Raw genomic sequence first — 61,579 nt, 5'->3', positions numbered from 1 at the left:
CCACCTTGAAATCCACTCGTCTCTTCCTCGTTTCACTCGATTCTCTTTTCCCAATTTCCTGTGTCATAGATATCTTAAGAAAAATAATGTACCGTAGATGGGCGTGAGGAGGATCCGAGGAGAATTAAACAATGTGAAATGTCAACAACCAAAAGACCTGAAACAACACTTGACATTGGACATTCCTGATCGTCTGAATTGCAAAGGTGGGGGGCCGAAGTATCAAGATTCTGTTTTTGTTTCTCTGTCTGTATTTAGTTTGGTTGCCCCCTGTAAAGGAGCACAGAAGCACCAGCGTGGACTCTGGTGGTATGACAAAATCAATCGTGTGGAAGGGGGTGAAGTAAATAAACGAGGGGGGGGGGGGGGGGTAAGGACAAGGAAGAGATGAAAAAGTGGAGAGAAAAAATGTCTATAAACAGAAGTAATGTAGCAGATGGGGCAAAGATTTACCTTGGAAACAGCATTACTGCAAAGGAACTGAGGGAGGAGTGAGGGGGGAGTCAAGTTGGAGTTTATCACAATCTCTGGAGAGAGATGAACAGGGGGCGGGATGGGGTGGGGGGGGGTCCACTCCACACACACATTGGAAAGGAGGAAAGATATAAAAGGGCTCCCGTAGAGCAAAGCGGTCAAGCACCAGCCGGCGCAGGATTGTGTTTATGTGTGAGAGAACGGGGGGGCCACACGGGGACGTGAGAGAAACCAGGGGCCGGTTGAAGAGATGCTGAAGCCTTCCTCACCCTGAAAAGTGCATTTGAGTTTCGCGTTGCACGTCCGACCGCTTTTTGCCTTCGCTGCTGCTCTTTGATCGCGCGAGAAGGAATCCAAACATCGGCAGACATCTTTAGTGCAATTAAGTATTATTGTTCTTTTCCAACCAATCGCTTGCTGCATTAAGGAAGAATGGACCCCTCGGCTTCATCAGACGTGGACTACAATCACACCTACATGGATGAACATCTCCACTTTGAGGACGGCATCGACGGCTTTGGCGCCGCGATGGCGGTGCTTTACTCGGTGGTGTGCATCCTGGGACTTGCTGGGAACTCCCTCGTCATTGTTGCCATTTTGAAATTGGACAAAATGTCGTCTTCCACAACCGTGTACATCTTGAACCTGGCACTGGCTGACGGATTCTTCATGGTTGGCCTTCCCTTCATAGCGAGCCAAAACTTCCAGAATATTTGGATATTTGGCGACGTGGCGTGCAAAGTCGTCATGGTGCTGGACGGCATCAACCAATTCACGAGCATCTTCTGCCTCACGGTGATGAGCATCGACCGCTACATGGCGCTGGCCAACCCGCTTCGGTTCGCCCGCTGGAGAACGCCGCGCCGCGCCAAGGTGGTTTCAGCGTTCCTGTGGCTGTTCTCGCTCCTCACCATCCTTCCCATGGCACTTCACTTCTCAGTAACTCAAGACCTCTGTATACCAGACATTGTTTCAGACGCCTGGTGGCTTGGCATCTTGTCTTACACATTCGTCATGGGGTTTGCGCTGCCTTTCACGGTCATGACGGCCTCCTACATCGCGCTGCTGCTGACGATGAGGTCTCAACGGCTCAAAGCGACCACTCCGAGCCGCGACTACAACCGGCTGGAGCAGCAAGTCACCAGAATGATTGCCGCTGTGGTGGTCGTGTTCGGAATGTGCTGGCTGCCGTTCTACACCTTGAACTTCTGCTCTTTGTATCAAAGTGGCATGGTCCTCACCTTCTCCAGAGCGTTTGAGTTTGTTGTCCTGTTGTCATACTCGTGGAGCTGCGCTAACCCCATCCTGTACGCCTGCATCTCCAACACCTTCAGGAGACACTTTCGCACCCTTCTCTGCCCCGCTGCTAAGTCATCTCCGAGCACGCGGTGCGACACTGAACGGTACGACTCGAGTGAAACTGAAGTGCAGGATGTGACCATTCTGACATAGAGAGGCGACAAACGCTTTCCCTGACTTCCTGTCACGATGCACTCTTTCCTTTATGATGATTTGCTCATACATGATCTGTAAGTACAAAATGACTTTGGACTTTGACTTATAATGTCTTTGCCAAGCATGGAATTTATGAAGGTGTATCCTTTGCCTCCAAGAATGAATGTATAATATGTTTTATTATTGTCTAGCCCGAGGTGATCACATTTGCCATCCCGCTGCAATGGCAATGAACAATTTTACCACAAATAGGGTTTGCAACCCACCTGTGGCGATCATTCAATCATGTTTTGAGTACAGATTGGAAATCAATCGGTCAGTTGAAAGGTTTGAGCACCCCCCCCCCCCTGATGGAATTATTCATCCACGTCTCAGGAGGAAACCAAAACTCAAAAACAGCAAAACATAATTGAACAGCAGAGAATTAATCTGAGTTGAATTAACATTCTTTTCTTGTGATGAATTGCCCATTTTACCGAAGCACAGATCCACCCCCCATGCTGGGTGACTCAAGTGTATCTTTTGTTGACTCAGACAGATGAGCCGACCGGGCTGCATGTCCTCTTATACTGCATTTCACCAGAACTAATGAAATGAGGCACAAGAGTGCTCAAGTGTGGACAGATGAAGGGTAAACAGAATAATATGGGCCACATGCCTGAGGCCAAACACAACACGGAGACACACATCAACGGCCCCTCCACTGCCACGGCTGGAATATATCTTGCTTTCCTAAGGTGCGCATGTGTCAAAGTGTGTTTGTGCCTGGGTGGCCACGTGCACGCACCTAAACACATGCAGCACTGCAGTAATCTGCTTTGGCCCGACTGACTACGAAGGCTTCCTAAAGATATGTTTCATTTTATGTGTTGGTGGGGGGGATGAAAATCACAGCAAAGGCATATAATTTTCACATAAGTTGTCAGTAATGTCTCCTTCCTCACAGGTACATGTTCCCCGATTGTACAATTTGGAGATGCTTTGAGAGAAAGAAAATGGTTTTGTTTTTTTTGCACGAAAATTTAAAGAAAAAAACGGACAATATGCAGAAGAAACATGTTTCTCAAGAGTGGGTGGTCAGAACAGGAAATAGCTATTGATAATCAATGATGTAAATAAATAAGAATGTAAACATATCCCCTGATGACTGTGACCAGAGATGAGTGCCTCATTATATGTGCTGTCAGCATATTTCATTTAGACCATATCATAAAGGCAGTTTGAATGGGGACATCGTGACATTGGGAGTTCACTCAATTATTGATCATGTCGTCACTTTTTATATTAGCATTTCTCTGATTTTGTTACTGATTGTAAATAAATACAGCTGCTTGTGTTTACCATTGCCTGTGTTTGACTCATATTCCTGTAAAAAGATTTCAGAGCAAAGGAATGAACAACAACCATGTCAATTGGACTTTTGTCCGGATGCCTGGAACTCCCCCCCCCCCCCCCCCCACACACACACACACACACCATATTGTCTGGGATTTATGAACAGCGTTAGAAATAACTTTGATGTTTAACAGTAACCCTCGAGGATACAACCGGAACACAATTTTTTTGAAGAAGAAGCTTGACTGGCAACATAAAAAAAAAAAATTGATGGGAAGAAGATTAAATACAGTGTCAGCAAAAAGTCCAAAGCACAGACATGATGGGTCAAAGCAAATATTTAGCACTGATGAATGAGATCTCAAGTTTTAATATTCTATAATATAATGCTTCTTACTCTTCTTTTAAAAATATATGCATAAACATAAAAAGTAATATCAAAATGTATATATTATAGTTTTTCTCTTTAATTTAATCATGTATTTGGAATGGAATCTGAGGTAAATAAGGCTCACGGGACAGGACTTGTTTGTTTGTGATTCTGTGACATGCCAGTAGAAAGGTGTTCAATGTGCATGTCATTGTTTAGTTTAGCTTAGCTTAGCTTAGTTTAATTTAGTTTACTTTGGATGCAACCAAATGTGTTGTATGTTTTTTACTATTGGGTCTAGAGCCTGTAATAAAGTTTATATAATAAAATTAACGTTTTCAAATAGTCACATGATTTTTAACCACATTTACAGACAAAACAGCAATTTCAGCAGTTTTCTCAGAATGGATTCCATTAAAAATACAAATTTAGTACAATAAAGATTTTGCAAAAAAATGTTAACGATATGTAACATTTAATTAAAATTAAATATCACCTCTTCCATGATTTTATATATTACATAGACTAAAAAGCTCTGATGATCAATACTAAAATTTGAGTCACAGAGTCATACGCTAGATTCTAGCGCAAGGCTCATCATCTGTGTCATGGAGTCAAAACATGTACCACATATGAATAATTTTTAATCGATTTTTTCATCTTCTTTTGGTAATTTTTTAAACATCACTGACATACTTTTTTTTTTATTTTATTTTGTCAGCATTTCAGTCGAAACCCGGGCTTTGGGCTGCAATAACTGTTAATGTCCACAAATGTTACTGCGTCGTGCTACGATTTTGTTTCATCATTCTTATTATATCACAAAGACATAAGGTGTTTTGATGCAGGGGCTTGTTGGGTGAATTTTACATTCAGACCTAGCCAGGACAGCTTCCTTTGTTAACATTAAGTGCGTGTGTGTGTGTGTGTGTGTGTTAGTTAAACCTCTGGCAGACAGCAGTTATTTTCATTGGTCCTATTTGGTCTTGCTGTTCCAGCCCTCATCCTCTTAGTATAATTAAGACCAGATGCAAACTGCCTGAGAGGTTTCTTTGTGATCTCGTCTCTGTGTATGAATGCGTGGATTTGTCCATGACATGACTGGAGGAACAAATCAAATCAATTCAAGTCATTTAGTTAATTTACATAATCCATTTCATTCTCTTTCCTCCTTCATTCCTGTTATTTTCTACCCACATTTTCCAAAAAATGGAATTACATTCTCATTATACAACAGCAGAAAACATTTGCATGCATGTGTATCTCGTAAACAAAGCAGGTTTGCAGGACAACGTCCTGGAAATCACAAGAGTGTGAAATGCAATCTGAATTCATGGTTACTTTGACATCTGACCTAAGGGAAGGATTCCAGCCCCACATTTCGCGTAACATAGCTTCAGCGTTCCTTTTTACAAGCCCATGTTTCCAAATGCACAGATTAGTATAAAAAATATTTTTTCATTCTGGTATTGAGTCCATTGACAGATACCATTGATAGATTCCTCCTGCCCCTCTTCACCCTTCCCCCTTTGTGTATTTAGTCTATGTGATGCCCTTTACTGCCTGGGAGAGTACCGGTTACTAAATGCCTCCTCGTGTTATCTTGGATTCAGACCTGATTTTTCAACCTTCTGACGCTGCTTATGTTTTTATACAGACTTCTCATGCACCAAGCCTTGCTCTGAAATAAAGACCTTGCATTTTGGAAGTCCTGCTTCTGAGTCCTCCTTTGTTGGCTCCAGCCTGACAGCGAGTGCTTGGTGATGTTAATCTGGAGAGGCAAATCTTATTTTAGTCAGATATGTGCAGACAGCTGCATAACGGCAAGATAATCTGATGTTGTGTGTGTTATGATAATCTATTTGCTTGTAATTTCTCAACATTACAAGTAAATAACTTTGTGTTCAACACACACAGAAGAGGTGAAGGTAGAAAAAAAAGTCAATTATAAAGAGATGCAGCAGATTCCCCTTTGAAGTCGAATCATTTGTATTTACAGTAATAATAGTTTAGAAAGTGAAAACTGCAAAAACGTACTCAAATGAATTATGAAGTAACATAATACATGCAAATCAATGAAACCTAAAGGAGTAGGTCGGTGCCTCAGCATAGTAGTAGCAGCACATGACAATCTAGAGGCTAGATTAAAGTTAAAAAACAATAGTATGCTTGAAATAAAATGAAAAACAAAACAAGTTTTCTGGATGGATAAATATTGAATTTGAAACCAATATAGTGGCTATTTAAATCTAATCATTTTTTAAATTCACAGTCCATCAATGTGACTTCAATATAAATAAATAATATTTTTACTTAAAAGTGAGAAAAGGTCCTTCTGAAGTCTCCTGAAGATAGACGAGGCTTTCCTCTCCCCTGCTGGAGCTTCATGGTGAGTTAGGATTTATTAGTTTGTGCTAACCTTCTATTTTGTTTACTTGCCAGTGAACTTCTCACTGCTCTGCCTGATGCTGCTGGCTCATTACAAGCCTTCACGCTCAAGCTCACCATCGAAAAGACTCTTCCTATTTGTGAAATAATGTTTCGGCCATGTCACAAGCATCAGCTCTGAAATTTAAGGATTGCTTAAAAAACTATGATGAAAATTACTGGCTTGAGTTCAGCATTCCAGAAATGATAATTCCTGAATTCTGACAATGAAATCAAAGAAATCTGACTTTGTTTCCTGATTTAAAAAACAACAGCAACAACACTCAGGTGGGATGCGGCTTTTAATCAAGGCTCAATTGGCACTTTGGTCCAGATTGTACCAAGTAAACGTTCTCCACATCGTTACACCAGCAGCAGCACGCCGGACTGTCGCTACAAAGCAAGGCGGATCCATGCTTTTCTTTTGACACCACATTTAATCCCAGGAGATCCGCAGTCTCTGAGCTTCTCAGAGAAACAACAGTGCAACATTCAAAAGGTTTCATTATACCGTATATCACCTTTCTGATGCTGAAGATAGCAGCAAAAACAACAGAACAATATCCACACCTAAAACAACAGAGCTGAAAAGGAAATGAGGAATGAAAGCTCTGGCAGTCATGGCCTTAGTCCATCCATCCATCCATCCATCCATCACATAGCCATTCAAACAGCATTGTCTACTCTTTTTCACCATGATGCCTCCACATTCACCTCCCTTGCTTTCCCAGTGTCTTTCCCTCTTCGCTGTCTAGTTGTCTTTCCGTTGGCAAGGCAATCATCTCGCTCTTTGCATGGTCCGCTCAACTCTGCCTCTGATTGCTCACCTGTTCTTCATCCACTCATCATCCCGCAGTCTATTGGGAGAGTTTGAATTGTCCCACAATGAATCTTGCAATGTGAACAAAGTCTAATCCCCACTCAGACATCATTCCCAATTCAACTAATTTCCTCGGTTGACTGGAACAAATAAAATCTCAGAAGATCCCATTGGTTGGAAGACACAATCTTTTTGTCAGCCATCATTTCTTTGCCACTGAGGTCGGGTATTATGATGGGCTACTTGACACCCATCTGTTCTTGTTTTGGATCATGAAGGTACTTCATGAGCACTGCGGCGTAGGCTTATTATTCAGCTAAGTGGTGCTCGACATCAGTGCACGAATCACGTAGGCCCTTGTGTGTCCGCTGACACACTCGTTTATGTGCTACCACAGTAACAACAATGGTATGCACCGGTAATACACTTCATGCATGCACTTCTCATTGGGATTCTAATTCTGAGAGACTGTTCTGTAGACCCTTGAAGGTTTGGGAATTAAATATATTTCAGCATTCATGACAAGTTACATAGTTGAAAGGGTATTACTTATGTAAGCTCATCTTGGTTGCTATTTCAGGAATAATCTAATTTACCAAATGCTGGCACGGGAGAGGACTCGAGTACTAAAATATCACAGCGATTATTTTTCCACAAGATTAGATCATACATTTGTTGTGAATTACCTTGACACTCAGTCAGTCTCTTTACTCTTGTCATTTCAAAAGGTATTTGGATGTAAACCAGACACAAAGATAATGTTGTGCCGACATTTTGGTGACAGTTTTTATTCTCTAGAGCAGGGGTCACCAACGCGGTGCCCACGAGGACCTTGTGAGGTGCCCGCGAGCCATGGTTTCTCAAGTCAAATCTGTCCCCTACCTTGTTAAAATGTTGTTAATAATTAGTGTGAGTAATCATTAAACATCATCAGTGTATTTACAGAGATGAATATAATTAATGATTAATGGTACATTGAGCAAATGTTTTATTTCAGAAGTGTGTATCAAACTGGTAGCCCTTTGCATGAATCGGTGCCAAGAAAGTAGCCCTCGGGTTCAAAAAGGTTGGTGACCCATGAATTAGGGTGAGAAGGTGTGCAGGCATTGAGGTAATATGAAGTATCTGCGTGCTTATTCTTGGCACTAGGAGCAGCACGTGTTTGGTATTGTCTGTGGGAGCACTGCACCGCCGCCGGGTATCAAGGTGGTAAACGGCAGATCAATTAAGTTACAGAATAGTTTTACAATAGGCACAGCATCAAGGAGCTACACTCAGCTGGAGTATCAAGGCAGTGACACTTGAAAGATGTGTTCATGTGTCAGGGTGCCAAGGGTCATGTGACGTTGGATGAGACAATGGCAAAAGAGAAGCTCATGACAAAAGGAAAGCGATGTTCAGCCCCGTAGAGGAAAAGACACATTCGGCTAATCACGTCTTTCTGGTCGCACTCCATGTTAGAAAAGGGTTTCAGTGCAAGAAAGAAAGGAAATCATGTGCCTGTTCGACATACAATTTATTTTACGAACACAACTGGAGAGATGGTCACGGTTGAAGGTTAATGGATGAGTTGTTGACCAATGACATTCAAGGTTGACGTGTGTGTTGTTGTTGAGTGGAGAGCAAAAATATAGTCTGTTATTCATTCAAATGTGTCGCATGTTCAGTCTTCAGACACTTTCAAGACTGAAAATAAGATTCTGTGGCAATTTGAGATTCTAATTTTCTTTTTCTTGGTAGGATTTAACCTTGAGTCTACTGGTTACCTCACAAACTCTCTGTTCAAGCAGAGAGGTTGTGTTATGCATTTATACTTTTTTCCCCCCACAATATCAGATCAGAAACTTGATACCACTCTTTTAACTCTTTTCGAGATTTAAAGTCTTGAGATTGGTCATTAACAGGACTGAAATCAAGAACAGAACAGGTGAATTGTTGAAGGAGTGCAACACAAGCCGATGCATGGCAGTATAGCTTGGCTTGGGGACCAGAGGGTCCAGCCAAAGTATGGAGAACGGAGCGGTAGCCGGAGAGGTGTCCGTTCACGTCCTGAGAACTGTTAGGGTGCCTTTGAGTACACACATCAACTCCGATTCACTCTGATGTGTGAAGATACCAAGAACAATTTGTAACCTTTTGGTGATCACCATGTGGATGGTGTAACTCCTCTCTAGTACTGGTAAACATAACAAATAACCTTAGCGTGAGTACTGATAATAAATATGGATCACTTCTGATCAATTCAAGACTTCAAACTAAATGAGTTAAAAGCTGGGAAATTGGACTGAGGGACAGTTTAAGACATTTTGCAAGCTTAATACTTCACTTTAAAAATCACAATAACCTTTTCGGTGTACTGCATGGCTCCATTCTTGGTCCCTTATTATTTATTGTTTATAATATTAGCAGTGGTAAAAAGATTAATTGCTGTTTTCACCCAAGACATTGTTTGGATTAGAACAAACTCATGATTTTATTTTGTGTCTTCCCTGGATTAATGACATTCATTAAATTGTAAAGCAAGAAATAATTATTTTGGCTGCAGCTTCTACAAAATTCATCAGGCAGATTGTTAATCGTATTAGTGCATTACAATTGCTGCTTGGATCAACAAGGATTGGTTTAAAACACCTTTTTAACAATGGAGCACAATTGTGAGTTCTCATCTGAATATGTTAATGGCTACTTATCGTTCCAAAAATTACGTACTTCATGTATGTGCTGTATAAATAAAGTTTATGATAAAGTTTATGATTATTATCTAATACAACTCTAATATTCTTCAACCACTGCGCTCTCTCTCTCTCTCTCTCTCTCTCTCTCTCTCTCTCTCTCAAGTGATTACTCGTCGCAACAAGAGGTTGGCGCAGCGCGCACTGCAGCGGGTTTGTACGTATTCTGCCAACATTTCGGTTCAAAAACGCAGACTATTACTTGGGGGGGTAAGATGTCCTGAGAAGCGCAGTGTGACCAGCAGCTTTGGCGAAGGGGGGGGAAGCGGGCGGTTGAGTGCCAGCGCCGTGCGTAACGCGGTGGGGAGCAGGTGGATGGAGGAGGTTGGCGGGACGCAGGTTTCCAGCAGGTCCGCGCTGCTTCGGAGTATTTTGGATTCTTATCCTTAACTGACGGGCATCACAGCAGAATGGACATGATATGAGGATGAAGTTTTATCTTTAAAAGTAAGTGCTGCTTCAAAATCCACACACACACACACACGCACACGCACACGCACACACACACATTTACTGAGATTATTTGTCTCCTACTATAGGAATTTCTGTGCGTCTGTTTGCGCGCTGAATGGAATCTTTACACCTGCCGCTCTATTCAGTTTGTCAAAAGTTGCATTTTCAAATCCATCATACAGTATTAATAAATACCAAATAATGGCGCAGCTGTTACGCATTCGGTTTTGCTTATGCATGCTTTACACACCATAAAATACAACGGGCGTTACGCAATCAGGCGCAACTCTCACAGAGAAACGCATAATCCGTCAAGTTCCCGTGAAATAACTGCGTAAGTAAGATACCGGAGAGCGTCGGTCTGAGTCAGAGGTTTGGTGTCTCACGCAGCCGTTCGATGTCAAAGTGTCCTTCAGTACGGAATGAGTTCCCACATTATAACGCGCACAGGAACAAAGTCTCCTGCTGATTCTACTCTGTCTTTGTGAGGCTGCAGAATGCTGAAGCTGCTTCCCTGCCGCTTCGCACATTCACTATGCCTTTACAAGAGTTCTTATGGGCTGATAAACCCATCTTCACACATCCCAATAGAATTGCTCTTCTTTATAATTAAACTGTGAGACATTCCCAGATAGTCGACATCTCCAGCCTGCAATCAGCACTGGACATATGCTTTCATTAATGGGTGCACTATTGCTTTTCTGTGCACTTTCCGCCGTAGCAATCTAACAAACCGACACACACACAGATGTTCCTGACCGTCTGTGGTAATAAATCATTTTAACCAAACATTCACAATGCTGCTCCGGAGCGTCCGTGATGTGTTTAATCACATGTGATAGAGGTGACCTATTAAAACGAGAGGTGGACACATGTCCCCGTGGAGCCAGCCGCTGTTACTGTAGGTGAGGAGTGAGTGATCCTGTCAGTGTCACAGATGTTTGTGCCCCAGATCAATTGAATAAACATTTGTCTTTAGCGACACGGTGACCTCGCCGTTCTCTCTCGCAGGCGTACCTTTCTGCATGTATGCATGCATGGGGAGGCACACTCCCAGGCACACGTACATGCTCATCTAACCAGAAGGGCCGGACCCATTACGTAGCACCGAGAAGGGGGGGGGTATGGTCTTCATCGAGTTAGAAAGTGATTCAAGAGCATGATGCACTTCCTGACTTCTTCTGCATGTCCGCGAAACGCTGAAGCACATTGCTCACCTTGGTTATGTTTTTGTAAAGTCATACAAACTTGTTGCATCGTCAACTTATTCAAAATCAAGCTACAACAAACCTCATGCCCTTGATGTTTGTTTCCGTGCCAATAAACATGACCAATAAAACAGCAGCAGCACTCGGAGAGTGCCAACGGCCATCAAGGCTGGGACACTCGGGAGGGTTTATGGAAGATTTAAAGATTTTTTATAGAATTGCTTTGAATAGTTCTTAAGTTATCAACCAAAATATGGAAACTGTCCTATCTCACAATGTTTGGGAATTCTAAAAGATTTTATTTGGTATGCTAGGGTCCATCTTTAGTGAAAATTTCATCCAAATCTGTCAACTACTTTTCACCCAATCCTGCTAAAAAAGGTACAAACAAACTGAAACATTCACACAACCTCCTCAGTGGAGCTCTTACATGATCCAAGTTCTCTTTGTAGGAGGACACCCTACGACGAATAACGTTTGGAAGGAAACTGTTTAGCTTAGAAGTGACTAGAAAAGCACTCAGGGAGCGCAGACCTCCGCCGAGCAGCTCATTCCCATCCGAATTGGATTTACACCGTCCACATTTAGAACTTGTTCTTGGTATCATTATACAGCAACTATGAAAAGTAAAAGTGAATCAGAGTTGATGCGTATTTGGAACTGATTTTTGAGGTTTTCAATGTTAAAATGAAATATTTGTACTGACTCCATTCTAGATCTGATCCAGATTAAATTCGCCAGTGAGATAGAGGTCCCCACCCTACACGACTGTGTCAAATTCCATAAACATTGGTCAATAATCAACCGCGATATTGAGAAACAAATGTTGACGCTCCAATGACTGGACCAGTGGTCGGTGCTGGTAGAAGACTGAGCAGGAGGACATGGGGAGGAGGGTGGGGCTTGAGAGGAGCAGGAAGCTCCAGCAGTGTCCTGTGAAACCACATTTAAATCTGGTGCAAGTGAATATTTACATTATTCCTGGAGAAGTTAAATAAAATGTTTCTGGACGAGCAATAAAAAAAAAATAATAAAAGGCTTTTCCGGGGATTTTACATTTGCCAATGTAATATTCTGTGCTTGACTTCCTGTCCTTTCACTCTGTTTCTTTCTTCCTACTGTAGATCTATATTTCTCTTTTAGAGCTACTCGACAGCTGAGATGTGTTGCTTTGGGTTCAAAGTTCCCCGCATCCCAATCTCCAGGAACCCGAACCCCAACGAAGTCTCTGACTCCCAGTCCCCCGGCAGATCTTAAAACGTACCACCCAAAGAACGTTCATGTTTCTTAGCTGGCTTGTGCTGAACACCTAACACACACCTTTACCCAACGCACTGCTGTTCTTACACACTTGGAGACATTTGATCCCCCCCCCCAAACCCCTCCCAGCCATCATGGCCTTGGATCAGTGGCCGTTTTTAACCACCCCCCCAAACATCTCAATCCCTGAGCCCTTCTTGTACGACAGCTACATCCAGGGCAATGAGTCTGAGCTGGACCTGAACAGCTCTGAGACCAGGGAGCCACACCAGGACAAAACCAGCTCAGTGGTCATCACCTTCATCTACTTCCTGGTGTGTGCCGTCGGGCTGTGTGGAAACACCTTGGTCATATATGTAATCCTGCGCTACGCCAAAATGAAGACAGTGACCAACATCTACATCCTCAACCTGGCGGTGGCGGATGTCCTCTGCATGATGAGCCTACCTTTCATTGCCTTGCAGCTGTCGCTGGTGCACTGGCCGTTTGGAGAGGTGTTCTGCAGGGTGATCATGAGTGTCGGTGGGTGGAGAGCAGATGTCTGATGGTGCAAGATAAATAATCCTGAAGTGATTATTTAGTCGTAATTTCGCTATTGAATTAATTATGCATTTATACTTTATTTGTATTTTTCCATAATATCAGATCAGAAACTTGATACCACTCTTTTAACTCTTAGATTTAAAGTCTTGAGATTGCTTCATTAACAGGACTGAAATCAAGGCTTTAATCCTGCCAGCTGTTCAAAGCTCACTATTTAACACATCAGCTCTAAGCATGATGGATGGATCTGAATATCCAATTATGCACATCGTTACTTACATATGCTCAACTTTCTTTCTCCATCCCTCAATTCTCTCTCCTCTATCCCCTCCCAGACTCTCTCAATCAGTTCACAAGCATCTTCTGCCTGATGGTGATGAGCATCGATCGATACTTAGCCGTGGTCCACCCTATTAAGTCCACACGGTGGCGAAAGCCCCGTCTGGCCAAGCTAATTAACCTGACAGTATGGGGCGTGTCTCTGTTAGTCATCCTGCCAACCATGATCTTCAGTGGCCTGAACAAGGTGCCGGTGTGTGGGATTCTTTGGCCAGAGCCCCAGGATGTCTATTCCAAGGCCTTCATTTTTTACACCTTCTTCATTGGATTCGTCCTGCCATTGGCGGTCATCTGTCTGTGCTACCTGCTCATTATAGTCAAGGTGAGAGTTTGCCTCAGCCAAGGCTCAATTCAGATGCAGGTAGAGTCAGTGAGTCACAGAGAGGATGGACGGATGGACAGGCGGATGGCTAGATAGGACATTATGAACATTGTGCCACTAACTGTGCTTTCCCTTTGCCAGGTTAAGTCATCTGGAATACGAGTGGGTTCGACCATGCGACGGCGCTCTGAGCGCAAGGTGACGCGGATGGTGTCCATCGTGGTGGCCGTGTTCGTCCTCTGTTGGCTGCCTTTCTACGTCTTCAACGTCACCTCCGTCACCGGTTCCATCATCCCAACATCCGCCGCAAAGAGTACCTTTGATTTCGTGGTGGTGCTCGGCTATGCCAACAGCTGCGCCAACCCCATCCTGTACGCCTTCCTGTCAGACAACTTCAAAAAGAGCTTTCAGAATGTTCTGTGCCTGAAAAAAGTCGCAGGGCTGGACGAGATGGAGCGAAGTGACAGCAGGGCAGACAGGAGCAGGATGGCTAATGATGCAGCAATCATCAACGCCAACTTGGAGACTCATAATACTGCCCTGCTCAACGGCGAGCTACAAACCAGCATCTAGTGGACGTCAGGTCCAGGGAGGTCAAGGAGGCAAAGCGGTGGCGCTGAGAGTACACTGTCAATGACCTTTGTTTCCTGTGGGGGCAGGAGGATGATGCAACTGATGCTGCCCATGGACGTCGACAAACGAACAAAGTCCAAGTGAAAAATAAACAAGAGAGTTTTTTGAGGTCAGGAAAAGCTCCCTGCCTCCAGCTGAAAACTCTAGATGCATGGGTTGATAGGCAGCTTCAGCTAGTTTGTACTGAAGCAGAGCAAAAATGCATCTTGATCGATGTCGGGGTGGATTGAGCAACACTCACGCCTCCTTGATAAAGGTTGAGTTTCGTTTTAGCTAAAAGGTGGTTTCTCAGAGTATGAAAATACTGCCAAAGACCTGGCCAAATATACACCGAGTTCTGTCTTACAGCGTCCAGACAGCAAGAAAATGGCCCAGTCCTGTTCCTCGGGACATTTTGGCTTCTGGGGAAGGATGCTCTTTTACCTCTGTGGCATCATGGGAGGAGGGGCACCAATTATCCATAATCTCTAAATTTATCATCTTGAATTAATTGGTCAAGTGGAGACACGGGAAACCATCGGCTCCAATCATGTCTGGTTTTAAAACAGCTGTACAGTAATACCTTGATATACGAGTATAATCCGTTCCTGGACTGAGCTCGTAACTCAAATCGCTCGTATGTCAAATCAATTTTTCCCATATAAAATAACAATTTAATCCTTTCCTGCCGTCTAAAAACACCCAAAACAATGCGAATAACAATGGAAAAAACGATGTTAGTTGAGATACACACATATATACAGTATTACTTTAATATAAAATACTGTAAATGTACCTTACACTTACATAAACCTAGAGATTATAGTTCTGCCTCTGGAAGGCTTTGTGTGCTTGATAGCATCCTTCTGTTTGAGGATTGTACATATCGTCGATGTACTCCGCTCGTACTGGCGTGTCCCATCATTTACGGACACCACGGTCACGTTTACCGATTATTTCATGCTTCATCTCCATCGTCGTCGTGCCTTTTTTCTCGTCACTGCCATCCTTACCACTCGCTTTCTTTGGATCCATCACTTCTTATAGAGAATATTCACGAACACGCGAGTGAAGCGCGCTTGGAGCGCTCGGCCATCTTGCGTCAGCTTCTGGCTCGTATCTCGGAGCGCTCGTGTGTCAAAGCGCTCGTAACGTCGAGGTATTACTGTATATACATGTATTTCCATCAACCTCTGGAAGAAAGCTCGGCACATGGACTCCTCTGTCTCCCACCCACAATCGCTGGACTCATTTTTGAGGCAGTCCTTTCTGTGAAACTCTGTATAATTGTGCTGCATCAAGGACGATTCACAAGGTAACTTTCTGAAATGCATCTTATGTACTTTATAACTCACTGCATCCTGGCTTTGACAGCTCCCCGTGACAGCAGCGGCATTGTGACCAACCCATTCCTGCTTGTAAATTGATGTATTTTGACAGTGTGCAATTTAATGGTCACATTTGGTTCAGCCTGCATGCGTTTGCAAAAATGCCTACATGACACAGAAGGCAGGAATATTCTAGCTAAAGACAGAGGGTGACGGGGAGATGAGGAGTTCCAGGGAGGAGGTGGCAGAACAGAATGCTGCTTGTTAATGTATTGTGCCTGCTGAGAACACGACACGTGATGGCATAGCGTAAGATACATTATTATTCATTTTATAAAGGAAATCCAATTATTTTATGTTGTATTTTCACAAAGTTTAATATATGATATGGATTTTTGAAAGAATGTTCAAGCAGCAGATTCCAAGAGATTTTAAATCTTGGTCAAGAATTGGGTTAGGGTCGCTTTTAGATGCTCACACCTAATTCATGAGACAGACCTCCTGTACAAACGCATCACATTGTCAGGGTTCACTTTACTTTGGAGCAGTCTTTGATTTTGCGTGAATGGCCGATTCTCTCACTCTCATCTGAACTTTATCTGCTGCAGTTGAAGTCACTTTTGAAGTCGACAACAAAAATGGCACTCCGGACCCTTCCATCAAATCCCTTCACCTCATCATTATATTAATACAAGTGTCACCATATCCGGTACGCCACTCTGGTCTGGAAACTTGAACGCAAGCGGGTAGGTTAGGACCCAACGGATGGTAAACTGGGAATGGAAAAGTCAAAGCTATGGGAAATTGGAGGAGACCTTTGGTGGTCTTGAAGTGGAAATCAGGCATCCTGCCCCAGGTGACAGGTCTAAGGGTCAAAGACGAAGTGATCCCCTCTGGAAGGTAGTTAGGTTACCGGTAGTTTCCCTAATGATAGCTGTGATTCAGATTGATCTCATGAAGCAAGTGATGACAGGTGACAAATGCGCAGAGTAGCACCTGGAGCAGGCAGAAATTAAACCTATTCATGTTTAACTGGAGCAGGACATGCTTTAAGATGATAATATTTATACAATTACAAATAAACACAGTTGAAAACTGCCTTCCTGGCAGAGGTAAAAATGTGTGCTGGTTGAACACATTGCTGTCATTTTTTCCAATATGTTGTACATTGAACAGCTAAATAGCTAAATCAATAGGCCTCCAGCTTGCTGCGATAACTGGGCGGGCATCCTTCATGTTGACCCCCCCACTAAACCCCCACACTAAACAATAACCTGAATTTGGACATCTTATCGCTCCATTCATGCTGACTGAATGCACCTGTGTTCAGGATAGACACCTATTTCCGGTCTGGCTATCAGGCTGTTTGTGCACCGGGACTTTTCTTACAGGCCTCCATCATGGAGCCTCACCTGGTTGCTGGGAGACGGGTCAAACAGCTGCAAACCCAGTGGAGGAATAAGGTCACTCACTACATGTTGCAGAAGCCTGCATGGGAGATGGTGATGATGATGTCTCCTGGCTGTGAGTAGAGCACCTTGTAATTTCTCATTACCTCAGTGTAGCACCTGGAGCAGGGCCAGTCGAGTACCTGGAGCAGGGTCAGTCTACTACCTGGAGCAGGGCCAGTCTAGTACCTGGAGCAGGGTCAGTCTAGTACCTGGAGCAGGGTCAGTCCCACCTTTCTTTATTAAGGTCAAAATGACATTCTAATTCTGGCAGGTACAGTTTCATAAGATCACCATGAAGCATACAAATAAAATACACTTTGATCGTGTTGCTCATAGGCTCTTGGCACCATTTTCAGACTACCAGGCATCATAATTACTAATTGCATGTGTAATAATGTGACAATGATCAAACGTGTCAGCGATTGCCACTGCAGACGCTTGGTAGTTTGGCGTGTAATTGTGATGTCTAAACGTAGCACTATAATGACAGCTGAGGCAGTGTGGTAGCTGCCATCTTCATCATTTTGTGGAATCAAGACATGAAAATGTGTAAAAAAGCAGGTCAAGTTCTTCAAATCTGGGTCGACATTGGACGAGGCATGTTCCTGCTCGTGTATAGTGCAACAATGAGAGGCTGAACGAGTGAAACCTTCGCCTGCTCATCTTCAGACTTGATTTGTGAAGGGCTAGAAGGTGTTATCCTGAGGATGCACCGTTTTTACATTACAGTTTTACCTCTATGTGTTTGTGGTATCCTCTGCTTTCTCTTGTGGGGGGGGGGGGGTGTCTAGGTCATAGTTCATGTCTGTATTTATTTAGGTATAATCAGCATCAAATATAATCGGACAAATACACCATATTTCCTGTGGGTTTCCAACATCAGCGATTACGATCCTGAGGAAGCCTAATTTATCCTGTTCTTATTGATCATCTGTGAAGGCCTTCGATCATGGAGTGATCAATGTGCACCTTAAAACATTTCACACTAAGTTGACAGTAACCCACTGTTAGCGGGCTTGTCTACACAATATTTTAGAATTGCACAATAATATCGTGCATTAATATAAAGTTCATTGCTGTAACCTGTAAATTTACAACACAAGTTTTGCAGTTTTGATAGCGGCGTTTCCTCACAGCAAGAAGGTCGCAGGTTCAAATCCGGCTTGGGGCCTTTCTGTGAGGAGTTTGCATGTTCTCTCCGGGCTCTCCGGTTTCCTCCCACTACCAAAAACATGCAAATTAGGTCCATGTCTTTATTGCAAATGAGAATTTGTTCTAAATTAACTTACCTGGTTAAATAAAGGCTAAACTAAGATTAAATAGCGACCCTGTAAACCAGCTTTTAGCAACTCACAGCCATGCAACAGAATGAATCATTAATTAATAACAAATAATTAATGGAAACACTAAATGATAGAAGAATGATTGACACAGGAGACGGCCTTCACCTTAGTAACATTTTGAAGCTTTGTGTGAGCTGCCTTATCGTTCCAGCTCTGGACGTCTGCAGGCAGGTTGTAGCGAGACCCTTATTTTTCGAGTTATTACTCTTCCCAAGCTGATGATGTTTCTGCTGTTTACCGTTAAGTTTACAGTACATTCTGTAAATAATAATATTCTTCTAAAGTGCTGTAACCACACATTACATTGCAGTTTACAGCACACGACTGCATGGCATTATTTACATCATTTTACACTAAAATATCGGAACATGTTGCGCCGAAAAGCCAAACAACCAACGGCCTACTATGACATCTTGGAGACCTTTTGTGTTTCGTTTTTAGTACTATTTCTCCAGCTTGCATCGCTTACGTTTGTGTGATATGATGCTTATTTGTAACTCTCTGTCGTTGCATAGAATATAATGTGATCCTAGATTGTAACGTGCAGGTCAATGTCCTCGTCTCTGAAATTAAAATATTGCTCACTTTCTGCAGCCATGGTGAAAGCCGTGCATTTCTTTGTCACTGTCACTTTGTCCTTTCTGTAAATACAAGTTGAGTCTTTCTACTTTTGCATTTCTTCCTTGAATGCTTTCGTTGGAGAAACGCCAAGTTTTTCCTCGAGCTCTGAACGCATCATGCATAATTCAAGATATTATATACAGATGGTACTCAGTGTGGATTCCAGCATTACGCAAGATTTTTTTTTTTTTTTAAGGAACTCCCAAACACAGAAGAGCGCAATATCATCATTTATTCTGTCATAATGCAGCTTAAGGGACAAAGACAGGAGACCACACATGAGTTAATATTTCCAAAGTCAAATTATGCTAAGAATATAAATTAAACACAGCAGTCAACCCAAATACCAGGTTTGCCTTTTGCCAGATGGACATGTTCGCATGACTTGGCACAATATACACGAAATACATCAGGTTTTTTTTTTACTCTGTGCTGAATGGCTTTAAAATAAATATAGTTCCTTTTTACTTTTTCAGAGCCACATATTTTTTGTAATCAGTAGACTATATATTTTTTTACTTTGCGGGCACTCCGCATGTCTTCATTTCGTCAGTACTGCTGGGCTGATTTGTTTTTTTTGTTGGTTATAGTGAATAGTGATTAAATACTGTGCTAATGTTTTGCTGCTTCTCAACTCAGCATGACTCTTGCACTGCCATGAGGAATCTAATTTTGTTGCTGCTTTAATTATGATCTTGCTGTCTTCTGTCTGTAAATTTTAGTCCACACCTCAATGATAATGATAAAAAATAAAAAACTTGCTAAAGGGTTGCAGCCGGGGAGCATTTTCCTTAATGAGATATAAAGTTAGAGCCAAAAATGACGAACGCTGGGAGAGGAACTGCCCACTAGGGAATTTGTGAAAACAAGAGTACATTCAATGGCCTTTTCATTTGTTTGCACTTGCATCTACTGTGTGATGCTTCGGGACTGGCAGTTGGCACGCCAGTGTCACTACAACGACAATTTGATAGGCATTTGTACATCTTTGTTCATTGACATCAAATTACAAGGCTAACGCTTCACGCAGGTTTCAAATAATGGAACTGGATGGTGCAGCTTTGCCTCAGTAGTGCATCACTAAATGTTCCTTTTGTGCCACAATAAGAGAGTAGGAGAAGAGATGAGATGAGAGAACTAGAGAGGATGTGACATAATACGATGCAATAAAATATTACGATACTTGCTCAACTCAACTCAGCTTTATTTAGAAATTACTTTAAACAAGCAAAAGTGCTGTACACAAATCAACATAGGCAATAAATCTAAAAACACGAGGGAAACAATAAAATAATATTAGAAAAGCCATTGAACAGACAATAGAAAAAACCCTATTTAAAACAAATAAAACAGGACCAAGTCTCATCCTTTTGTCGCCATCCAGCCTGTGACTTTGTTTGAGACTGTTAAAGTCTCACTCATCAAGAGTGGATCCACAGATCCGCCGTGCAAATGGCAGGAACCGGTTATAAAGTGTTCATGGGCCCGATACAGAGTTATAAAGTGTTCATGGGTCTTGTCAGAGGGGAAGAAGCTGTTCTTGTGGTGGGAGGTTCTGGTCTGGATGGACCGTAGCCTCCCGCCTGAGGGGAGCGGGTCAAACAGTCCGTTTCCAGGGTGAGAAGGGTCGGCTGTGATCCGACCTGCATGCCTCCGGGTCCTGGAGGGATGGCAGGTTACAGCCGATCACCTTCTCCGCAGCAGGCACCAAACGCAACCAAGTGGTTTTTCAAAAATTGGAGGATGTCTCCATCTACTGATCTGAAGCAGACATTGGTTTTCAGTTTGGCTTCCTTTTTTCCTTTTCTGATTGACTAGGCATCTGCAGTGAAATCATTCCGGTACGTTTCCCAGAAAGGTTGACTGGTCCGAGGTGTGATTGAGGTTAAAAATAATTTCATTATTCCAATATACAAACAGGCAAAAGCTTTTCTTCAGAAAAGCTAGAAAAGCACCCAGAGAGTACAGACCTCCACCAAGCAGCTCATTCCCCTTGTAATTGGATTTACATCTGGATCATCATCAAAATATTATAATTGGTTCTTGGTGTCTTTATACACCAACCATGAAAAGTAAAAGTGAATCGGAGTTGATGTGTATTTTTAACTGATTTTTGATTCCAGAAATAGGTTTTCAATGTTAAAATTAAATCTCTTTTTCCTGACCTCATTCTGGATCAGATTCAGAAGACATTTTGCATGATAGATCATATCATATCAAATATATAATGCAAAGAAATAATGAAAATACATAGAAAGAAGATGGGTTGGTTATAATAGTCACTCGTTCCTTCATTTCCTTTAAATAATACATTCATTCATATTGTGAAAATATGTTATTTATACTTGCATTTTCATATCCGTTTTCATTGGCCTGTCTTTTTCTAGAATATTTTTGGACATGTTATATTAAGTGTAAAATGTGATGATGCTGACTCAGGCATTAAGCTAATTTACTGTACATATATCTATTATTATATCTATATATCCTGGACCAGTTATATATATTAAAGTAGAGAACAGTTCAAGTAAAGACATGACCCATCATTACCGACTAACTGTTTAACCATTGGCACAGCCTATAGTCACTAATTTATTTCAGCATTCGTGAATATTTCTGCAAATCACAGATACGTATTTTAACATCAACTTTTCTTGAACAACACATCAATAGCATCTTCCAGCCGTGATTCATTGACATTTTCAATGATAGAGACTGACAAATATACCATTCTATACCCCTGTAATGCACCCATCCATTAGCTGGAACCTTTCCTCTGTAAAGAAGAACCAAATGAGTCAGTTATGAAACAGAACTAACACCTTTTAACGATTTGTCACAGCAGAATTTCCGGAATTTACAAACAGCTGTGCAGCAAAACCTCTGTGACAAAACCAATGCATCTTTCAGAACCTAAATCCTTTCATCAGAACAGCCCTCATTCTCAGTTTCCTGCCAGTTTGATGTGATCTGGTATTATTTAAGTATCTTATCAAACTTACTGTGCCATTTTTTAATGTTCCCGCAAAAATAAAGTTATAATGATGAGTACTAACTGAAGTACTTTAATGAGTTTATGCACCAAAATACATATCTGAAAGTCTCTGTTTCGTGTGTTTAATATACTCAGCTGCTTGTGGCCAGTTCAGAAATACTTAATTGCTTTCTCTTTGACTCTAAAACCAGTGCACGTCAAAACAGTCATCAACGTGGAAGGAAATCTAGAGAAATGTTGGATGAAAACTGCCACATAAAAATGACTTTTATTCAGGCATGTATTTAGGTAGTTATTCCGTTTGCATGTACAGTATGTGTCGGTTCTCAGTCATCCAGGTTGAGGTAAATAAAGAAGAGCCAAAAAACAATCAACTGGACTTGTTTGAACTCGGTTGAAGACGTTCCGCGCCTCATCTAAGAGTTCCAAAAGACGAATTTTTCCTCGACTTTCATTTACTTCATCGGAATATTTACTTTTCATTTTTATAAATATATTTTTCACTTCATGTTTACTACGACACATAAAACGTTTGGTGTGTGTGTGTGCTAATAAAGGGTGATAGGTGTGTGGGTTTTTTTCTTTTTTGGGGGGGAGGGTCTTTCCTACATTTAGGGGAAGTCCCTCATCTAAAATCAGCCTCCATGCTGATATAGTCTCATCTCATTTCTTTCTCATCACCAAACTGAGGGCTCTCCATCACGTCTGCATCTCGCCAGGTGAGCGATCCGCTAAAATCATTTACAACTCAAAAAAGGGAATTAATTGAGTTCATGCAGGAATCAAATCGGCAGGTTCTGATCGTGAGTTTCTTGCGACTCTGTCATTACCAGACAGAATTTTGCTTTGCTGCTCAGTTCCCAGTTCTGTTTGCACTTTCATTTGCACACTATCCAGGTAATTCCAAAGATGATAATGAAAAATACTGAATAGTAACTGAAGCAACGATTTAAAAAAAAGGACCAATGAAACAGAGTTATGCTGAAAAAAGTCGATCAGATTCTGTGTGAGAGCCGAGGAGGGCGGAGGAGGTTCAGATACCGTCTCTCTGTCACAGTCGGGTGACTCGGTGTTCAACGGAGCAAAGAGGACTGCGTTTCAGAACAAAGGATGAACATTTCCGCACGTCAGCAGCAGCTGGTCCGGCAGGGGCTGACGACTCTGCGGATGGACCCGTGATTTTCAGATTTTCTGATCTCGTGTGTTTCACAAGGTTTGTCGAAAAATAGTTGGAAGCCAAAGGAAAGGCCTAAACTTTGCTTTTACGAGCTGGCGAACGTTTTTCACGGAGTGAAACGCCTCTTGAAAGCTCCAGTACGCCAAACATTTTTACTTTTGTTGCTGCATATCCAGATTTGTACCGTACCGGCCGACGTCAAAAACATTTTTGGCCGAAATGGGGGCCGTGTTCGTTCTTAATAAAGCCTCTTATAATATGCTATAGTCAGCGTCTACTTAAACCTGCATCATTTTCCATATAGCTGTAATATCGCTACCCCCGTCACACCGAGGTGCCCTCTGCTGGTTGAAGGACTGCAGGTTTTTTTATTATATATATAATTTGCTCCTCCTCTACATTCATTGTTCTTTGCTTCCCTGCTGTTGCTTGTGTTTGTCAGTGCCGATGGATGCTGGGTGCCCCTCGGGTCGGTACTGGGATGATTTAATCAAAACATGCATGTCCTGTCACATGGAATGCCAGCGACCCTGTTGCACCAGTTACTGCGGTGAGTACACACACACACACACACACACACACACACACACACACACACACACACAAGTCAAGCCACTCAGTCTATTGCTGACCACAGTACAGCGTTCACCTCACGGCTACTGCGCCTCAAATCAAGGCACCAGATCCTGAACCGCCGATCGTGTGGCGACCATCTGACCTTGGGCCTAATTTATATCTGGAGATAGACAGAGATTGTTGAATTAAGAGCTTACATCAGGGGTCCCCAAACTTTTTCCTGTGAGGCCCACATCACTTTTCCCTTCTCTGATGGAGGGCCGGGGTCAGTTTGTACAGGAAAAGTGTGATGATGGCAGGGGTGCCTAAACATTTAGGGGCCGAATGCGGAGGCGGGCTGTAGTTTAGGGTTCATCTCACCATCACAACTACACACAGTGACATGAATCGAGTGTCACACACGCAATGCCTCTCACACCCAAACTCAGTCTCTCTCCAGCATTATCACGAAGTGCAGAGGCGAAGAACAACTGGATCAATCAGCTGATCCAATACAGCTGCAGAGGACCAAACAACAAACCTCAAATTATTGTAAAAAACCCGAATGCTGCACGCCTTGGTTTCGAACCCAGGATCTTCTAGCAGGGAGTCAAGTGCACTACCCACTACACCACCTAGATGTTACCCCATCAAACATTATAATCATCCGGTTACAATTAGGATACATAGACAGTAGCATTGTTGACTTTAGACCAGAGGCACTGGTTTTTAATCCAGTACGACGTCACCTGGTCTGAGACACGCCCACTCCACATAACACAAAAGGAAAAAGCACAACATAACAACACAACAACACAGCAACACCGTACAACACAACAACACGCTGTGGTCTGAGATATCAACTTATTATTTGACAGGTACGACTTTAGTAATACCTCAAGCTTCCTCACCTATACGGTGGCGTGGTTGGTAGGGTTACCGACTCACGGCCGGAGGAACTGGGTTCGCATCCAGCTGTGGGAGTGGGGGTGGAGTAGGGGTGGCAGGGTAGGCCCAGGGCCTTACCTGGGTGGAGTGAACTGGACCACTGGTCCACTCCACTCCGCTCAGGTGTGCCCTGGACCTACCCTGTTGCCCCTGCTCCATCTCATCTCAGTGGGATTCGATACCAGGGCCATTTTGCCCCCCTCAACAATGCTGCCAACCATGCCACCGTGGAGGTGAGGAAACCTGCCCTGTTATTACAAAGTAATTACTATGTAATAAGTTGATATTACAGAACATTGGAACATTAACTTTCTGGCCGTATGTGACCATCATTAAAAATAAAAGGGAGGCTACTCATGTTGCATGGAAAGGAAAATAAGTACATTTTATTTTGGGTCTCTGGTATTGTTCAGGGGGCCAGGCCAAATGTGGAAATGGGCCGGATCCGGCCCGCGGGCCATAGTTTGGGGACCCCTGGCTTACATACTGTATGTAAAAATTGATTCATTGATAAAACTACATCCGGCTTCTAAGTTTCATGAAAATAAATTCCTGTCATCTAACTGATTGCTCTCACGCACCACGTTAGAGTCTGCGAACTGTAAGGCGCTGCCCGGCCACTACTATGATGGGCTGTTGAAGACATGTCTGAGGTGTTCCGAGGTCTGTGGCAGCCACCCAGCGGAATGTTCCCAGCACTGCCAGAGTGAGTCCTGACCCACTGCGGGCCTGAAACAATCAGCCACTTGCTTTCTATTCTTTCTGCCACTTCTGTTTCCTGCACAGATGTTGTCAGAGTAGGATTACAACAACAGCAGCTTCTTAGGATGCTCAGCTCAAAGAAAAGAAGATCTCCGAACTAAAAACAAAGAACCCTAATGGGGTAATATTTATACATGACGACGAGCACGTCGACATTCTAGTCCAGTCCACTGAGGTGGCCGAGATATTCTTAATGTTGCAGTGCCTCAAAGCTTTATTGCATGACTATGTGCTGGTGTCCTCAATGGGGGGTGGAACCATGAATTAAATTGAATTCCTGGTCATGTACGCAGCCACATTCCCCGGTTGCACTATATTGTCTTGCTGCAAACCTTGTTTTCCAAGGTGTGTTCTGAAGGAGCTGCGTTTGTACATATACTGTATTTTCACCAAGGAGATAAAGTCTGCTTGGTGATGATGATGGTGATGATTAATATATTTATTAAATAGAATGTTAGAGCAGTACAATTACAGTCAAACAGTAGCATGTATTACAGTACAAGTACAGTGAAACATCCTGTCTAAGAGGAGCATTTCAAAAAAGCCCTTGCAGTCTTGTTTCCGTTGAAAGTCCTTCGTACATAAATCATCGACATTTAACAATACCAATAAAAATAAATTACTCGACAGATGCAAAATAACAATAAATAAAAAGACGCATAATATGTGCAACGTAGGTGGACAAAAAAGGGGGTGGGGGGAGGGGTTGATCCGGAGAGAGTCATGATGACTATCTCCGTTTCTGCCCCCCTAAAAGGTGTATTTTTAGGGCCGTTTTGAAGGAGGCCAAAGAGGTGCATGTTTCGAGGGCAGGAGTCAAACAGTTCCACCCTTGGGGGGCAGTATTGTATAAGGAGGATTTACCCATGTGTGTCTTATAGGAGGGTGTGATCGGGTTGTTTGTGCTCCCTCTAGTGTTGTGGCTGTGGGTGTCAGAGCAAAAGAAAGTCTTTCCTCCTCTCCCAAGGTCTGCCTCCATCTGGTGACGCTAAAACCCATCCGGTCGCCGCTACCCCACATGTGCCGCCTACCAAAGTGCCGACAAGCCTGGACGACTCCGCTGTTCTGCAGCACCACCTTCTGGCCCTGTGCGTGGTGCTGCTGTTTTCTAGCTTGTCTCTAGCCTTGGTTGTCTTTCTGCGAGGGCACAGGGCCAAAACCTCCAATCTAAGACCCAAGGAGGCGAATCACAATCAGGAGCGTGTGGTCCTGCGTGGCCATGAGGTCACCCAGCCAGGAGGCCAGTCAGGACAGATGTCCTATGGTTAGTGCAGTATGGATACAAATGGAAAATGGTGCTGTTTTTAGGATGAATGATCGATTACTCAAGTATTAATTTACAGTCAAGCCCCGTTTTGGAGCTTAATGAATGATCGCCTTCCTGTTTTTAGCTTGCAGTTGAAAGTTGGTGTCATTTGTTTGTCCATCAGATTTTGGGACAAAGTCAAGCTGTCCAAGTGACTGTGGGCCATCCAGCGACTCCAGCCCGACTGAGACCTGTGCGTGCGTCAACTGTTTCCCTGAGCCGAAAGCTCCAGCCCAGGAAAACGACAAGCCTCCAAAAGCCTCGCTCTCATTTTACCCGCAGGTCGTCCTCCATAAAGCCCAAAACCTCAGACCAATGTGGACTGAGGGTAACGTACACACCTCTGGACGGGAGGCGCAGCAAGAGGCTGGAGCGGGATGAGGATGGTTTGTCTTGGGATGGGGGGAGGGGTGGTTGCCAGTTGGACCAGTCAGACTGCAGACACTGAAGGCTTTTAAATCTCCTTAAAGCCACGTTCATCGACCCATACCAACCTCTCTACCCCCGGGGAAGCATCGGCAAGAATTAGGATTTGAAGTGACCCATTCATAATTTACATTTCATGGTTCTCCCATGGCAACCATGAAACGCTCGAATCGTTTACTCCCTGAAGAAGATATTCTGATGAAGTTTGTTCCACGAAAGCATTTTGAAAGATCCTTTCTTCAATAAGATGTTCTGTCTTCACCTGGCCTCTGTCAAAGAAAAATAATACTATTTATCATCATTAAATTAGAAAATGCTAATTAACAATTAATGAACCCGTCTGGCACAAACACTTTAATTGAGATCATATTGGTAAAGTAATCAGTGGGGACTAATTTGACTGGTTTTCTGGAATACTTATCAAAAACAGAGATTTCCCTAATCTTTCCCAAAGCGGTTATTTTTCCCATAACTATCCCCAGATTGGAATCTGGAATCAAATGATTTCTGGTGTTAGAATCAGGCTCTACCATCAATATTGATATTTATAATATTAGCAATATAACTCAAAAAGTTTCAAACGAATCTTGATGACATTTTCAGGAAATGTTGGGAATGTGCAGGAACCGATGATTGATGCTGATCCAGAAGAGATCCTGGATTCTATAGATCACTTTGAATGTTTCTTTAACATTGGAGTCAATGGAGCTTCAAGATGTGTTCCTCAATATCTCGGTTGATTACTGACCGATGTTTATGGAATGTAACCCAGTCTTTAGGGTGGGGGTCCCTACCTCATCACCGAAAGTCATCTGGATTGGATCCAGAATGAGATCAGGAAAAATATATTTAATTTTAACATTGAAAACCCCATTTAAGGATAAAAAAAAAAGCAGTTAAAAATACACATCCGGCTCCTTAGCTTTAAGATATTGTATTTCAGCTGCCTTGGACTTTGCCCAAAGAGTGCGTCGCTCTTCCAATATAGTTTATTTGATTAATGTCTTAATCGAAGTCCCGTTTTCAGAACATCACATTTCTTGATGCAAAGTGGCACAAAACACGTCTCAGACTTTGTCCAGATTTTGCTGTGATTTTTCCTCTTTTGCAAAACACGTTTGTACATTCTGTAGAAAAATAAAACTTTACGCAGTTATAAGACAGAAATTTGGCAGGAAATCCGTCTTTTAATAACTTTAGCAGAACTGCACACCCGAAATGTAAAACAGAGCACCGAGTGGTCAGGTAGTCTGCACTGATGGCAACTCGAACCCAAGGCTTCAGAACCAGAACCAGAACCCATCTCCTCCACCGCGCTCAGAGGACGCGCATGTGCTGTTGATGATATAATCGATAATTCCTCACAGACACAGCAGTGAAATGATCCGCGTTGGGATTAAGCACGCAGCCTTTTGAGTCTAAGAAACTCAATGAATGCTTCTCCGTGTGTGTGTGTGTGCGTGTGTGTGTTGGACGCAGACTGCAGCCCCGCTTTCCTGTGGGTAATCTGATTATATCCAAGCAGGTGTATGAATGCGTCTCATTTAAGGCACCAAAACCCACGTTCAAATGATGAGGTAGAGCTTTTCTCAGGTCACCAGGTTAATGTTCATCCAGTAAAGGCGCACGTTTCCATGTCGAGCTTTGACACGTGTTTATCTGTTGGCACCGGGTCCATCTTTGCGCTCAGAGGTCTGATCTCATTCATCATGACCGCTAAATCAGTTTACTTCTAAAGTCTAAACAGTTTCCCGGAGAGACCGAACTCCAGAGCAGAGAGATCTACATTTAATTAAGAATTAAACTTATAATGAAGCAAATCAGAGGAAATAAAACATAAATCTCACTCATTTACCAAAGGCTATAAATAACGGGTCTGCTAAAGTCTTTACAGATATAGAATTTTCTTTATTATCTTTCCATCACCGTGTCCAGTTCTCGCAGCAGTTGCGTGTGCGTGTGTGTGTGTGGAATGACTGACTGGGTCCGTTTCTTCTGATGCCGACCCTGCAGCTGCATGATCCGGCAATATAGAATAACTAAACTATGAGGTTTCACCATTTGTCTCTTACACACAAACTGCACACACACACACATTTATATACATATATATACACTTTACATACATAATCAACATGTGGAAAAAATAAATCCTACCAAACTGATACCCAGCTGAGACGGCATGCTGATGCAAGTACTGATTCAGTACATGGACATACGGTGCGCACGCAGACAAAACATGTGCATACACACTTCCTTTTTCCTCTTTACACACAATAGTTTGTTTTACACAAACGCACGTACACAGAGTTTTCTTCCCCTTCCCCTTTCTTGGGCTGTGCACCCAAACACACCAAAGTTAGAGACATGCAGCTGAGGGTTAACACTGCAGGATCGGGTTTCACACCCATTATACACACTCTACAGAGAATCACCTTCTCCTCTTTTGAATCATCTTTTTTTTGCCATTTACCCCCCCCCAAAAAAAGCAAGGCGAATCATCTTGAATGTGAACAAAATGCTTCCGCAGAGCAAAAAATAAGTATAAACACAGGAAAGGAACTTCAGCTGCCACAGCAGCGTTTTTATGAACGTTATCACATGTTTCCTCCTTTTTGGGGACAAAAAGCAGCACAGAAAGACGATGTGAGAGTTTAAGGAGAACGCAAAACTGTAAACAAAACTTGCAATGACGGGATGTATAAAAATATAATATTCAATGCGCTGTTTATTTCGCTCCTGTGACTGAAGCAGCATGAGGGCCAGATTCTTAAAGATCTGACAGCTCTGTATTCACAAGAACAACATTTTCTCTCCACATGATGCCATGTCTGGGATGATTTGGTTTTTCTCCCCTTTGCATTCTGAACAAAAACACACAAATCATTGAAAGTATTTGGTCATATGAAGGACTGTGGGTGTGCTCACATCCAGGAAGCAACCAAGCTCAGTGAAAAAAAAGGGTTTCTTCACCGTCATGTGATCCTAAATGTGCAAAACAGGATGTTGCTGGAGAACAGCATTCATGATCAAGTCAAGGTAAAAAAAACAAACAGAAAAACCCTCCCGCCCTTGGGTCTGAAGAAAAGCAAAAGGAAGGGGGTGCAGAAGGATTTTGCAGCTGCTTCGTCATCACTTCCTGAATTCAAGTGGAGCAATATTCCTTCAGGGCCAATGAAAATGTCTTCCCCCGGTTTGTTTGGTTTTCACAGCAGGCAGCTCTTTACAGAGTGGAACAGTGCAGCTTTTTTTTTACTACGAGGTCAGGGCAGTTTCATGTTGGTGATGCACGGAGGCTTGTGGTTCCGTCTCCGTGCCCCCGCCATCGCCTTCCTACCCTTCCCCGTGACACTCCTGTCAATTCTTGCTTCTAACCTCATCTCTCCCCCCCCCCCCGCAGGTTGAGCACGTAGAGGGCGCTACTCGTACTCCAGGAACTGTTTGTGGTAAAACAAAAGGTACCTGAGGACACAGAGGGTCGGATTGAAGCGCCACCAGTACGAGAGAAACACCCGACTGCGAGGAGTTTCATCCAACGCCCGGCGCTCACCCTTCGCTGTCCAGCACGTCCTTGATGCTGGCCTTGGTGATGATGGCGTCGTCGCATTTGAACCACTGGTCCTTGTGCTGGCGGATGAAGGTGGTGTAGTGGCCGCTCTCCAGCGTCCCCTGGTGGTTGACCACCGCAAACAGACTGTACCTGAAACGACAGCAGAGTGGATGCTGAACGATGCGACGGGACAGATTTATTTATGTTTCGATCCTTTGGCAGGATTTGGGCGCTGCACTGGTTTATTACAGGTGAGCGTTTCCCTTACTTGTTGTCGTTGTTGAATGGGTCGACGTTCTGCTGGTACTGCCCATTCATTCGGCTTTCTTTACTGAAACACACAGATCGAGCATTTTCTTTAACGCGTCCCTAAAACTACAACAGAAGGGACTTCCTGTGAAACGACCTTCCTCCTCTGTGTATTTAATGGTGTGGTGGCGTTTCCAGCAGGATGTGAACAAACATAATGATGACGGCGGAACCTCGGTTCTCGAACGACTCGGTAGCCAAACAAAAAAAAAAAAAGGAGTTTAAAATGCCTCGGAGGTCGAACACACCAGTGGAGCTGTGGCGAAGGCGGAGTCTAACCGAGTAGGTTCAACCTGCCGTAGGAGAGAGGCCGTGCGCCTTTTTCGCTTCGTGTGCGTGTTTGTTTTTTTGCATTTATTCTTTTGAGCTCTTAATCATGGAGCCAAAGAAAGGCAGCAGTAAGACGGCCGGCAAAGGAAAGAGGAAAGCAGCGAGAACAACCGTTGAGCTAAAGAAGGAAATTATCGACAAATATGAAAATGGAGTCTCGAATCTTGCTGCAGATTTAGACTTTTCTTAAGAAAACTGAGCTAAAGAGAAAGAAGAAAAAAAAAAACCCCTGGACAGTTTTAGTCATTTTATGAGGCGGCCCCCCTTTCAAGGGAATAACCCAAAACACATATCCTCCCTACACCATAACTGTAGGCATGTAAATGAGCATTTATCTGGATTAGTCAAGGTTCCATCATTTCTTTGGGAAATATGGTTTCTGAATAAATCGAATGATGCTCTCGAACCGAGGTTCCAGTTTATATGGAATGCATCTAAATGTTTCGACGCTGAAGATGAACCACTTTGCTGTTCTATACGAGACACCATCAGGATGTCGAACGCTCATGATCCCGACGTGGGTTCGTCTGACCTCAGGTCTGTGAGCAGCAACATAAAGACATAAGCTCAATAACGTACAGATAATTACGCAGGCCTTCAGTCCAACGCGTCCAGTCTTTGTTCAACGGACTTTTGTACTTTTCTCTCGTCAGTCTGCCGCTTTCAGTCTTCACTGTGTTTCATTGTGCTCACCTGGAGGCCATGAAAGGAGTCATGTCCAGCTCCAACGGGAAGGAGACATAAGTCGTGATCTTCCGCCGTAGTTTGGCCGAGTGTTCAAACCTCTGAGGTCAAAGAACCAAGAACCGATGAAAGAATCAAATCTCCCCCAGACCAAGTCTCAAACCATCGCACGCACACACACACACACACACAGCCTTACTTTGAGGTGAAAGCAGGCCACGATGGGCAGTTTCTTCATGGTCAGCTGCTTGGTGGACTCCTGGTAACTATGGCAACCGCTGCATTTGATCTTAGCGCTGCTGCCAAGGTGCTCCGGCCTGGTGAATCTAAAACAAGAGAGGATGACATTTAGTGCAAGTGAAACATATGAAAATACTCAAATGCGTACATTTAGAATGTTGTCACCTGCGCAGACAGTCGGTGAGCGTCGTCGCCCCAGTGGTCGGACTCTCTCCGTTAAGCGTCGACCCGTCCCCCCCCGGGCTGAGGGGCCAGAATGGGGTGGAGGAGCCCGGCAGGTCCAGACTGATGTCCCAGAATGGGTCTATGGTCGTCGAGACGCCGCTAGGAGAACGAAAGACATGAGCGATGACTAGTCTGCACAAGACGATGAAGATTCCGCCGGATTAGGGAGGAGCTTCCCCTCTATTCAGGCTGGCTGCGCAGGTTGGCTCGCAAAAATATTATAGCAGTACAGCCAATTTAAAATATCCCCTCCGCCTAAAGGTTGGCTCACAACATGAACATACAACACAGAACAATGCAGATCAATATATTTTATTGGCACTTCCTCATCCTGATTTGTTCCTATTTATTCCCTCTGGATGATTATATAATTGAGTTGCTAGCGGATACAACTCCTCCACATGTTCACCTTTTAAGTATGTAAACTGATTAAACCATCATCGGCTGGATTTCCATTAGAAAGCCGCTCTGTAAAAAGATCTGATCACCCGAAAAAACATCAAATCCCAAAATGCTTTACCAGAAATGGTCCAATGCATTTTTGAGAAGAAGAACACACTCTTTCCTCTGCACAGTTCTCCTTTTCAGAGTTGTGAAGGTCTAATTTTCCCGCTACTGCGGTGCAAAAACTATTTTTTATTTTTTTTACAGAAAAACACTTTAAGGTGATAGAGAATAATTATGCAGCTTAAGAAACTGAATGCAATCATAAAGTAGTTAAAATGGACCCCGCTTTGACCCGCTACACTACAACACACAGACTACACAAACACATCAACATGTCATCTAACATTAGAACACTACCTGTGGACCCATTCTACATAAGGGGTAGCTTTACTTTACATACTTGTTCATACATTTTTGAATGCAGAGCCTCTTCCTGCACCTTGATCTCAAACGTCTTCTGCCGCATCAGTTAACGGTCGATATAAATTCAGATTTAAGAAGCTGCACCTCTGCAGAATGACTGACAGCTAAAGTTCATTCCTGAACAGCTGAAATTTAAAAGTCTTCTCAGGTAACAAAGACGCAGGATTTTCTTTGAGCACCAGGGGGAGCTAGAGATCAGCACAACAATCTGTGCAGCATTGCTGTAGTGTGTGTGGCAGTATGAGCGGCTGTTTGGTAACTGTAACACGACAGGTCGATACTGTGGAATACAAGGACACATCTTTATTCTATCGGGCTCTGTGCCGTCTCCAATGAGGCTGAAAAAGGTTCGAGAATTCTCATTTCCTCCCGGGAGAATCCTGCATGTGGCCAGACTTACTGGCAGACTTGACAGGTGACGTCCGATTGCAGCCCCCCCGTGAAGATTTGGTCAATGATGCAGTTACAGTGGTTGGGGTTGTTGGCTTTCTTCCCATTGTCGTCTGTGTTGGAGGAAAAAAAACAAATGACAAACAATGACCCAGAGCGATCAGTGCTGGGTCACAACCCCCCCCCCCCCCCCCGGGCTAGTCTTATTGCCCGACCTTTGCAGTGTCTGTGCAGGACGTCCAGCGCCGCAATGAGGAACTCGTGTGCGTCCTGCTGCTCGTAGCCTGCCAGGTGACGGGCGTGGGTCCACACCAGGTGGAGAAGACGGAAAGGGATGTGTGGCGACTGGTGGCCCGAGTAGAACTGGAGCGTGCACAGAAATGCCTTCGACTCACTCGTCTTCCTCATTGCAACCAATCACAGGCTGAGCTCAGAGCGTTACCTCCTGGAAGAGCTGCGACATCTCACACACCAAACAGGAGTTGCTCTGCATCTCGCATTTGTGCCGGTCCGAGAGGAAGAAGTCGCGGAGCAGCGGCGTGTGGGTCAGCGCCTGGACGATGCAGTTCATGAAGCACGTGTTGCCCAAATTGATCAGGCCGCGAAGGCCTGGAGGTTGGGAGGAGAGGGCAAAAGGAGAGAGGAGCGTCAGGAGGGGACGAAGAGGACGGGAGGAGGAGGAAATAAAACAAGGAGGCGGCGAGAAAGAGCTGGAGAAAGTCTGCTCAACGTTGGCTGCTGCGGAGGTGAAAACTATAGAAATATTTATCCCACAAACCAGAGTAGAGCTTCACACGGGGGGGGGGGGGGGGTCACTTTTGTGTCACAAAAAAAAGGAAAGAAAAAGAAAATGCTATCAGTTACAATTACAATCGATTTCAAGATATTATTATTATTCCAAATACGCCCGACTCTGCTTGAGAAAATGCAATTTCTCCTGGTTTCAGCTGAAAATTGAAACACTTTGCATGTCAGCAATATAATTTGGGCAAATCTTAACTGGAAAAAGCCGCGTTGATCAAATGTCCTAGAATGCCGCGCGTGCCAGAGAACAGCGATACTAACCAATGGTACAGTTGGAAGTGATTCTCCTCCTCTTGGGGTTGTGTCGGAGCAGCTCCAGCTCCCTCTTGGTGGGCTCCCATGTCGAGAACTTCTCTCCTATGCCTGGTGCACAAACACATGTAGAAAAAGGGTCGCATGCCTCCGTCCCGCTTCCTGCCAAGATCCAGATGATGTCCACATTTATTGGCCCAATCCCAACTCACCCCATTCCCCCCTTGCACTTTTCCCGATCCCCCCCATCTTCTAGCACTTCAGATAGAATCTCAAACAGATGATGCAAAACAAAAGGGTCGAGGAGAGACGGAGAATATCCCAGCGAGCTTTGTGAACGGACGCCGCCAAAATAAAAGACGGCTACTCTTCCAGGAAAGGACGTCCGCGAACATTATAAATAACCGCTCAAAATGTTAAACATTTGATTGATGTGTAGAAGCAACTAAATATGTAAATATGAAACTCACACGTTGGAAAATTCACTTATTATATAATTGTATGTATATTATGTATTTGTAAATGATTTCAATCCCTCCCCTCGTAATTCTGTTGAGAAGGGAGGAGCAATCCAAATGAAACGAGGACATTTGGTGGCAGATCTCAGACTACAGCGTGTGTGTGTGTGTGTGTTTTTCACATTGACATACCTTGCATTTTCCAGGCTTTCCTTTGCTCCTCTTTGGCGATCTGTTCCATGTCTTTGTCATAAATATAGTCTTGGCACATAAAACAGTAAATCCCTCCATACAGCAAGTCAATAGCTGGGGGGGGGGGGACACAACAAACAAACACAAATCATGAGAGTTGTAAGAGTCAAATGCAGGAACACTCAGTTTATCCGTGTGCTGCTTCACTGTGTTTCTATTCAGGCCATGTTGCCATGGCGACGTGACGCTGGGATGCAGGCTTATCCACCGCCATATCGGCGATCTGTTAATGCCGTCCACCATCAGCAGAGAGGCGTCCTGAGAGACAGAAGCGGCGACAAGGAGTCAAAAGGGGAGGGGCTATCGAACCGCAATCTTACACACTGCTACGTTCACACGCATCCCTCCATTCCCTCGCTCCCCTGTTTTGCACTCTGTGTCTACCTGTTTGCTGTTGCCATGACAACCCGCCTGTCAGTTTCTCCCGGACTGCCGTCCTCTGAAGCCATGGAGGGGAAAATGACCCAGGAGGAGGGAATGATGGAGGAAAGGTGGGAATGAGAGAAATGCCAAACTTCACTGACCAGACGGGAGGGAAAAGGGGGGGGGGGCTGCACTTAGATAAAGATTTAACCATTCTGATTATTGAAAGGGTCAATGGGTAACCATGGGAACAACAGAGCAAAAGAGATGAGGATGGAGACAGATGAACCTGATACAAGGCTGCAAACAGCAACCACCAAATAGCTGGGAGTGAAAATGCATAAAACAGAGGAATGAAAGAGGCAAGAGGAGGAGGAGGAGAAGCAGGAGGAGGAGGAGGAGGAGGTTTAACGGAGACCAACTCCACAGAGCTTGCTAAAGATGACTTAATTACCTCCTTACCAGTCCACTGAGATCTGTCCCTTTTCTCTCCCTCCGTGTTTCTCACTCTATTTTTGCAGCATTTGATTCAGGAGCTAACCTAATTAAGCTAACCCCCCCCCCCCCCACACACACACACACACACACACACACACAAAGCAGAGGGGGGTCCTCCTGAGTGGAGCGTTAATGCCAAGCAAAGAAGGAACCTGGCAGATTCTCAGCATCTGCCCAACCCTGCCTTTGTCAGGGACGCCCGGGCGCCTCTGCAGCGGCGGCGGCGCTCACCATCAAAAACTCCAAACCAGCCAATTCTATTATGGTGCATAAGAGAGGAAGCTGCCGGGTGTGGAGCCGCTCTGACAAAAAAACACGACACGATGTGCTTTATTTTGGGGTATCTCACCTCTGATTCATTCCTGGACCGAGCTCATAATGCAAATCGTTCGTATGTCAAATCCATTTTTCCCCATCTAAAATAACTGAACACAAATAAATCCGTCACGGCCGTCTGGGTTTAGTTGGACCCAAACACGACTCCAAACACACCGCCAGAGGGATGGCGTGCTGCGTCACATGACCTGGCCTCCACAATCACCTGACCTACGCCCAATCCAGATGGAGGGGGGGAGAGATGGACCGCAGAGTGAAGGCAGAAGGAGCAACACGGGCTCAGAACCTCTGGGATCTCCTTTAGGACTGTTGGAAAAACATTTCAGGCGACGACCTCATGAAGGTCATCGGGAGGAAGCCGAGAGTGTAACGCGGCCATCAAAGAAAAGGGAGGTTATTTAGAAAAATATGAAACTTGTTTTGAGCCATTTCACTTTTTGTTTACCTCATTATTCCAGATGTGTTCATTCATAGTTTTGATGCATTCAGTGAGAATCTGCATGTAAATAGTCCTGAAAATGACGAGGTGTGCCCAAACCTTTGCTGGGAGTGTTCGTGCAGGCTTAAATCTGAACGAGCACAGTGACCTGGCCAATAAATGTGACTCAGAGTGATAACTCCGCACTGGCTTCATGTGAGGACGTGATTCAGCATGTAAATCGCACGGAGAACGTCCCACGCCAGACTGAGGAGCACATCCCAATCATCGGACGCACCAACCTCCAGACATTTGGAGAAGCTTCCTCAAGGAGCATCAAACCTGATCAACCCGCGTGCGTTGGTGTCTCACCTGTCGGCCCTCCAATCATCATCCAGCAGTTGACTGTAAGACAGTCCAGTGGGCTACATGAGGCCAGGTCCACAGGTGGCGCGCCCCCCCCCCCAGGGGAAGCCTCTGTTGCAATTACATTGCACCACATTGCGTAACGGCTCTGCGAGCTGCTCTCGATTATTTTGCTTGATTAATCTCATCACCGAAACGCAGATGTGTCAAAGTCCAAGTTATAGTTAGCTGGTAGCCGTCCTTAAATGTAGACGCACAAACACGAACGCTGCCCGCGCTCCAGGCTGCGCTTTCATTAGCCACTCAGCTGCGTAATTAGCCCTTGTGCAGCTATTGTTTTGAGACAAGCATTACCAACACAGTGTGTGTGTGCGTGTGCGTGTGTGTGTGTGCGTGTGTGTGTGTTTTCACCATACCCAGGTTATGCCTTTTGCTCTTGGCATGTTCGTGGATGTGTTTTTTGGCGAAGCAGGCGAAGAAGACACAATAGAGGCAGGAGTGGAGTCGGTTGAGGTGGGCGCCGCACATGTGGCAAATGCATGACTTGGCCTGCAAGCCAGAAAGGGGAGGGGTTAGAGGAGCGGCGTGAGAATCCTACCTATGAGGACTTGGCCTTCAGACCATGGCGGGTTGCAGGTATCCAGTTCATTACAGGGCTGGTGTGTACAGATAAACAAGGACACACACACACACACACACAGCACGAAGCACGTCGCTCTGCAGTTCCTTCGTGCATTTTAGCATCTTTTAGCTCCACGTTTTGGTTTTCCAACCCGATGCTGAACAACATGTACACGACGTTAGCAGCAAGCTGGTGAATATTTGGCAGCTTCAGATTCGGATTATTTCCTCTGGACTTTGTGGCGAGTAGAAGTCAAGGAGAAACTCGGGACGGTTGACATTCACCTGAAGATGAGCAGCGCAATTACAAATGCGTGCTAATGGCGCCTATGATGAGGTTGAATAACAGAAGCCGTTATGATCATTGGCCAAGCTGAGGTCGATTTGGTTTTGACATTTGCAAAGGTCAAATGTCTCTCGTGAAGCACTCTTTGGAAGGACGGATGAACATTTCCTGAAGCCGCACCTGTAAATGTTGGGATAAAGGGCAAACTACTCAGGGACTCCTCCCTGAGAATAAGAAACAACAACAACAACAACTACATGCTTGTGTGTGTAGTTGGTTCCCTTTTCCAGTCTTTGTGCTACGCTAAGCTAACGCTGCAGTTTCAAACACGAAACCCCGAGTTCCATCCGCTTCCCGTTTCCGATGCGAGCAGAGAGTAGAAGGAGGTGAAGCTAAGAATACGTTCACGCCGTTAGCCACCCGTCCATTCAAAGAGGAGACAGATAGCAAATGAAAGGAGTGCTCCCTTCAAAATAAAAGCATCATATTAAATACTGGAGATGGTGTCGCTTCAAAAAACACCTTCCTGGCTCGTAAGAGAATTCTCTTATTATGGAAGTCCTCCCAGCCACCATTAATTAAAGTCTGGCTCCATGATATTTTAGGCCTTCTGAAACTGGAGAAGATTACATTCTCGCTTAGAGGTTCATCTGATAGATTCTATACTCATTGGAGACCTCTACTCAATTATCTGGATGGGTTGCCGGCTGGGGAGGTTTCTCTGTAGGGCCCTTGTATGTGGTCTTGTCTGAACCTGCCATCCTGTGCTGGTCTGCCAGTGGCAGATAACAGCCCCTCTTTCAAGAATTATTCAGACACTGTGGCACAACAAATCTGCTTGACTGACCAAGGAGTAGGCAGCTATTAGGAGTTGTCTTGTTTGCATAATCAGATACTGACACTTGTGTGAATGTATGTATAATGTATTTATTTTTTCATTTTTATTTTTATTTTTTGTTTTGTTTTTATTTATTTATTTTATTTATTTATTTTTTCGGTTTGTTTTTTGTTTTTTTTATCCTTGTTTGTTTGCTTTTGAGATTACCACTGTTATTATTATCACATGTACGAGTATTGTTCATGCTTGTTTGTTGTCTCTAGTCTACTATATTGGGGGGGCGGGTGGGTGTTCATCTGGTTGTTTGTTTAAAAAAAAAAATTTTTAACTGTACGTTTTCACTTTATGTCCGACTTGCATTTGATAAATAAAAGTATAAAAAAAAAATAAAAAAAAAACACCTTCCTGAATATTCATCCGGACTGATCTATAACACCAATATATTTGATTATTTTAACGTATTTTTGTGGTATTAAAAGATTCATCAAGACGTGGAAGCCCAACTCGGCCAGTATGGACCACACACACAATAAATAACGCCCAACTGAGCTATTTGAAAATGAAACATGTTTCTATAGATCTATTTTTATATGCTGGATGAATTACATAATACACACTTGTCATTCAGATGTAGGAAGACACTTCTGCTTAGACACTGCCACCGTACTCTGGAGAGAGGCTCGATGCTCGCTTGATGCACGCACACACAGTCGAGGGAGGTGTGAACGGAGACCTGAGAGCTCTTTCCAGCTCTCTTCAGAGAACGGAGGGATCACGAGACCCTGCAGACGTTTACACCGTATTTTCCACGCTGATGGCGAGCGGGGGGGGTCACAGGTCGGTCCTCGTGCAGGACGCACAGACGCACGGCCCGACTGCAGGGCGGCTCTTGTGCGCATCAGTGCGTGCATCTTTACAATAACCGTGGTGATGATGATGATGATGATGAGTCTTTTCCAGCTGCCGCCATGCAGAACGACGATAAGAAGAAACAACAACATCGAAGCATCTCTGCCTTTGATGATTCGGGGGGTTTGGAGATCAATGGATTCGTTGACTCTACGCAGCATCGTGTAAGGCTGACCTGAGATCTGCTGGCGGAAGGAAGGCTCTCTGGCGTTAGTGTTTGTGGGTTCGAGCCCCGCAGAAAACCGACTGAGCGTGGGAAGCGTTCCACTGACTGCAGTTCAGGATTCGGCGTGTCGGATGTTTTTGTTGTCTCACGAGGGCGGGGAGCTGTCCGCGCACGCACGCACACGCACAAACACACACTGTCACTTGTTACCTTTCGTTTTCTGGTCTCGGCTGACCCGCTCCACACGAAACACTGATACACGGCTCTCAGGCTCTGCTTCCAGTTGTCCACTTTGAAGCCCGTGACGTGGGGGCAGCCCGCGGGACTCATGGTAGTCGCAGCATCCGCTTCTACCGTCCGCAGGGCGTCGGAACCTGCTCGAATCCTCCACGCTGAGCCCCCCCCCCCCTCTCTCCGGACGGGCTGGTTAGCTCGCCGGGGTCGTTGCTGCTCTCTGGCTAACCGGACATGCCCTGGTTCCAGTGACGGACACGCGCATTGACGAGCATCGAGACGCTTTCACCCACTATGGAACAACGTGCGCTGCTAGATCCGGCGACGCGCAGTTCTTTAAATGATAGCAAAGTGGCTAAAGTTGGTTAGCACTGGAATTTCAACAGGAGCTTCCACGGTGAGTGTCGTCAGGACCCACATGCATAACGAAGGACCAATGAGCGGCGAGCGCAGCACAAGTCCCGCCTCTATGAAGTAGGTGCTGCCGCGTGATTGGTGCAATTTTCCTGCGAACTACATCCGCCTAAATAAATAGTTCATTATTGGTTAATGCAAAACATTGTAACAATCTGACGGTCATAAGTGGATACAATTAAAATCCTTTCCAGTTCAGAGAATAAAAAAGGTCGAGCCCCCCCACAAAAGGCATGAAACCCAAAGCTATATTCTTAAACAATTTATTGACAGATCCACAATCGCAAAGTTCAAGCGCCCAAATGACATGACATTTTGGTTTTATTCATTCATGTTTTATCTGTTGACTTAAACTCGTTATAACAAGCTCTCAAATCGGGTTTTATGTACAGTGCTCTAGCGACCTCTATTGGATTAGACCTTAAAAAAAAGAAAACAGTTAAAAGGGCGCACCAGACTGTGAAGGGCTCTCCTTTTGTGCAGTCAAGGGAAATGATCATAAGTGCGTGTTTGTTTTTATATATAAACACGTACACACACCTCGTCAGCCATATGAAAAGCCTTTTTTTAAGGGCCCACGGATCAGAACCAAAACAAACAGTGAGATTATTCACACGTTTGGAACAAATAAGTCCAGTTTTTATTATTGTGGTTTCTGTTTATGTTGCAGTGGCGCTCCAACCTGAACAATGATAAATAAAACACTGAAAACATTGTAATCGTTTTTTTTTTCCATTTCAGTAAGGATTGTTTTGTTATCCTTAACACACTGTGAAGAAACAACAACCAATTTGATCATCATTCCACACAATTAGATTTTCCTTGACCAATGTCCTTATGCAATAGAATGTTTATTTGTTTTCCTCTTTAAAAAAAATAATAATCCAACTCATCCTGGGAAGAACATGTTGGGCGGCTGCAGCTTTCGCTCCCGGTCCGAGACCCCTCAGGAATAACTTGACGTTTTGCTACCGACATCGTCCTCCTGCGATCCCATACTCTGGAAAGAAGGTGTGATACAGACAACAAACATGAACTGTCTTTTTCAAAACCAGTTCCTGCTCCATTTCCGTGAACAATCGCTGTGACTAATAAAATGACATTTTAATGGAAGCAGCTTACAGCTGAGTAATTTGGACAGCTTTGTTTAGAGAAAGCCAGAACAAGTCTTTTTACATTAGTCCATGTTCCACACGTTCTAAATCTGCTTAATGGAACAAAAGCGTTCCCGTATAGATTTCCGTTTGTGCCGTGCAAAATTCCAATAAGGCACATTTTCTTTTTGTATAATTAAAAAAAAATATTCAATTAACACAAACACACAATTCAATATTGTACATAAATGTACATTGTATGCAACTAATCTGTAAAACACAGAATAATGTGAGAGCTATACAGCTCCTATACTATTTTTAACTATTCCACACAGCAAAAATATCTATGAATTTGTAATAAAGTTGGCCAAATTGCAAATTATTAATAATGTATACTTTTTTACTATTACATTATCTCACCTTCTGCACAAATTGTGGGTTAATTGTGATTTCTTGATCCATAGACTTTAATTTCTCATCCAGCTCTATACATTTCAACATCTGAAAGAAGAAAAACGATACGGCTCCACATTTGAGAGATTCCACTGAACATAGCATCAGGATTAAATGTAAAAACGAGATGCGATTTCACAGAGACTGCAGCCGAACACTTTTACCTCTTGGTCGATTTTGTGGAGCATTGCTGGGTTGTTGTATTTTTCGGGGTTGTCGTGAAAGCAGACCATGCCATCCTTTTGGTTAATGCTAGCATAAATCTCTCCATCTTCAATCTGCATGAAAGCATGATGAAAATGAAAATGTTAAAATGCTGATCAATAGTTATATTTAAATTGGAAGAAGAAGTAAATGAATAAATTAAAACTGCTCAGGCAGCCAAAGATCTCATCTTAAAGTTGAGGCGAGGCTCCAGAATGTGTTTGGTAAAGCGAGCTAACACAACTAACTAAATAACACACTGCATTGGCACTGACTAAACCCTTTCATCTGATCTGATGTTAGTATGTGGATGACGCATTGGACAGGCTTCGGCCTTTAGCCCTGAACCCACTCACCATGTGTAAGACGTATTTCTCTGCTTCTTGGGGGCCCGACAGCTGAACTCGACTGGCCATGTCTTGCAAAGACAGTGTCAGGAAGGTCTGCAGTAGGTGAATCAAACATAAACTGATATTAAAAGTGATTCGGCTACAGGATCTGTTGGACCACTGAGTGTAGCTTTGTGTAAAGGCCTTTCATTAATTACAATTTACATTAAATTAGCAGCCAAGAAAGTGTCACCAAGGCACCTGAACGCCATCTTGTATTTACACAGCAACCCACCTTTGTTAGCCTCTGGATGTTCTTCTTGTAGAGGGAGGAGAGGCACTGTTTGACAAGGCCTGTGTTGTTGTCTCGTGTGAAGGTCTCGCTGTGTTTGCTGACAAGGTTGCGCAGCTCTGCTGGATTGTTGGTGGTATAAACCTGAGCCAACTCGTGGTAAGCGTTGCTCAGGGGCTACGGTCAGTAATAGGAAGAAGAAAAAAAAAAGAGAGGACTGAATGAACACCCACCGCTTTGTGGAACAATTCTCAAACGTTTATCTCAAAATAAAGAAACAAAAAGCGACATCACAAAATAAATGAAAGTAACCTGAGCCCTCAAGCTTCACGTCCTTACCTTGATGAACCTCCCTACTATTTGCGAAGTGTATTTGGGCAGCGGCTGCACTTTGCCATGGAGAATGAGGGACACCAAGATGTATTTCTTATAGGCTTCCAGCATGATGTGGCTCACCGCCATGGCTGGAGTGGTTATTGCCTGTCAGGAGAAAATAAGGAACACATGATTTTCTGACCAGATGAAAAGTGATAGCGTTACAGATCTTGTTAGAATTTTTTTTTTTAAATAATAATGTGACTGCATATACAGCAAAGGAGTGTACCTGTTCATAAAAATACAGTGCTCTTTCAAAGTTTTTGAGGCCCGTGTAGATCATGCCACCATAGTAGTAGTAACATAAAAAGTGCTTTGCGTCGTAGGCTCCGTTCTCTTTACAGATGTCCATCATGTCCAACTCCAGGAAGGGCAGGGCGGGCTTGAAGCACTTTGCTAACAAGCACAGCTGCAGGAAAGCAGATATTCCACAAGCATGAATCAGAAGAAATCAAAGCACTCCACCAGGACGGAGTCTGTGTTTGAATTATTTAACACAAGCCTTGAAATGTCCTATTCAAGAAGTATGCATTTAAAAGGCAGCGGAGAAAACAACTCACAGAGCTGGTAGAACATGCACGTGGTTCATATACAACACATCTAAACCGATCATGTTCATGAGTTCATTTATGAGTGTGATGATGCAACAGGATGCGTGACTCACCTGACATAGGTCTGCATGAACTGAGGTAAGTTGGTTTGTGTTCATCTGCATTTTGTCTATTGCCTGTTTTAGGATGACAACACCCCTCAATGGCTGTTAGAGAAGCAAAAGAAATATTCAGCTGCAGCTTTCCTGAGACATCCGACCGCACAAGAAGCAGCCCAGGTCTGTACGGCTCTTAAAAATGCTTTGAAATATTTAGAACTCGAAGGGGAAACATGTTATTCCTGGATTTTGGAGCTCAGATGACTCCTTTTTTAGGAAAGGGTAAAAAAACCAAAAAAAACCAAGATTATTAAATTACAAAAGTTAAATCAACCTAATTTCATTCATGGAGAGGGAGCACAAGAAAAGTCAACCACTCACAAGCTACGCTGTCAGAATAATGCACAGTGTCTTCAAAGCCATCAAAGACGCGTAACAAGAAGCGTGACAGGACACTTCATAGAAACAAGAACATCACGAACACTCAAGCGACAAAGTGCACAGATGACGGTCACAATTCTTCTCTGAAGAGAAGTAGGTGTTTTTCAGGAGTCTATTAGACCACCAACCAAGGGTCACATGATTCCACCGTCACCAGAGGAGCAGAGTCACGTGGTGCCGAGTGCTGTTCAGCATCCAGAGGTGTGATGTTAACGCGATCACACCAACTGTGGTGCCTATGAATGAACTTCATAAGGATTAGCCATGTTACCAGTAGGCTACAGCACTGCAGCTCAATGCAAATGTGAGCCAAAGTGCAGTTTTCAAATTGCAAAATGAATAAAATTATAAATATATATATTAAAAAAGGGAAGCATGCCTCTCCAGCACATCAGAGATGTGTCAATGAAGTCTGCTGGGAAATAAACAAAGGTTTTTGACATTTGCCCAAGAAAGTCTCCTCTGAGACAAATCCCAGTCACACAGCAAGCCTAAATCACACGTGCAATCATGGAAATAAAAAAAAATATTAAAAGAATTTCCTAAACATCAAAGGACACCACTTCAATGTAGAAATCTTTATAGCAAGGACAGAAACATTCCCGAGTCTCCCTCCTCACATTGTTCTTGAACCGTATCTGTATTGTGTCATTTTATTTGAGATTTAAGTCATCCACCATTTATTACAACTGCAGTCTACTGGAAAGGCAGCTACGTGTCACGAGTGAAAACTACTTTCCCCCCCCCCTACATATAAATGAACATTATAATTTCTATAATATATAAAGATTGGAGGCACACAAATTGCACACATGTAATCCAAAACCATATATTTACCCTTTATCCACTAAAATAGAGAAAACAAATGAATGGCTTCCCATGAGTTTCAACAAATACAATGGTCACGGATTAATTTCTCCACGACTTTAAAGCTCTGTGATGATGTTTCAGACATTTTTGCTCCAACTAAGAATCAACCGTCTCACCTGTTTCCGCTCTACAAGGGCATTTGTCAATTGGTGGCATAGACCAGCAACTGTGAGAGGAAGAAGGAAAGGAAGGTGTGAAGACAAGATTGATGATTGACTAGCGGACAGTTGAGTGTGAAGTGCTGCTCACATGTGCAGGGTACAGCTAGACTTCACTGTGCATGCCTATAGCAGTGTGTGTGTGTGTGTGTGTGTGAGTAGCATTAAGGTGAAAACATGCATGCAAACAATGTTGCCACTTTTCTTTCCATAATTAAGGTCTGACAAATACTTCATAATATCCTAGTGATAATTTACATGAAGAAAGGTACTAGCACTAGTAACACAATAACCTACATGAGTAAACCATCACAAGCATGTCTGATGCTATATGATCACAATAATGCTGCATGTTAATACAACAAACACATTTTTGGAGCTTGCTGACAGACATTTTGTGACGGTGGTATCTGTCCTAAGACGATACAGTTAGCTAACAATAGAGTACATTTTAATACATGATCTCAACAGTTACAATAGAACAATAATACAACATAAAAACAATCAGCAGCACACACAGATGCTTCCGAAACATCCGTTAGTGAAAGGTTTGATTAGTCTGGACTTACAAGTGTCTGTTGCATATCTAATGTGCTCCCCATTGCAGGTACTGATGAAGAGCTGGACTTGGGAGAAGAGCGTCTCAAAGTCAGGGATGTTTGGCATGGAGAACTTCACAAATCTGGAACAAGACCAATGGTTGGTTAAAATGTACTCGGGGAATAAGATCTCAATACAAAAGCTGAAAGCTGAAGTAAAGATCACAAGACTGCATTGTGTGGGAGTTTTACAATGAAAGGACGGCCGAATAGTTTGAATTGGAGCAACACAATAACCTTTAACTTGAGTTTGTGGTTCATGATGCAGAAATGAACCCGTAACATCGAGTCTTTATGGTATAAAAGACTACTTCATTTTTTATGGTTATTTTTTATAATGTCCAAATGAAGAACGTCTCGGTCCACGTTCACATAGTTACACATGCAACAGGTAGCCTTGAGCTGCTTCCTGAAGACAAAGCATTTTAGATGTTACATGCAGCAAGCAATTCATATCAAGAAACGACACATAGAACATGGCACTCTTTCTGTAACATGCAAAATGTTGTATGAGATTTGTAGAACTAATTTGCCAACTTCCATTTTTAACACAAAAGTAAACTACCACCAAATCTGTGTGTGTCATCCTCTCCTCATTAACTATCTTTCTCCAAGGCACCACCGCCCTAAACCATATTTTGGAAATCAAGAAGCTTCTGACATTCAATATGCACAGAAATAGTTGAATATTTTTCAGCAAATTCAGACCAAAAAAGAAAATGGAGCTCAGGTAAAGAGGCAGAACTGTGAAAGGCAAACAAGAGATCAAAAACGTTCTTGGCTTTACTGAAGGTGGTGGAAATAAATGGGCTGGGCCGAGAAACTTACAGTACAGCCAGCACACCCAGGGAGTGCTCCTGGATGTCCAAGGCTCCCAGCACCGTGTCCAGGTGGGACAGATTTTTGGCCAGCAGCTCTCCACTCTTGTTGATCAACTCACACAGCTGAGTCATCTGGCCTGGAGAATCGGGGTTCAGAAAAGCAGGCAGAAAACACACTACTGTTTATCTGGTACTGGATGTTCTTACATTTCCCATGAGCCTTAGGAAAGACACAGAACTGATATTGATGATGGTTCACAAATTAATGCCAGATTCAGTCAACAGAAATAGAATGTTTTAATATATACATGCATCCACAGACACAAGTATGCAGAGGTACCTTTTTTTCATTGTTCAAGTGATGAAATTAATAATATAATTTAAATATTTTTACGTTGCAACAGTAAAGAGGTCATTCTTATGGAAGTGTAGAAAACAACAGACTTACAAACCATTTTATAAACATCGTGCAGTGGCAAAATATGCCAATATAAAATCGGTCGGCTAACTGTCCTATGAAGGCCTTGCAACACAGGGAATGCAACTGGAGCTGACAGTCGACTTTAAACCAATGATATTCGTGAATTCAGTTCGCCAACCAATCACATAGCGCTAAGGCGGGACTACCGAGAGGCAAACCCCAGCAATCATTTTCTCGATCAAAAACAAAAAGTATATTTTAAACGCATTCAGATACCGTTGGCATCGATGTGCACAGACTCATCTTCTGGAAATAGGTTACAGCACTCTCACAGCTATAGAAAGTCATTTTAGCGGAATGCTGCCATGATAATAGGGGAAACAGGGATCTGACCAGTTTTGCTGCTAAGCTATCGGCAAGGCATTGGATAGCACATGCTAGCTAACTAGCTAATACTTTCCTCTCGAATCAGTTTAGCAACAGTACCTTGAGCGGAGAGCTGTCGCACATTGTTCACAAACTGCTCCAAGGCTGAAGCCATTATTTCCTGGGTCCAATGTGGAGGTAATTTCCACTGTTTTTCATTCAAACGTTGGAAACAACTCCGTCCGGACTGAGAGAGGGGGCCACACAGCCGCCACTGGGTGATGCTATCGCGAGATCACGAGAAAAGAGCAAACTAACGAGATTACGAGGTGACCGCTAAATTCTTAAAGGGCTAAAACACATATATTTCTATGCTTTTACTGGAAGTAATAACACAAATGTCATACTTTTATTTGTACTATTTTCGTTATTATATTCTAATTTTTTTGCTTATCTAATATATAATCGTACTATATTTTTATATGTAAGATTGTATGTTCTCATTTTACCAGCAGAATAAAAGAAATACAGGAAATGACGTTGGATTTCCGTTTTTCAACAAAGATGTTATATTTCGTAAGAGTACCTTGCCTTAGTTTAGTAGTCTGACGTTTTCACTGGTTTTTGACTTGACCAAAAGCGATTGGGATCGATATAAATGAATGAATGAAAATAGATTCTGTGGAAGACTTATTTCTTCGTCGACTTTTAGCAAAATGTTGCATTTTAGGGTTGTTTCTTGATCTATATTATCATACATCGGGAATCCCTACATATAGACATATAAAATTAAATATAATCTAAAGTTGCCACAATTTTCAAAGAACATATTTTTATGTGCAGTTGGTACATTCTTGTTGTCCCCAGTATAGGGTGGAGATTGTTAAATCTTTGCCTCTGGAGTCATGTCATCATTCTATTTGTTGGTTTTCCAAATGTAGAAATCCTTTTTTGCTCATTCAGAATTATTGAACTGTGATAAAATATATTTTCAATCCTATATTATAATATTTTGAAATATGTTTGTGAAAGTGCATGTAAAGAATCAAGAGTGAGACATCTATTCAAACTAAAATATCTTTGTCCCATCTCCTTTATGCTGCAGTGTCCTCCCATTTGTTAAGGTTCCCTGGAATCCCTGCAGTTGCCAAAATCTACTGTGACGCGTGTTGTGGCTTTTAAAATGCTGTGTGTAACATACACAAACGATGAAAAGAGCTGTCACAATAGAATCCCCCTGCTTTTGTGCGGCTAGCCTGTCAAGCTAACGTTAGCTACCTATCGTTAGCTCGGCTGGCAAAAAGCGAATGACGCCAAACAATGACGGGAGTTAAGCTAACAGTGAAACGAATCCAAGCGCAAATAATAATAATGCTGATATACAAAAACAACACCGTTTAACTGCCCCAAAGACTCAAAGACTGGGGTAATTAGGGGTAGCAGCAGGTAAAAAAGTAAACGATGCTCGTCGCTGCAACGCGCCTGTTCGGAAGAGGAACAGCTTCGCTCCGTCATGCGCCTGAGATCATTGACATGAACATGCGTTCCTCCTCCACCTCCGGGAAGAGAATCCGTGTTTTGGTTGACATGGACGGAGTCCTGGCGGACTTCGAGGGGGGCTTCCTGAAGAAATACCGAGCCAGGTACCCGAGTGAGCCCTACATCACCCTGGACGACCGGAGGGGGTTCTGGGTGTCCACGCAGTACGGCCGCCTGAGGAGCGACCTGAGTGTAAGTGAAGTGTGAACAACAATATTCCATTTTTGTTTGCTCCATTGTATCCTTGCATTCTGCTGGTGTTAGTGGCTACATCAAAATGGCTGTCAATTCAGCCTAACAATCCTAAACTGCACGCAGCAGGCATGCTACTGCTATAATCGATCATTATCAATCTGTGTATGTTTTAGCTGTTCAATGTCAGCCTAAGCTAATTTAACCAAATATATATCTGCTTTGTTTCATTCTTAGGGCCCTCGGGCTTTGCTTGTCATTGCAAGGCGTTCACACAGGCCAGCATCCTAATGGAGGCGCTTTGATTTACAGGAGGGAACAAATGAGTCTAAAAAATACCACCATAGACCTCTACTATGTAAATACATTGACAAAATATATTAACATTTATTATAAGTTATAAAAATCTATTTTGTTTACAGCATAAATCGATACATAGAGGCCGCCATGTTTTCACGTGCCCAATGCATTGTGGGTCGCTACGCACAGCGAACACAACGAATGGACCGCACTTACAGCACATTTCCACCTTCGTGGGGCCCACAGCGCTTCGGCCTCACATTCACCCGTTCACACTCCACGGATCACTACACGACCCACTGAGCCACAGCCGCCCCCATAACATAAGATAAAAGCAACAAGTCTGAAAAACGAAACAAAATGCAGCGCTGCGTGACTTTCAGATGTGGTTTCCAGTCAAGAGGGAATTCAGAAAGCGAGGGACGCCGCCATAGCTTAAGACATTTTAAGAAATGTGTATCTTATAGTTATGTTACTGGCAGCAAAATAAATGATATAGAGCTAACGTGCATTATAGTCGGGGTTCCCTTTAGGAGCGATTTGTTTTTAAGGAAAACATTACAATAAATGAATCAACAACATCTATACACACATATTACGAATAAGAACGCACACTAATACTAAGCTGTGTGTTAAATTGTGTGTGTTTTTGTTTCCTCTAGGAAAAAGCAATGAGTATTTGGCAATCCAAGGGGTTTTTCGAGGAACTGGATCCGCTGCCGGGAGGAGTGGAGGCAGTCAGGGAAATGGCCAGCATGGACGAGTATGTCTTGAAGCCACAGTTCACTCGTTCACTATTTGAACTGATTCGGCTGCTGCTGATATGATAATAGTGAAATCGTGCTATCAGAGGCTCTCTGGCCAACATCCGAGCCTACGTGGATGAGTCGAGTCTGTGGCTCAAAGTCAAATTCCAAAAGTAATGGTGGAAAAGTAACAATTTGCACCTGTGAATCTGATGAGAGTCCAGAATGTTCATATGGTAGTGGATGGATTTGCACAGAAACAAGTGAGCAATAAGCCTTTTTCCGGGTTAGACACAAGCTCACACTCTAAATGCATATTTATGGGTGTCGATTGACTGTAGATTTTGACGTTCAGATTTAGTTCTAGTCTCTGTGATGCTTCGTGGTTGTTCAGTGTCAAGCTTATAATATGTCAGGCTTGGGAAACAATATATGACCTTTTATAGCCCCCTGCATTACGTTGTGTCCTCAATTTACGCAAAAGAACATTCTGTTGAGTTACACATGATGATGGACTCTTTTTTTAACTTGGGATGCACCAGTACAGACTGTTTGGGTCGGTAATGACCTGGTTTTGTGTTGCTATGAGGTTTAGTCTACGGTTGCGTTGTGGTTTCAATGGCAGCTTCATCTTGAGAGCTCTCGTATCGGGTCTTCAGTCCAGAGCTCTCCCTCTCAGGTCCGTTACGTCTCATGCTCCTGAGGGCTGCATCCGTCTGTAGGATACGCCTTACACTCCTCTAGCTGCTTCTGCTAAAGCTGCGATTGCCATTTCTGATAGCATTCTTAGCAGCACACTATACAGTGGAATAATATCTAAAAATATCCGCCATCGTTATGAAATGTTTACATTTCCTTCCCTGATGGAAATGAATGGGTGCCGATAAACACCAGCGCTTGAGTTGAGCTGCTCTCTTATCAGGGAAGTCTTCCACATGGTGTGGTTGAATTATTATTATTGCCCTGCCATGAAAAACCCAGAGACGATTTGTCTATAATCTACAAGCAGCTCCACTAAAGAGGTGTTTGTAGGTTTTTAATTTTTCCACTCTGCTGATGTTGTTTTTTCTTCTTTATATTCACTCTCTGCAGCACAGATGTCTTTATTTGCACCAGCCCTATAAAAGAATACAAGCACTGTCCCTATGAGAAGGTAAGCTGCAACCTTTCTGATCAAAAACATCTGTTTCTTATTAAATTGCCACATTGTATTCCCTTTAATTACATCTTGTGTGTGTGTGTGTGTGTGTGTGTCCAGTATGCGTGGGTAGAGAAACACTTGGGGCATGACTTTCTAGAGCAGGTCATCCTGACCAGAGACAAAACATTAGTCTCCGGCGACATCCTCATAGACGACAAGCCTGACATTCTAGGTGAGAACAATGGAGATTGATATTGATGAAAATGTAGCCCCCACATCCATTACCTAGTGTTGGTTAAGTTCCATCCCTCTGGCACATCACACAAGCATTTTCCAATCAGGACAATGGCAGACTGATTTCACACAGAGGCAGACGTAAACAGGTTTCTCTTCTCCAGCTGGTGAGCAGGGCTGAGTTTCTCTTCCACCGTTATCACGCCCAAGTGATTCCGCTATAAAGATATTATCACAGTCTGCAGAACATCATAGAAAAAAATAAATAAATCATGCTGTCGGTCAAATGTATCTAAAGAGTGTGTGATCATAACTGTACACAAATACTCGGGTCTCATTTGCACCTTTCGAGACTAGCTGTGTGTTCACCATTCGTCCTGACTTGTATGAGCTGAACACGTTGAACTCAGTGTGGTTGTCACTTACGTAACATTTGTGCGTGTCTAACGATCAGGCGTGGAGCCCAAACCTACGTGGGAGCACATCCTGTTCACGGGCTGCCATAACGAGCATCTCTCCGCAGACCCCACCCAGAGGCGGCTCCTCTCCTGGGCGGATGACTGGAGGTCCATCCTGGACAGCAAACGCCAGTGAGGGGACCCTTTCAGCTTTGTGAGGCCCAACATCTTCATCGGCACCCCGGCGGGTGTGGAAGCTCAGATGAAGAGTAGAGTCAGTCCAGTCAAATCTGGAATAACAGCCGTATCCAGATAGTACAGCGGACGGCTTTTTGGACACAAGAGGGCGCTCAAAGAATGAAGGATCACAACTTCATGGTCACAGATTTCACTCTTCTCTACACACAACACCTGAATGGGATCTGATCTGATAAATACACGCTGAATTGCATTTCTCTCTGTCTGTGTATTATATACTTTGCTTTTGGGAGGATTGTCGATGTTCTATATTTTTGATTATCCCATGACAAAAAAAAAAGTATTTTTATTTAGAGTTATAGGTACTAACGACTACTACTTTAGCTGACTGTACAATGCACGATCACAATGACTTACAGTCATTGTAGGTGTTGTGTGGCGTGTTTTACTCTTTGGTTGAGGATCGCAGTGCATTTAAGGGTCACATTGTCTAACCTGCATATACTAATATCTGTAAAGGTTTTAATAGAGCTGATAAATGTTATATTGGTGCTTTAAAAAAACCTATCATGACTTAATACACAGCTGAGAAAAATATATGATTCATTTTTATGGAATTACGCAGATGCATGTTGCCAAAATCATTAGTAGAGTTGTACTAGTATAACAGAAGAATATGTGTGTCAGAGGAAGAAAATAAATGGCAGAGAAAGGAATGAGATGAAGTTCTAGATCTTAGAGTGGAGTAAAACTGAGTCACGAGATATGACTTCTGTTAAATACCTCCTCTTCATACATTCTTTATCTTTAGACATCTTGTCTGGTGTGAGAATGCTAAAATGAGAAAGCTTCGGCCATCATTTCAAAAACCAAAAACACAGCACGGCGTTCTGTCTTTAGCAATCCTCTCCACGTTTATTTAAATAGTGGTCAGAATCTTTGCCATTTCTCGTATATGTATCCCTGTTTTACATGGTTCAGATAAATAAAAATAAAAGAAAGCCCAGCACAATCTGTCCAAACTGTGATAAAACCTGCTACTACTTGTTGTTCCATGCTGTTTCAGTCAAGATGCATAAATCTGCTCATTGCCTTCTGTCTGAGGTGTTTTTCACGTGAATGAACTTTTTTAAACCACTTTCTTTTGAGATTTTCTCAGTGAGAAGTGCTATTTCTCCTTGGCTAGTAAACAAATTTACCTGCTGCTAGTATGTTTTTGGAGAAGAAAGGGTGGATGCTGAACATGTATCAGCACAGATACTAAGAGCTGTCATAGTTTAAATGGTCTAACCGGACGGTTTAATACTGGGTTTAATCCACTTAAAATGCCTTCAAAGAAATGAATGCTAGCGGTGCCAAAAAACGAATTATCCTCCAAGGGTCCAGTTCAATTGCATTTATTCTCTGTTTTGTTTTGATACTTTATTCCCATGAGTACACACTGCCCAAAATCACAATTTACCAATAGATTTGGACAGACGTGTGCCCCTCGGGCTTTGACATTCAGGCCGTTCGGGACCATGTCCTTAAACAAGACGAACTTTCTCCTTCTTTCCTCTCTCTGTTAGTTATTTCAGTCAGAAACTTACGAAGAAACCGAGGAGCACGGACGTTGTTCTGGAATGCAGTTTGTCCTCGTCTCATTTTATTACTCTCCGGGGTAGACTTTGCTACATAAAGAGAAAACCAAACTGCTTCTATCAAACATCTGCTTCCTTCTGCCCTTAAATCCGAAAATAAATATAGCTTTTGATTTCTTTAGTAGGGTCTGAATTTTCATTTCTAATAAGATTCATTACGAATATCTAAGAGGTGAAATAATGCATCTCTTTAGAAATAGGCCTCTGTTCATAACAACATGTTATATATGATTTGATTCTTATATTTATTTTTCAAAGTTTGCTGTAATTTTGTCTGAAAGATATAACATGAGCACAAGCTAAAATTAAATGTATATTTCATGTATAAATAGGAACCAAATAATATTAATTAAATTTACCAAAATGTAAATGGATAGAGACACAGACTCACACATTACTTGCGGCCATTTATCAGACTTCACACAGCTCCATCTGGATCACAAAAGGCTCAGTAATGCTCAACCTGACCATCAGATACACAAAAAACTTTTTTTTAAATTTCATTTTACATTTTTATATTTTTTTTATTTTCTGAGAGCCTACATATTTAGACGAGCAATACCAACGTAAATCACTGGGGGCGGTGTAGCCACGATTCAAAGAAGGCATGGCAAAATGTCTACAGATACAATGAAGAAAAAGTGAAGTGAAACATTTGGAAAAACTCCATTCATTTATTTAATTTAAATGATCCCAACCTCGTCTTCTGTCATCATCATCGTTGAAGCTTTCGACTCTTCACTTGTGATGCATCAATTACAACGGGAAAGACACATGAAAGCAAACAGGCGTATTTGGTTTCCTATGTAGAGAGCAGTAAGGATACATAAACATGTATAAATATAACACTTCCTCTTCAGCAAGATTCTGATTAATGTTCTGGCCACATTCTCCGATGTTTTCATTCTTGATATATCTGATGAGAAAGCTCATTTGATCAAAGTCAAGAAGCGAGTTCAGAGTCTTGGATGAAAGACAGGAACATTGTCACTCCATCGTGGTGCTAACACAAAGCTAAACGTGCACAGCCTCGCTCCTGCATGTAACATGGTACTTTCTCATGGTACAAGGCTACGCTAGCTCCTGGTGCACGTGGTTTGCTCTTTCTCTGGAAGCTTCAGGGGAGGAAGTTGTGGCTTAAGAGCCCGTTCCGTGCGATCACCAAGGTGATCGGCACGTTACGGTGAAAAATCACGAAGAGTCAGTGAACCCTAACATAAACGATGCGCGTGTGTCAGTTGTATGTCAGCCATTTCCATCAATGAATGCCTCGTCTGTCCTGTTGCTGATGATCTCTCACTTTTGAGCAGCTTCTGCGTGCACGTGAAAAATGTTAAACCGTGCAGCAGAAGTAATAGTTTCAATAAAGGCATTAACATTTATCCGGTCATCGGACTTAACATTTAGTCATCGGTCTCATTTTGCACCTTGTCAAAGTCTCAATTTGAAGAAACACAACCTTATGGATGTGTGTGTGTGTGTGTCGGCGGTGCACAACAGATGGCGTGGCTGCGAAGTCGTTGGTGTGCAGTCATTCTCCATAACGCTTTGTCAACACCACAGCGTGCGCGAGAGAGGAGCGAGATTCATCATCCCCTCGCAGCACTGGATCTACTTCTTTCTGATTTACTTCGAATATTCCGGGCTTTTTGTACCAAGATGATAGACCTGCCAATGAAGCAATGAAAGGACTTCACATTTCCCAGGAGTGGAATTAAGATAAAAGTAATGCTAATGTGATTACACCATCGCATTACATCTCTGAGTAGACTTTGATAGAAGGTGTGCATGCTCGTGTCTCTGTGTCTGTCCATCATCACCATCATAAAAGTGAATCAGAGTTGATACGTATTTTTCAATGACCTTTGAATCCGTAAATGTGGTTTTCAATGTTAAAATTAAAATATTTTACCAGATATGATTTCTTGAAAAAGCCCCCATTATAAGTAAATGGGAACATCCTGATTTATTTTATTCCAGATGGGTATCCGGATCACTCTCAAATATTAAAGGGATCTAAGTTAGACCTAGACCCATCTTTAGATGTTTTTTTCCTGAAGCTCCAGCCACCAGTTTTTCCGTAATCGTGACAGACAGACAGACAAAAAAAAAGCTGTGGAAAACAGAACCTCCTCCTCGGAGGCAAGCAGCTACACCCAGAGCGTCTCCTCACCTCAAAATGTCATGTCACATGACCCACATTCTTCTTATGGAACATTTAACCACTGGAGCCGGCACATGAAGTCCAGGTTGCAGCAACAATAGATCCTTGTCTTTTCATCTTGGACGCTGGAGGTGTGCCTGACTCTGTGTGCACGTGTCTCCGGCCCTCCGGGCCCTCGTGTTTGTGCATGAGAAAGATCCCAGCTGCTGGTATAATGTCTTGTTTTTGCCAGTGTCACTGTGAGACATTCATCAGCAGACACACGTTGTGTCTAACCACTGATCCGGCTTTTGTTTGTGCATCACTCATCTCTCCATCCATCTGTGTGGCTGAAGGAACAGAACACGGATGGAGCGTTGCAGCCTCTTTCTCAAAGTCTAGTAGGGGGCGCTATAGACTAGTAGCCCACACATTTTCTGCGGTGCTTTAAGCAACTACAATGCTAATAAATATATAACTACACATATATGTTTGTTGCATTCTCCCCAAACTTATTGTTTGTGGAAACTGTCAGCCTGATGGACCAGTCACGTGGAAAAACGTTTCCCACTCCACTGCACTCCATTCTTGCACCATTTTCTTTTAAGCCGCTTTTATTTGCTGATCTAGGACAAGCAGGAGTCAGTCCTTTATATATGAATTACATTTGATTGTCCATGTGCATGCAGTACTGTTCCACAGATTTACCCATACATCTTTGGAAAGGCAGTGGCTCAGTGGGTTGGGAACCAGAGGGTCACCAGTTTAAGTCCTGGTCCAGGCAAAAAAAACAAAACAAAAACCAGATTTGACTGGTGGCTGGGTTAGGGTAAGGGTACAATAACAAAAAAAAATTACGATTTAAAGATACTGCAATTGTTCTGCTTGTTCAAGGCATTTCTGAAACGACCTCCTCCTTCTTGCCTCAGGTGGGTGGTAGGGCGAGGACATAGGTGGTGCATTGGGTTAGGTTACCCCCCCCCCCCCCTCATCTGTACTTTTATCTGGGGGAGTTAATCAGCATCCTACATGACTGTGTTGCTGTTCCTGGCTGTAGAATATTCCACATGCATGAAAACACTTATCCAGTGATGGCCAGTATTTTTCCTCTCGCTGAACAAGAGCCAAGAATAATGAACCCTCTCTGTGTCAACACACACACACACAATAAAGTTTTAGCTGCAGTTCTTGCAACAATAAAGTTGGGGCCAAAACAGATTCTTTGTTTGTTTGAGTGTTTATGTTATGTTAAGATATGTTTCTGTTTGAATGACTAATGACTATTTCTTTTTATAAAAGTTCGTTTTGGAACATCAGATTTGTGCCCCTGCAAAACAACATCTGACTCCCGACAGTCTAACTTAACACAGCTTTATGGCTGAAATCAATGAGAATATGAAGATAAATTCTAGTTTAAGGGATGAGGGGGGGGGGGGGGGTGATAAAATGGAGATGAATGTTTCTTTTTTGTCTTTTCTGCTCGATATGGAGGGCAGAGAGTTTGCAGTGTTTCTGTTTAAAGCTACTGTTCAGAAACCATTAGGCCTGTCAGGAGAGGACTTCATCTTTTCAGAGATAAAAATGAGTCACAAGTTCTTTTCTTCTCTGATAAAATTCATGTTCTGATGAAGGTCCCTGCGAATATAAATCACTTCAAAGTAAGGCTCAATGGATTCGGCAAATGAATGCATGCATAACTAGAGATGGTAACATTCAAAGTTAATTACGTTTTATACGTGTTCCACCATGGTAACCTTATTGGATTTGACAGACCAAAAGTATACACTTCTGAGTACTGCTTAAAATAAAGACAACGTTTACCACACAACACTCAACTTTCTGTCACAAATCGCCCACACATCCCAACTAGAGTTCCTACATGCCGTCTCCTGCAAATGCAAGAGCTTCTTTTTAAAAATAGCTCACAAGCTGCTGCCTGGAAATAAAAGATCAGCAGCCTTCTGGTAGTGAAGGTGAGTAGGAAACAGAAAGGTATTTTAATCTCTGACGTATATAGTGGAAAAGGTGAGTTATATCTACTCCATGAATTATAGATTTTGCGTATTGACATAGTTTTGAAATACTGTAATAAACAGAGGCAGTTAAATGCCTATTGCTTTAGATATCTTTTCCAACATTTAGTTACTGGCATATGAGCTCATTACATTTAACTCTTTCCTTCTCTGACTATGTGGTTTGATTCCTGATCTACTGGACGGTGGCATTCCTCCATAAAATGACTGACAGAGGCTTGAATTTTCTCTTCATGTCAGTGGATTAAGTTTTTTATTCCATCTCATGGTCAGTTTGGGAGAGCCGTGTTGAAGGCAATGATGCCGAGTGCAGGAATATCAATAACACGGGGTAATAGTGTATCAGTGCGGAAGCCATGGAAATAGAGTATGACGCAAATGATACTGTGCAAGATGGTGTATTTAGTATACATGAGGGAAGCCCCGTGGAGAGACGTGAGCACCGATCGACTCACAGATCTCCTAGTCACCTAGTCACCATTGGTGTGTATGTGGAAGGGATGGATGAGAATTTGCCCACACACTTCTTTAATCATCCAGCTCTGAAGTGGAATGAAGTACTAAAATTAGAACGCGAGAGAAAAATAAATAAATAAAGACAAAAGAAACGGTATTTTCCTTTCTAGCGTGATGAGTCAGGAGAGACATTGTCATTGTTGGCCAGAGAGGTTTCTGTTGTTTCTGGTATTTCCAGGTCATTCATTTTTGCTTTAGAATCATTAAAGATGCCGAGTTACGTCTTATTTTAGTTTAACATCGCCCATTTTCCTCTTGTATGCCTGTATTTGTGCACGTTATTTATGTTTATTGTGACAGAAAACTGATCAGCATGCTCAATGTCGGCTTTCATCAACAGAACAATGCTGCTCAGGCAGGGGAGGCTTCCCGCAGTGTGACTCCGCCAACCTGCCACGTGGGTATGAATGTGGGTGCACGCCAACTTACACAGCATTCCATCCATTTTTGTCTTTTATAGACCTTAACTGATGCTGTGAGTCGCCATCAGACAGTGGGAAACCTTTGGCCACCACACAAACACAAAGTTTGAAAAACATGGTCGATTTAAGATGAAAGAACATACCAACACATAAAGTTCTGGGTTTATAAAGAGGGTGGGTAACAGAAGACCCAGGGCCCATCATTTCTGTGCATGAGTTTACATTAGTGGCTATGAATACAGATGCTGCAACATGCTTGTTGTGTTGTAAATTGGCTTTATTAATGTCTTGCAGCATAACGTGTGTGTGTGTGTGTGTGTGTGTTAATAGCGCAGGATGAACACGTGAGACGGTCACAAGACATAAAAGATGTTGGCAGGAAGAATTATATTCCTGGATGAGCTGAGACTAGGACCTATAATCACCAAAATGTAATCCACACACAGACAGATGTGCAATATGTGTAGCTCTCTCTCTCACACACACACACGCACACACACACACACACACACACACACGTCTAAGTCTTGTGAAAACGGGTCTTTTTTTATTAATTTATAAAACCAGATTTTCTAAATTGTGTGTACTGCACGAAAAACAGAGAAGACATCCAAGTAGATGGTGTAATAAAACTATCATGTGTGAAGAAGGGGCGATTGCTTTTTTGTGTGTGTGTTTTTGCAAATGCAAGGAAATGGGTTTTGCTCGTATTTTTTTTGTGAAGGTTTGAGATTGTGAGCAACAAATATAGATCCTGCAGAACTTCCAGGACTTTGATGTGCTGGTCAGGGTCCTGCAGCAGAAATATTTGACCCATGCAGGTCGACTAAAACAACTTGATCCATCTGGTGGTCAAGACTCTTCATGCCGATTAACCCATTTTGTTCTGTAGTGGCCAACTCTAGTTCTACTTGGAAGGTCTTGAATCTTCAGAGCTTCTGGATGTTGTTTTCTTCATTGGTCACAGTATTTTCCCCTCCCGTGGTCTGGCCCGTAGTCTGTTAGCTGAGTTTATATGATGACGCTCAACACATAATCCATGTTCTCAAGACAGAGCTCGTATGTTTTTACAGCTGTCAGAGGAAATTCAGTCATAAATAAGCAAATTCAGTTCATTATGTAACAGAAAAAAGAACCTTGGATCCGGTTTGTGTTCTCACAGCAGAAAGCGATCTCAAATATACAGAAGGGAGGGCTGTCTGATGGTAGACAACACACACTATCCTGCATGTTTAGTGCCCCAATCAATAAATAATAGGTAGTTAACAGTATGATTATTATACCTTCTAATCATAACTAAAGTCTGTGCTTTGCCGTTTATGCTCTGATTACTTTACTCTTTTTAAATCTAATACTGTATAGGAGTAGGCTAGTATTGTCCTGCACTGTAACAGAGCAAGGCTGTCCTTTCTTTGTGCATGGCATACTGCGCACGTATTACTTCATGATACTGTTGTGTAATATATATCCAGGATCCGAGGATGAATCTTTTATTGTGCTGACATCAATCCAGTGTCAAGAATGAAAGCCGTCATCGTGCATAATAGCATGTATTGTGTTGCACGCTATGTAAGAGGATGAGCTTTCTTTGACTGTGGCCCGAGACTGAGTCCAGTATAAATCCAAAGGGTGATTTAAAGGAAGCCGTTTCAGTGTCCGGACATGAAGATCTGCTGTCGTCATAGAATACTTGGTAAAACAATCCACCATGTATCACATGCTGGTCGTATTAATCCTGAGCCAATAGATGTTGAGCACTTCTGTGAACTTAAGCTATCTAAGACCAAACATCAGCACGCCCCTGCGCCACAGCGTCACATACCCAGAGTACACATGGTATACAGTGGCTTCATAACAGCGTGTTGCTGCAGAGAAGTCTCAGGGGAAGGAATCAGTTCAGCTTAAAAGGCTCAGTCCACTAGAATCATCC

General features: G+C 43.0%; 6 protein-coding genes across 6 annotated transcripts; 4 read left to right on the top strand and 2 right to left on the bottom strand.

Annotated features, from left to right (window-relative positions):
• Positions 1-906: 906 nt before the first annotated feature.
• On the top strand, positions 907-1,926 carry LOC137910465 (somatostatin receptor type 2). The gene has a single exon (XM_068754901.1). It carries the CDS (start codon positions 907-909, stop codon positions 1,924-1,926), a length of 1,020 nt encoding a protein of 339 aa, XP_068611002.1.
• Positions 1,927-12,668: 10,742 nt separating this feature from the next.
• Positions 12,669-14,311, top strand: sstr2a (somatostatin receptor 2a). Its single transcript, XM_068754203.1, has 3 exons — positions 12,669-13,056; positions 13,413-13,738; positions 13,880-14,311. Exons 1-3 carry the CDS (start codon positions 12,669-12,671, stop codon positions 14,309-14,311), a joined length of 1,146 nt encoding a protein of 381 aa, XP_068610304.1.
• A 9,401-nt stretch (positions 14,312-23,712) lies between these two features.
• Positions 23,713-27,388, top strand: LOC137910464 (tumor necrosis factor receptor superfamily member 13B). Its single transcript, XM_068754900.1, is given in 4 exon segments — positions 23,713-23,815; positions 25,358-25,474; positions 26,498-26,794; positions 26,961-27,388. Coding segments are annotated over 4 exon segments (945 nt in total).
• Positions 27,389-30,681: 3,293 nt separating this feature from the next.
• Positions 30,682-40,757, bottom strand: usp22 (ubiquitin specific peptidase 22). Its single transcript, XM_068754411.1, has 13 exons — positions 40,638-40,757; positions 38,024-38,156; positions 35,567-35,680; positions 34,926-35,027; positions 34,303-34,469; positions 34,076-34,223; positions 33,871-33,973; positions 32,541-32,699; positions 32,335-32,461; positions 32,145-32,236; positions 31,081-31,143; positions 30,813-30,962; positions 30,682-30,724 (listed from the first exon to the last, which is right to left on the bottom strand). Exons 1-13 carry the CDS (start codon positions 40,755-40,757, stop codon positions 30,682-30,684), a joined length of 1,521 nt encoding a protein of 506 aa, XP_068610512.1.
• Positions 40,758-41,322: 565 nt separating this feature from the next.
• On the bottom strand, positions 41,323-48,378 carry cops3 (COP9 signalosome subunit 3). The gene is made up of 12 exons (XM_068754314.1): positions 48,268-48,378; positions 47,368-47,497; positions 46,510-46,622; positions 45,899-45,948; positions 44,487-44,579; positions 44,052-44,231; positions 43,787-43,927; positions 43,451-43,624; positions 43,183-43,269; positions 42,787-42,900; positions 42,590-42,670; positions 41,323-42,075 (listed from the first exon to the last, which is right to left on the bottom strand). The coding sequence occupies exons 1-12, from the start codon at positions 48,320-48,322 to the stop codon at positions 42,022-42,024; spliced, it is 1,272 nt and encodes a 423-aa protein (XP_068610415.1). The 5' UTR covers positions 48,323-48,378; the 3' UTR covers positions 41,323-42,021.
• A 1,302-nt stretch (positions 48,379-49,680) lies between these two features.
• Positions 49,681-53,946, top strand: LOC137910183 (5'(3')-deoxyribonucleotidase, mitochondrial-like). The gene is made up of 5 exons (XM_068754617.1): positions 49,681-49,878; positions 50,841-50,941; positions 52,017-52,077; positions 52,183-52,297; positions 52,754-53,946. Exons 1-5 carry the CDS (start codon positions 49,681-49,683, stop codon positions 52,891-52,893), a joined length of 615 nt encoding a protein of 204 aa, XP_068610718.1. The 3' UTR covers positions 52,894-53,946.
• The last annotated feature ends 7,633 nt before the right edge of the window (positions 53,947-61,579 follow it).

This window comes from Brachionichthys hirsutus, chromosome 21 (genome assembly GCF_040956055.1).
Source record: "Brachionichthys hirsutus isolate HB-005 chromosome 21, CSIRO-AGI_Bhir_v1, whole genome shotgun sequence".
Lineage (NCBI taxonomy): Eukaryota > Metazoa > Chordata > Actinopteri > Lophiiformes > Brachionichthyidae > Brachionichthys > Brachionichthys hirsutus.
The sequence above is the reverse complement of the archived record's forward strand: the minus strand, read 5'-3'. Positions and strand labels throughout refer to the sequence as shown.

Bases quoted from the DNA above. Each gene is read 5' to 3' on its own strand.
- LOC137910465 (XM_068754901.1), top strand. From the start codon at position 907: ATGGACCCCTCGGCTTCATCAGACGTGGACTACAATCACACCTACATG.
- sstr2a (XM_068754203.1), top strand. From the start codon at position 12,669: ATGGCCTTGGATCAGTGGCCGTTTTTAACCACCCCCCCAAACATCTCA. The intron at 13,057-13,412 runs GTGGGTGGAGAG...ATCCCCTCCCAG, and splicing joins CAGGGTGATCATGAGTGTCG to ACTCTCTCAATCAGTTCACA. The intron at 13,739-13,879 runs GTGAGAGTTTGC...TCCCTTTGCCAG, and splicing joins ACCTGCTCATTATAGTCAAG to GTTAAGTCATCTGGAATACG.
- usp22 (XM_068754411.1), bottom strand. From the start codon at position 40,757: ATGAGTCCCGCGGGCTGCCCCCACGTCACGGGCTTCAAAGTGGACAAC. The intron at 35,681-38,023 runs GTATGGTGAAAA...CCCCCCCCCCAG, and splicing joins GAGCAAAAGGCATAACCTGG to CTATTGACTTGCTGTATGGA. The intron at 31,144-32,144 runs GTGAGCACAATG...TGTGTGTTTCAG, and splicing joins ACTCCTTTCATGGCCTCCAG to TAAAGAAAGCCGAATGAATG.
- cops3 (XM_068754314.1), bottom strand. From the start codon at position 48,322: ATGGCTTCAGCCTTGGAGCAGTTTGTGAACAATGTGCGACAGCTCTCC. The intron at 46,623-47,367 runs GTAAGTTTCTCG...GTCTTGTTCCAG, and splicing joins CTGGGTGTGCTGGCTGTACT to ATTTGTGAAGTTCTCCATGC. The intron at 44,580-45,898 runs GTGAGACGGTTG...CTTCTCTAACAG, and splicing joins CCCTTGTAGAGCGGAAACAG to CCATTGAGGGGTGTTGTCAT.
- LOC137910183 (XM_068754617.1), top strand. From the start codon at position 49,681: ATGAACATGCGTTCCTCCTCCACCTCCGGGAAGAGAATCCGTGTTTTG. The intron at 50,942-52,016 runs GTATGTCTTGAA...CACTCTCTGCAG, and splicing joins GAAATGGCCAGCATGGACGA to CACAGATGTCTTTATTTGCA. The intron at 52,078-52,182 runs GTAAGCTGCAAC...GTGTGTGTCCAG, and splicing joins AGCACTGTCCCTATGAGAAG to TATGCGTGGGTAGAGAAACA.